At 34.9% G+C, this 63,420-nt stretch overlaps 1 protein-coding gene and 1 long non-coding RNA gene across 5 annotated transcripts; both read left to right on the plus strand.

The window, feature by feature from the left end:
* Positions 1-2,102: 2,102 nt before the first annotated feature.
* Positions 2,103-59,123, plus strand: LOC123869164 (homeobox protein abdominal-A homolog). Of its 4 annotated transcripts, none has more exons than XM_045911937.1 (3): positions 2,103-2,861; positions 10,670-10,702; positions 56,819-59,123. In XM_045911937.1, the coding sequence occupies exons 1-3, from the start codon at positions 2,270-2,272 to the stop codon at positions 57,214-57,216; spliced, it is 1,023 nt and encodes a 340-aa protein (XP_045767893.1). In that variant the 5' UTR covers positions 2,103-2,269; the 3' UTR covers positions 57,217-59,123. The 4 variants fall into 4 exon arrangements, with proteins under 4 accessions (XP_045767893.1, XP_045767891.1, XP_045767892.1 ...); XM_045911935.1 differs by having other exon boundaries at positions 2,104-2,861; positions 10,655-10,702; XM_045911936.1 differs by having other exon boundaries at positions 2,104-2,861; positions 10,670-10,714.
* On the plus strand, positions 37,438-45,041 carry LOC123869170. The gene is made up of 3 exons (XR_006796827.1): positions 37,438-37,510; positions 40,022-40,026; positions 45,018-45,041. It is a non-coding gene; the product is annotated as an uncharacterized LOC123869170 (long non-coding RNA).
* Positions 59,124-63,420: the final 4,297 nt, after the last annotated feature.

Below are 63,420 nucleotides of genomic sequence, written 5' to 3' on the forward strand. Positions count from 1 at the left end.
GTGGTAGATTATTTTGACGATTCAAAGCACTTGTAAAAGTTTAATTGACTAAAAATATTTTTTTTTTGAATATACAAATATAATATATCAGTCCGCTTTCTCGATTTATAGTATATTAGGCAAATACCGATAATATTTGTAATGGATATCACTAATGAACATTTTTTGGAGCTGGTGCCAATTAGCCGCATGAAACTTCTACTTTTCAAATTGTTTGTGACTCCACATTGGCACCTCATCGGCACCGGCTCTAAAAATGATAGTATAGAACTAGGTACATTAACTCTTGTATAGATAATAATATATTTGGTAAAAAATTAAATTAAACCTACTTTAATTATTTATAATTTATTCTTATTCATTAAGGAGTTATGTTCTCTGTCTCCGAAGATATTCATCAGATCTTCACTAAAGTAAAATGGGACCACCTTGGAAGTATGACCTACCAAAAAAAAAAAAAATCAAAATCGGTTCATATTTGGCGGAGTAATCGCGTAACAAACATACAGTTGAATAGAAAACCTCCTCCTTTTTTGAAGTCAGTTAAAAAGTGTTTAAATATTATTAATATCGCTGTCTAACCGTAGTACAAACTCTAATACAAGATTTTTCTTGAATTCATTTGTTTATTGTTTCCTCTCAAAAGGGAGAAAGGTACCATACAAGTCTCGCCCGAAGTAGAAATTCACAACCTCGTATAGTTTTAAAAGACTCTGTTGGCCTTTGACCCCCTTATCCTTTTAAAAGGCTTCAGAAGTCCTCGGCTTTGCCTGGTCCTTCCAATATTACCCGGCTGGAAATCGCTTGGAAAAAAATATCAATTGGCTATTTTCTGTCGTCAATTTCCAACAGGACGACAATAGGAATTGCTGGACAGTTTCATACTGGTGACAAGATTCTTCAAATGCACAATAACATAACTTAGGTGCTTTTAAGTACTCGTGATATTTATTATTACTAAACAAAGAGGGTTTAAAAGCTGGATGCGCATTTTTTTTCAAATGCTTATATTAAAAATAGAACACGACTGCTTGCAGTGGAATTTACACAACTGAAAACTAATACCTACGGACTTTTCCATATTAGTTTGTTAATTTTTTTGAGTTATTTGATAAAAAAGAAGAATTTGCTTTAGGTGAATAAAGAAGTGCGCAAAAATCGTATATATATCGTTAGGTAATTATTATCGTTAGGTATCTAACTGTACCTACCTACATAGGTACCTACAAGCTGCAGTGTAAGTTTTTTCTTGAATTCATTTAGTTTATTGTTTCCTCACAAATGAACCTACTAAAAACCTACTACCCATAGAAGTCTCGGCAGAAGTAGCAATAATAATCTCATAGGTACAGTTTAAAAAGATGAGGGTGGCACCTCGTCTTTTTATAAGGACTTCAATAAGTATTGCTTTATTTCCAGATAATTACTATTGTTATATATACTATTATATATTGTTATATTACGATTATAATACTATTGTTGTAAATTTGAAATACTTAGTATATCTTTCTTCAATCAATACTTCATTCAATACTAGCTGATGCCCGCAACTTCGTCCTCGCGGATTGAAGGTTTTTAAGGATCCCGTGGGAACTTTTGATTTTACGACATAAAAAAACTGAGTAGAGAGATAATGCTATTTTTTAATCTGTCCAACAGACTCACTGAAGCACCTACTTCTTAGTTATTTTTGATCTGCAATATTAATATTAATCAAATATTATACCTATCTTAATACCAAATATTATATTTTAATTTATATTTAAAGAAAATAATTAAATTTGCTGCTGCTTTGCTGTTGAAAGCCGTTCACTTTGACAGCTAGAAGTGCCGGAATGGTTTGTGATTGGCGGTGAATGTTCTGCACCGGGTCACTATTGGCGTAGACGAGAAAAGCGCGGGGGTGCGCGGGGCCCGGCGCCATTACGAACAATGGCCGGCGGAATGGTCGTTAGCGAATAGCTTTTATCTCTTTCTAATGTAAGCCACGCAGGTAGAAATTAATGAGACAGAGATGGTTCCGGCGCGTCACCCCGTGCAATCAGTGCGTCTCGTTCGCACGCACGTGCTACGTTTCGCCTTCTCGCGTGCGGCGCGCGGCAGCGGTAACGCTCGCCACGACGGGAATTCAGAGTCGTAGAGCCTCATACGCGGGTCATAAACGATCCGCGGCCATACTAGAGGTGCACGCGCGAGAATCGATCCGAATCGCCGGCGATAAACGCATCTCCCGCGAGGCGATCGTCGCGCGCCGCGTCGCCGCCGAGCGATGAGTTCCAAGTTCATCATCGATAGCATGCTCCCCAAGTACCACCAGCAGTTCCATCATCAGAACTTGTTTGCGGGTACGGGGGCCTCGCCGATAGAGGCATCGTTGTCGTCGTCGCTGTCGTCGTCGTTGTCGACGTCGCTGTCCTCGTCGTTGTCTGGCGGGCTGGGGGCGGCCGCGCTGGGCGCGGGGTCGCCGGGCGCAGGAAGCCCGCAGCGCTCCTCGTCGTCGTCGTCGGCGTCGCCGGGCGCGCCGGCGAGGATGTACCCGTACGTGTCGCACCACCAGCAGTTCGGCGGGTCGGTGCCCTTCCCCACCGGCGGAGGGCTGTCGGCGGATGACAAGAGTTGCCGGTATCCTACCGCAGGAGACCCGATGGTAAACTACGCGCTGGGTCAGCACAACGGGGGAGCGGCGGTGTCGGCCGCGTCGGCCAGCATGGCGGCGGCGGCGCAGTTTTACCACCAGGCGGCGGCCTCGGCAGCGTCGGCGGCCTCCGCGGCCTCGGTGGACGCCATGGGCGCTGCCTGCTCCCAGCCCTCCGCCCAGCCTCTGCCAGACATACCACGTTATCCCTGGATGTCCATCACCGGTAATTGTTTACTCATTCACTGCATGAACCACCCATTTTTTTTGTTAGCACCTTTGATCATTGTTTTCTGAAATTAAGAATAACCTATTGACATTGTTTAGTGTGTTATGCTGCGGACAACGTCGCTTTTTTTGTCTCATTTTATAAAAGGTTTCGTTTTTGTATCTATAGATATCTTGTATAGCAAGTGCAACCTATTTGATTTTGTTGCAGCTGTTGTAGAACTTAATATTATGCGCTTACTTTTAAATTACGTACCTACTTACTTAATTGCATTGTTGTTGAAAAGTATGATTTACCTTTATTATGTAAGTATGCTTATACTTTCCTATGCTTCTCTAAGATGTAAGTTATGTTATATTGATAACATTATACATACCTACTTATATTAAAATTGATATATTATAGGTAATCGTATATCATCTAATTATCTAAATATTAACTACGAATAGAAGGAAATATATATTATAAGCAATCATTAATTACTCTATCTATAATATTATATCTGTATTTTTATATAATATTTATGTGTAATACATATTACATTATATACATACATATACACATACACCTATTACAGGTACCTACCTACTTGATATCTCTACCTATACCTACCTATAGCCTAGGTATAGGTAGGTGTAACTTTTTCTCATCTATTTATCTATTTACATATAATAAAATTGTAGAAAAGTGGTGTCTGTACAATGGAAATATATAAAAAAAAAGTAGCAGGGGTTGTTATTATATCGATGCCGAACCCGAAATTGTAATTAGGTAATTTTTTTTTGTCTGTTTGTCTGTTTGTCTGTGTGTTTGTGCACGCTAATCTCAGAAACGGCTTATTCGATCTAGATACGGTTTTCACTAATATATTGTAGTAAGCTTCACTTAGGATTTAGTGTTTATTTCATGTCAATCGGTTCATAAATAAAAAAGTTATGTCAATTTAAAGAATCACGGCGCCTCGCGCCTGAGCGTCCGTGGCTATATAAAGCGCGAAAAGTCACTATTCCACGCGAACGAAGTCGCGGGCACAGCTAGTGATATACTAAGTCTCACCTAAACACGTTGTTTTACTGGTTACTTTCACATAGGTATCTAATTATTTTCAAGATGCTCCCATAAATCATGCATAAATCCAATTAGAACATAATAAGAATAACAATAAAATTGGGGTTCCTCCTTACCATCCTTGGACACTGACCAAACCAATAATTTTAAGTAGGACCTACTTATGCAAGTAATTACCTATAGGTAGGTATACATATATTTTTATTTATATAAGTATTATCAATAAAATAATATTTGTATAGGGTACTTTTAACTATCAATAGCATTTATTTATACTTAAGTAGATGATAACAGAGATCAATTTTTTTTCAATTCATATCAAAAACAGTTGGTTTTTGATTATTATTAGGTACCTACTATGCCACCACACCATAAGTACATGGTAGGTAGGTACCTATTTCTAAACTAAAGGTACCTAGGTAAGGCAAGGTACAATATAATAAAAAAAAAATTACCTATCCTTAGTTTATTTCATTATCACTAAGTATAATTAATTATATTATTAGTTACCTACTATAAAGTTAATAAGAATGCACCTATTATTAAAGGTATATTTAGGTAGGTAGGTATAGTGAGCAAATTCTATAAATACCGACGGTCGGAGGTACCTACCTATTTAATATAGATATGTCTGTCTACCCATCATTTCAAACTTATTTATAGTTATACTTAAATTCCGGGTTTAAAAAATATGATGTAGGTAGGTAGGTACCTACATCATATTAGGTACCTACCTAGGTATCTATGTACCTACTTAGGCAATTACCTACTACCTACTTCATCACTTAGTAGGTACCTACCTACCTATTAGGTATAGGTAATTAGGTATTTGGAATTAGCCTAGATACCAATTGGTAATTGTTACCGGTACCTATGTTATTAATTAGGTATCTAATATACCTAAATCAGAAATCATTTACATAAATCAAGTAGGTAGATACCTACTTATTATGCGTTTAACCGTACATAAAAATATTTAATAAACATTTAAGAAAACGCCTAGGTACTTAATAGGTGCATAATTAAGTACCTAATAAGTATCTTGAACTGAACGATGTTATTATTGGTTTACAGGTAAGGAGATCTATTTTAGTTTCTTACTCTTACTTATTAATTTTAGTCAAATAGTCTCAAAACCTCATGTATATTTTTAGAATATCACCAAAACAGAACTAACCTAGGTCATCAGACAAATTCTAGACCGAATGCTCGCCCGCGTCATTTCATATAGGTACCTAGTTACCTACCTACTACCTAACTAGATATCTCGGCAGTTCTTGTGAGGTCCACTTTATACTCGTGTGCGACATTACATTACTATTAAACTGTCTGTATGTTTTGAATACAATGGTACAGTTAATTTTTATTCGCAGTTTTATTGCCGTTTGCACTAATCTAGACGTGTGCTTAGTTTTAAAGGGCTACTAATCAACGGGTAACAAAGTTGTAGATGCTTTATTTTATCTTTTTATCTATTTTTGCGGAGTTATTATTATTCAGTAGGGGGTAGGTACTTTTTTTGTAGATAGGTAGGTACCTGTAGGTAAACAATATTAATAATAGTGATACTTGTTATTATAAACAAATGATATTAGGCCAGTGCTTATAATACCTATACTTACTTATGTATACGTAATAGTTAGGTACCTATGTGGAATAGTTAATTTGGTATGAGTAGGCAGGTAGGTAGGTACTACCTATTATTTTTATTCAAAAATTATATTTTTAAATTTTACTCATGCTCCATAATGTAGAGTCGTTAATGTTTTAATCACAAAATAAGTATTTTGTTCATAATTTTATACCTAGCACTTGCAAAATACATAGGTATATACGTACCTACTGTACATAATATGTGCGTCTATATAAACATATATATATTTAATTTTATTATAAATGTTGGCAACCAATATCAAATTACCTAAAGTACCTATGTAGGACATAATATATCATAGGTAGGTAAATATACAAACCTTTACATATGTATTTCTCTTCACTGTGGAATTTCGAAGACTAGACAAATGTTATGTTTTCCTAAATAACTTTCCAAAGAATATTAAAGAAAAGAGTGTGAATCATAAACATTTTTACATCTGAAGCGTCGCGTTCTTCCTGGCACATGACGCTCATTAATAAAGTAGAGACGTAAAGAAACCCATAATCAAAGCCGATCTGCCACGAAAATTGGCTCGTAGTTCACTGAAATCACACTAAATGGCCTATAACCGACTTGTTTTTATTTTAAATGCGATAATTTTCATGATTTGTTGGCAATGCTAGATTAAAAAAATTGTCACTACGACTGAGGCGGGCGGGCGGCGTTCTTTCACGAGATATAAAAGCAAAAATATATCAGCAGGTGCTAGCAACACCACGTGCTCTCAATATTAAAATGGTGGGTAGACATTGCGCTGACATTTATTTGCAGTTATAATATTCAACATTTGGCATAAATACAGTAGGTATTAACAACAATTAACAATGACAATCAGACAATTAACATTGAATAGATAAAGCCTTTTTTAGATTTACATTAATTAATAATTTAAATTTTACTATTGGGACTTAAGTCTTTATTATTTCCAAGTAGGTAGGTACCTAATTATTTTAAGGTTTCAATAAATAATTCACAATATGCTTTCTACCTACGTAGCGTACCTACTCGTTAATGTACGTACATACTATAATCTAAGCCCACCTACACCAAATTTTTTTTATATTTTTTCATGATTTTTCATACTAAAACAAAAACCATTCAAGTGCAAGACATACTCACCCACCAAGAGTTTTGTTGCGGTGGTGTGCGTTGTAAAATACCTACTTTACAAACTCTTTTTTATTGCAAAATTTCAAAAAAAAAAAATGGTTACTTAAGAAGACCCTCATTTTACAACATATTTTTCTATTTTTCATCAAAGTCAACTTTTTAACATTTTGGTACGGAACCCTAATTATTATTATTCAATACAATGATTGCTTTAATAGGTACCTTAGGTGCATTCTTAGGTACCTAAATCAAAAAATACCTTTAAATCTAAATTGCAGTCTAGAATCTAGATAGTACAAGTGCGTACAAGCAATACGTTGCTTTCCTCTTAACATGATTTATAGTGTCCAATATGAGCCAGTCACGTGTGTGCCCGCGTTCATAGCGCATGCGCAACAAAGATGGCCGCTGCGTTGACCAATCATTGCTCGCGATTGCTCCGCTTGCATGATAGCGACGCCGATGACTCTATATTCTATTGATTGCTATTTGTAGAATGTTGCTAATTACTGTCGTTACTATTTTTATTGCTTACCTAGATAGGTGTCTGAGTATTTGCTGGAATGTATCTTAAGTAGGTATCTAGACTAACCTTCCTACAGGTAGGTAGGTACTTATGTATGAATTAGGTACTTAATTAAATCAGCTTAAAAAAATATAAGTCTACATATTATTTAGGACTTGATAAAAATGCAAGTAGGTAGATACCTACTTTGTAAGCTAAAATATGTAAAACTAATTAGGTACATTTTTTTAAATGAACTTAATTTTTCAGAAAAATCTTTTATAATTCTTTTATATAAGATTAAAATTAGATATTTACTTAGTTTGACAGTAAGTAATGTTCTTTATTAGAGGTAGTCCTAAGTTACAACTTATTCCCTTTTATAAAATATTTAATTTATAAAATATTCCTACTTACCTAAGTAAGTAAGTATGTTATGTACCTAAAATATGTTTCCACGAAATTGAGAATTATTCCGTTTTCTTATCAAACAGTAAGTTATGTCTCTGAATTTGAATGTATCGTGCGCCAATTCAATGTTCCAAATAATCGAACATTTTATGCACTTAAAAGCTATTAAAGGTTATCCAATCGCAACATTTAAACGTAGGTATCCGTATGCACGAATCGTTAAAAAACACTAAAAAACCGGAGTGAAGCCCTAATTAGCTATGGATAGGTAATTATTATGCACGTAGGCAGATTAGATTTCGAGCACTTGATTAGGTAGGTACATACATTAACGATGACATAAGGTTAAATAAAAAAGTAAAGTGCGTCTAAACAACACCTAGGGTTATACCTACTTAAAAGAATGAGTAGGTATATTTGCAATGTGATTCCCCAATTGACCCCTCTTTTTGGGTCGGGGGTTAAAAACATGTCACAATCACATCTCGCATTTTTAACCCCCGACCCAAAAAGAGGGGTGTTGTAAGTTTGACGTGTGTATACCTATGTGTATCTGTATGTGGCATCGTAGCGCCTAAACTCATGAACTGATTTTAATTCAGTTTTTTTTCAGTGTAAAAAGTTCTCAGTCCCTAGGTACATAACTCTTATTTCTGGTAGGTAATAAGTACTGAATGTCGTTAAGTAGTCATTAAAGTAAGATAAAAATTGGTGTTTTGTATGTTATCTGAGCACTGCACTCAAGAATTATTGAATGACACAATACTTATACCTACCTACTTACTTTTATCGTACTTACATCATAAAAATCAGTACAGACAACAAAAAATACAAAACACAGTAAGTATGTTCCTGCCTACATACGCCAAATTGATGGCAATCATAAATATACGAGTAGAGTATTCAACAAACTTGTGAATAAAAATAGCTAAATAGTACTTAAATTTAAAATACTCGTAGATTTTTAATAAGTGGCCATAACCGACCGAACTTTTAAAAGTCCAGTATAAATCATCAAAGATAGGAGAAATTAATACAGTAATAAAAATTTCAATCATCTTTAAGAAAAAAGCTACTTTCCAGCAAACGCGAATCGGTTACGATAAAAAGTTTATCAATTCACATGATTAGCGGAATTGCCCTGTTCTATTCATTTTGTTTATGTGAAATCTTTTTCATAGTTGCTCGTAGGTTGCATGCATGAATTTTGCTTTTTGATGGTCTTTATTGTGTTTGCTTAGCGAGGTTTAACAGCCACAAAAACTGTTTATGCAACAATAAATGTGTATTCTATGCTCATTTCATTAATATCTAAGATATCAACTCAACTGGATCGTTCAACAATCCGTATAACATTAAAAATTCATTTTCTGTCTGTGTGAAGCTTGTGTAAGTTAATACAAAAATATTTCTTTTATTCAATTTCTCGATGAAAAGCGCGTGACTTACTCCTACTAGTAGAGATAGAACAATAACTAAGCATGCACGCTAATTTTTAGCGTGCCGTAACTTATAATACTACTTATAATTATATCAGAATCTTTTTAATAATATATGGTCATTTTGTTATCTAATATTTTTCTGTCTGTGTGTTCTTTTCTTGCTTTTTCTTAAAAACGGTTTGACGTTGGTATTTATCTGTATGTAAAGGTAGGATAAATTACCTCTAATTGCTGTACAAAATTACGTACTTTAACTTAAGAAAAAGGTAAGCAGCTTTTCAAAGCGTAAATATTTTCATACAAAAAGTCATTGTCATCAAAATCTAACTAAGTGCTTAGGCAGATATACTTTTCGTTGAACTACAATCTTGATAATTAGGAAGTGAGGTCTTCTAGCACTAATAAAGGGAAAAAATTTAAAAAATTGACAATTTCAAGTGTGTGGAACTATTACGTGACTAAGTAGGTATAATATTTGATGGTGCTCATACATTTTTTCACGCCATTTTTTTTCGACTAAGTTGAAAATCGTGAATTGAAAAAAAAAAAATGTTTTTATTTATATACCTGTACGCTGTACAGCGGTAGGTATCAAATAGGTTCTTATAACTAAACTAAATTTCAACCTTGACAACTCTTTCCAAACAAAGGTCAAAAAGTGTAGATAAAAAAAGATCCCTAGTGAAAGATAAACTAGGGTACGCAAGGCATCTCGAAAACTAGCAGCCAGAGAGATATGCCTAGTCCTGAAACAAAAAAAAAAGTTATAAAAACTTGGGTGATTCGATGAAAATATTGGCCACCGAATGAAAATTTTAGTTCAGAAGCGTTTAGTCTATAAATTTAAAAAAGAACATTCTCAAGTAGATAACTTTCTTTACATGTTCATAGAATTTAAAGGTCTGCTTTGAGAATAAAAATATGAAACATTATGACTTATGTAGGTACCTATATCGATTTATCGGAGTGCCCAAACGGTCCTCAAAAACTACTATCAATCATAGTTTTAGGATCATGTCTCTATTTTTGCATATCTGTTAAATAAATCCTAACTCATACCAAAACCGTCATACCTACCATCTAAGCGTTTTTGACTCCCACCAGTTGAGTTTCATTATAATGTTTTATTATATTACTCAACGGGGAATAATTTTGTAAGCAATTATGAATTAAGTATTTACAAGCATTTTTTTGTAATATAGTGAGCTGCAATTTACATTTAAAAATTACCTTTTTATTTTATTAGATTAAGTTACCTAGAGACTCGTAAAATAAAAATTTTTGCTGATAGAAATTTTTGTTCTTATACCTAATGTTGATCGCACAATACAGCTGAGCTGGACACATTCGGAAATTAATGTTTCATATTGAATTAGAAATTTGAATACGCCAATGAAATTCGAATGATGCAAGCAATGCCAGTTTTGGAATACCCACTGGAATTGGCATTGCAACCGGCAGTGCAAGTTTCAGCAGCTTGTACCTACCTAATGTGCGATCAGCTCAGTAGTTATCAACTAGTAGCTTTCAATGTATTTTTTACATGTTATGCATGTATTTATGTGCGATTAAGAACATTCATCACGATTGATAATAGATTTTCCGTTTCCAGATTGGATGAGCCCCTTCGACCGCGTGGTCTGCGGTGAGTTCAATGGTATTTATCGTTTCAAATTTATTTTCTTTTAGTTCTAAGTTTAATTTAGTGAAACAGTCTAATTCCAAACGACTTAGTTCCATTGCTGCATTAAGTTAGTCTTTACTGACTCTACTAAAAGATTTCTTTAATTGTGAATAATGGGTTGGTAGACATCTAGGTCCACAAAGACGCTTAGATAATTGATTTAGTAAAAGTTTTTAATGCACGAATCAGCTACGCATAATTACTTTTTGGTCATCATATTATTATGCTCATGCCGAAAACAGATAGCATTACAAAATTTAACTAAATCAGTTTAATTTGTGCAAGTGGGCATTTTGTTTCACATTAATTATTTATTATTAGAACTGAGTGATTGGATCTACCCAGCATTTATTTATTAAAAAAATAAACCCAGCATTTATTTATTAAAAAAATAAACCTTGAAGTAGAGTCTACGTTCATAATACCTATTAGGTTCACCTAATAGGTTTTTGTAGGAACTTTGGAAGCTCAATATACACCCTACTTAGTATTTATTTTGTTATTTTATTAATCAGCAATGGTTTAACTAAAGAGCGTTTGGAATTCCAAATAACTTAAGAGCAGTTATACACCATCTTCCAACGGAATCAAAAACAGTACCTACTTAATTGTTCTTATCATTCAAATCGATTCACTACAGAGATTTTTACGCTCGTGTATAACCGCTCTTTAGAACATGCCTTCCGTAATATTTAGTTGCAATTATTCATTTGACATGGCTTCGTTGAATCATTGCAATTGATATTTATACTGCGGTTTTTGTTAAGGAAACATCTGTTGTAAACAATGAATTTATATATAAAAACTATAATTGCTTCTGACAATTTGGAATTAAAATAATTGAATCGATGATTGCTCAATCATATATCCAGTTCTGCATCCTGAACAGTAATTAAAACTCAGACGGCTTGAGTAATATATTGTTTAAACTTGTAACATTGTATTAAACAATGTAACTACAGAACGGTTTCGAATGCTGATCATAATCTTTACATACACGTATGCAGGTAAGCAGATCGCTTATCTTCACCTTGGCATCTTAAAGTTGCAGTTTATTTTTGAGAGAATAAAAAATTTATAACCATGGCCAATGAGTTTATGGCGTTAAGCAAAAAAGTGACGAAAAGGGTTTAAACATTTGCAAAGAATAGCAACTTTCTCTAGACACAAAAGATGAATCGTGGGATGCTGTCTTAAAAACCAAATGAATTAAGGTATACAAATCAAGAGAAAGAGTTGCAATTTTATCAAGGGTTCTGTGTGATATTTTATTCTAAGAATAACGCTTTACAGGATTAAAAAAAAATTATAAGTAGGATTTTGGTTGGCAAAGTTACATTGATAGGGTATGAAATTAATAACATTAAAAATAATTTACTTGTACCTGCTTACTTAAGGTTTCTTAATTTCATGGAAAAATAATATTTAGCAAAACTTTTTTTGAACTCACCACGAAATCATATGAGTTTTGAGAAATATTACGTCATTTGAGTAGGTCATGGACTTGGAAAAGGTATGCTGTATGATTAATATTTCTTACAATCTAAGTTAAGTAGGTAGGTGCCTACTGTAAAAGTGTACCTACCATGATGAAGTTGTGTTACTTATTTAACCTGATCAGCTAATTCTGCTGGACCCTAATATTTACAATTACTTCGCTTACAACTCTCACCACTTTGTAAAAAATGACCAACAAAAGATTCACGGCAATAGGGTTGTGCAATTTCTCTTTTTGTTAAAAATAGCAATCCTTTGTACCCGCAAGATGTTTACAAATAAGGTATAAGTCAAAGGGTTTTAAATCACGGTGTCGAAAGCTTTTAAAACAAGCTTAGAACAGGGGCCATTGTTTTGTTGGCACGCTCGCAAATTGCTTTATTACCCGTCGCTCCGCGGACGTTCTGCGAAAGTCGATATCGCCAAAATCGCAGTCAAAACATCGTTTTGTCATACCACGATAATATGAACGAGTACATGCACCACTCAACTCCTAATGTTGTAAGTTTTAATAAAAGCACTCGTGTTTTCAATAAAACTGTCGCTACCATATTATATTTACTATGAAGTTAATTACACTAAATATCATCACAATAATCCTCCTTTATAATCAGTATACTACGGTAATCCAGTTAACAAAACATATATTTTTCGCTTAAGAGCTTATAAAAGTCGTTTTATAGGTCTTTTAACAAGCAATTAATAACTAATCACTGTCAATCGTAACTCTACGATTATAGAGCATTTGACGATGGTTCGTGTGAAAAAATTTGTCAGCGAACAATAAGATCTGGGGATTGACCATAAAGTTGTGACCTTGCGGCTATAAAAATTTAACGAGGCAAAGCCCGCAGCGTGCCGTAGTGTAAACACGCCAGATTCGTGGACGTGAGTGTCATAGAAACAGCTGGTTCAACATGTGTACCGCGCCTTAGTGACGACGACCGTCTTTCGTCGTTCAGATCGTAAAAATTTAAGAGTTCAAAAGCCAGAAAACAAAGCTCGATTCATCGACACACGAGCCACAAAAAATGTTATGAATTAATCATCTGTTCAAATACCAACTGCTTACCTATGCCTGCTAGTTATACACCAGCCTACTTATTTATTTACGTAGACGTATCTTCAAATTATAAGACTGAATGCAAAAGATAAATTAATAATAGTCATGACTCATGACCGTGAAACTGAGTACTATCTAATTTTCGAGAGTTCATGGGACCTACTGCGTATGCGTTGCCAACATTTGAAATCAAATGTCAATGCCATTTGACGTAGCGAATAGCGATGTGTGCGCAAGCTCATCAGACTTAGGCCAAATTCGCACGAGAGCTTTTTAACGTCCGTTAAAAAAGCGTTCTAATAGAACAATTAATGCATTCCCAAGTAAGTATCTGTTCACACGTCAACGCTTTTTTAACGCGCACGTTGTATTTACAACGCAACGCCGGGTTATAACGCAACGCTTTTTTAACGCTCGTGCGAATTAGGGCTAATCGTGTCGACCGCGCGTTTCTTTACCCCACTATACGGCAAAGCTAAGATAAAGGCTATGTAATTCGGATTGCCAATGCAATCACATGTAAACACTCATAATGTTAATTGTTTTAATTTACAAACTATGAGATTTTAATTATTGACCTAAGGTACAATTAACTTTCAATACAAAAAACGCGCTAAGCTGGCCGCTTCCTTACCGGCTAGTTTGTAAGCGCCTTTATACTATAGGTACCTAACATTACTTTCCATTAGACATGAGGGTACACCGTACTATTCACTATTCGTACACTTATCTACATATTTTGTCGTTCAAGGCTATAGTTGTTGCTATTACAAAAGTTACGCAACTCTATGTTTAGAGACGTTGAAAAATGCATTGGGTTGACGACCTCTACGCTTTAACAGGGCTTACTCCATACAATCGTAGCCCCAATTTCATTTGAATATCAAGCAACCAAAGTCTAATAAATTTTGCAGATATATTTTAGAAACTAATATCTGTGCCTGTGGTGCTTAGATTTTTCTTAAAATATGTCGTTTTAAAATTCCAGGGGCTCAAAGATTTGTATATGAATTTTTAAGACCGCGTAACTTTGAAGCCGAATATTTTAACGGAAATGTGGAAAATCACAGGCATAGATATTAGTTCCCGGAACGTTTCTACAAAATTCCATTGAGAGACGAACTACGTTTGTAAGGAGAGAGTGACGGAGAGACCCCTCTTAATATGTTATGCAGTGCATGGATTGCGCATAATAATGTAGGTATGTAAGCTCTACATTCGGCAACGTAATGTGTGTACACGTACAGTGCATGATTTGTTTATACCTAACACTATACTGTTGCCAATAAAAACAATACTGCCTTTATATTTTAACAAGTGTAGTTTTGCGTTCAAACTTTTACGATCGGAAGTACCTACCTACGATCGATTTATTTCAGTTTGGTTTGTTAGTAGGTAAGTAGGTAAGTACTTACTTAGGTATAAATTAAATAAAACATAATCTGTTTATTATTTATAGCTCGATCACATAACTACCTAAATAACTTAATTTAACATAAGTAGACAGTAACCGTTGCAAACTCGTTAAATTATTCAAGATTAATTTATCCATAATACCTAACAATGATAAGCTTAAGTAGATACCTAATTAATACCGACTGTTACACAACTTTCTTAAGAAACATGTTTCGTGTTACATGTAGGACCTACCTACTAAAAATATTTCGAGTCATGTGAAGACTTCCAGTCTTTACATGATTCGTATAATTTTTATGACAGGATTAGAAAGCAAGAATATGAAAATTATTTAAAAAAAGTATTTAAAAAGTTTCTTTAATACGTAATCTAGATGTAATATAGAATACAGTTGCATATTTATGCCTACATAGTTTTCTAAAACAGTATGTGGTGGACTAAAATGTAGCTTATTTACATAATGCAAACGTAAACTTTCATTCTCATTCTTTTAGATCGAACAAAATGTTATTTAGTTGGACCGGCCTTGTGTATGGTAGAGAATTAGATTAGATAGGTATGGGCGATATCCATTATCTAAGTTTTTAATACGTGTACCTATATTTATATACTTACCTATATTCCCTTACTATCGCCATTTCTGGCGCGATATAGAGGGAATATACCTAGTATAAAAGCGCAGGTAGACAAATATAGCACATTTTCAGCAAAATAACCTGAGAAAGCACTAAATAGGGATTTGTGAACAAGTTGGAGGGAAGATAGTGAGAATTAGATATTGTCCTAGTTGTCAAGCATTGCCAGAAATTCGCTCTAGAGTCTAGATCATACGTCAATCGTCGAGCGTCGTATGGGATCTGTTTCCAACAAATTCTGTGCAGGACATCTCGGTTTGTCCTAGTTTTCAAGCGACTGCCAAAAATTCGCTCCAGATCATCCGTCAATCGTCGTATGGAGATCTGCTTTCAACAGTTTCTGTGCAGGACATCTCGGTTTGTCCTAGTTATCAAGCGACTGTCAGAAATTCGCTCCAAATCATCCGCCAATCGTCGTATGGAGATCTGCTTTCAACAGTTTCTGTGCAGGACATCTTGGTTTGTCCTAGTTGTCAAACGACTGCCAAAAATTCGTTCTAGATCATCCGTCAATCGTCATCTGCTTCCAACGGTTTCTGTGCGGAAATCTAGGTTCTCAGAACTTTCATTACAGGACATATTATTGTGGTTCTCAGAACTTTTTCCTTCCATTGCTACTTTAGCTTTGCCATTAGTTTTATGTTGGTAACTCTGGCTCTTCTACGTATCTCTTCATTTTAGATTGATTCAATCATAGCTCTTCTACGGATCTCTTTACTTCTGATTTGATCACCTAAAAAATATCCTACTCCAAGCATGTCTCGCCATAGGGATAATGGACTATAGTGGCATACGTTATCTTCTATTATATAAAGTATGTTTTAAAATTTATTGTTGAATGTTGAAGAACAGAAACTGAAAAAAACCCCGCAAAAATGCTGAAGGGAAACGTTAGATTTTCATCCTAAATTTTTAATCTTCATAAATAATATTGATCCAATATCTAAATAGCAATAGAATTTCTCAAACTCGTCGAAAACGCTCATAAATAGAAAGTAACGTTATAGTATCAGTGTACACCATTTCCTTTGGCAATTTACTCCGGCGATTGGTGCTTCGCAAGGGTCAAAAGGTCTCTATCAAATATGAGTTTTGGTCAGTAAATTTGAAATAAGCATTACCTACTGACCGAACCTTTGCTGAATATTTCAGTACAAGTAGAAGCACCTACGTTTATAAATAAGAAAATATTAAGTAATTTAATTAAAATATACCTATTGTTGTATTACGCCAAAATAAATAAGATAGGTAGGATTTTTTTAATACCTACCATGCAATTTTCAACAGAGTAGATTTTCTTTATTTACTTAAGTACTTATATGAAAAGTTTCAATAGATACAAGCAGCACACATTAGGTATATAGGTAGATTAGTTTTTTGAAAGAATATACAATAATAAATCTTAAATCAAAGTAAAAACATAAAAGTCATAAGATCCAGCCTTGTGGTATTTATTCTCATTTTCCAAGACGAGCAGTGTCTAGGTATAGTAAGTAGGTATACTTACTAAACGAGTTACAAAAGATAGAAATCACTAGAAAATCAGTAGGTAACTTTAATATCCTGTTGACATCAAAGTGTAATTTTATAACCAAGCGTAGACGACAAACGTAGGTACCAATATCTAAATATACTCTATGTATTTCTAATTTAATACATTGAAACTAAGTTGCAACGGATGTAATGAACAATAGTCGAATAATAAATCAACCAACATAATATTAAGTATAATATGTTAGGACATGCTTTGTGACGGTCAAATATTAAAAGGTTTAGTTACATTTCACAAAATGATACTGTAGGTATATAATTATTTATGGATGAATTAATTAAAAGCGCTAATGAATTTTGATTTGATATCTACGATCAGCAATATGTTTGATATAGGTATTCCTATAGATACCTACTTTGAAAAGGCAAATTCCCAACAGCTAAAAGTAGGAGTCACAAAACGTTTTAATTATTGAAATTAGGCTAATCATGAAATACTTAGGTATCGTATTGCAAAATCTCCGCGATCTCTAACATAAAATATTCACGGCATAATATCAAGGATATATTTTATGAGTATTATGAGAAATGTATTTAATCTGAGGTTAGATTATATTGGCTTACACCTCTTCTATTACGGTGTGATTAGTTTATTGAATGCTCATATTACGTTTATCTACAATCGACCTCATAGTTAGTACTTATACGCTATCCAAGACCCGTACCTATATCAAATAGCGTAAAATCTATGGGATGCCTAACATTGAATTATGACCATTGATCATAAACATTTTTTTTTACATTGTGCCTTCATTTCGAAATTTTATAAAATATTTGGATTTGTATTCTTATTATGTTTGAGTGTGTACACTGTACATGGTAGGTAAGGTACATGTCTCACCTATCTAAATTATAAATTAAATTAATCAAATCAGTTCAATTTGCGCATAAGTACCTATAAGGCGAATTGATTTGTATCACTCACACGTCTCTGTCTCACGTCGGGTAGGTAAGCATCAGAAGGAAAAAATAAAGAGATTTATGATAAATTATTATCTCTTTAGATGTCTTCATGTTTATCTATTGTATTACTTACCAAGAATTTCTATGCACTTTACGTGGTTCGTACCTACATAGGATGCATAAGTAACAAGTCATGCAAGTAACAAGTAACATGTCATCTTTATTCCACATACTCACTTCGTCTTATGAATATATCAATAATTTAATCGTCACGACATTATATTTACATATTGTTTAGTTAATCACGTAATTTGTCCGCCCATCCATAATTTCTAACAAACAGTAGGTAATTGGAAATTGTATTAATATGGTTAACGTGATTTGTACCCGTGAATAGAATAATTTATATGTTTTGTTTGTGATTTAATCACCGGTTCTTTGAAACAATAGCAGCTACTAGGTGTAAAATGTTAAGAGTTATCTCAAAAAATTCTGAGAACTGTGCGCTTTGAGTAATAAAATACCTATGCTGTAGTGTAGTTTTTTATGATGACTGCTTATGTTCATTTAATTTTATCAACTAATTTAAAAAGATTTCAAATAAATAGGTCAAACAGCTTATTGATAATATATTCAAATTTAACAAGAGCTTTAAAAATGTTTTCATTTTGAATGAATTCGAAATAAAAATACAGACACAAAAGAGTAAAAATTCTAAATTGAGATTATTTTTATGCCCTTTAACATCATTTTTTATTCACAAAGGGACGAGATCGTAGGCTGTGCATTGTACAATGATGTGAGCTTCAAAAGCTTAGCAGAGTTCATTTCGTGCCAAATACGTTATGATAATTTTGATACTACAATGTCTGCCAGTACGCCAATTCGAATTTATTTTATTCGTCTGCTATGAGGCGAAATGTTCATACTGATGCTAATGTCACGTTCTAGACTGTTTACTGTATGAAATTTTACGGTACATTTGTTAAAACTATGGCCGTATAAACAAGTGAGTTTATATGTTTGTACAATGTATTAAAACAGTGGCTGTTAGCTTAGGATAGAGCGAGTAAGCTTGGGGAGATGTGAGGTTTGTTTCGCAGCGCAAATATACTGAACCGAAAGTCCACACATAATGGGCATCAGACGCCTGGCTGGTACGATAACGTTCAATTTCATAACGCATAAGTGGTGATTGGTCTTAAAGAAATTAAATAATAATGTAATGCTTTCAATTTGTATCTCTATTAGCGTTGAGTGTTGTTTACACACGCCTGACCGCGGCCTCGAAAGCGCAGACGCTTGTGAAAACATAGCGTCAAGATTAAAGGTGGACCTGGTAATGTACGCCACTCTAACCAGATCCACCTGGCATAGCTCCGTCCTCATGTCTTACATCACGGACGATGAAAGCATTTTCCTTTCGAAGGTCAACGCAAACTGGTCGCGAGTAAGTTTGTTTACGGCACGCTCAGCGTTTCCTACCAGTTTGCATAAGCGGGGGTAGTCTCAATAAAAACAAATTGGCTGCCCGCTGGCCAGAGTCGGGCACTTACACACGTACAAGGAAGCGGAGCGACACGCCCGGAGGTGATTTACTACCGTTTCATGTTGTTCGAGTTATTGCCTATGAAGAAATACTGTAAAGTGAACTATGACACCTATTTTCGTAATAGTAAATACGTTCATTATTAGGTACTAATTTTAGCACGACTAGTTCTGTAAGAAACTTTGCGTAAAACAAAAATTTGTAAGAAGTTATAGGTACTCGTATAGATTAAATCTCAGGGCAATAATACATACCTACATCGTAATCAAAACCATCCTCCGTGTAATCATTATTACTTAATTACTGTAATATACATAATATATGTAGTGTACCCACATGGTACCTACATGACAAGATAATTTGATACTAATGCGAGTAAGTATGTATGTCATTTAAGACTGCGTTCAAGAGATATCAGATATGCTCACAGCAGAAAAAGTGTGATAAGTAGGTATAGCCCTCTGATAGACAGACAGGCGGACGATCAACGGAGGCTTAGTAATAGGGTTCCGTTGGTACTCTTCGGGTACGGAATTCTGAAAACGTAGCTGTTTCGTAGCTGTTTTTTAAAGATGTAACATAGGCAAATCGACTCTAGGTTTTTTCATCAGTGACTCAAAGGATGTTGGACATTCAATGGATATTACACATTTTTTATGTGCCATAATTATTATGTTAGTTTAATTTTTATGTGCAATGTACACCTATTTGTTGTAAGTACCTATATACTTAAGTAGTACTTCATCGCAACGGACTCTACAAAGTTTTAAATCTATGGATTTTATTTAGCTATCTTACTGAAGTCAAATCGAAAACACAAGAAGTCTTCTTGTTTGACCGCAAATTAAAAACAGAATAGGAGGATATAGGTATTTTGTAAAATGAAAAGCTACAAATAATCTTAATACATACTTTTTTTGCCTGCAACTTCGTCCGCGTGAAATTAGCTTCTTGAAAATCGCATGTAGCTTACCTTAACAGGGCTCTCTCCGTCACTTGCTTCCACTCGCTTCATACAATCGTAGTTCCAATTTCATTTGAATATTAAGCAACCAAAGTCCATGAAATTTTGCAAACATATTCTAGAAACTAATATCTGTGTCTGTGGTGTTTTAGATTTTTCTAAAAATATGTAGTTTTAAAATTACAGGGTCTCAAAGATTTGTATGTAAATTTTTAAGACCGCGTAACTTTGAAACCGAATATTTTAACAGAAATCTGGAAAACCACAGACATAGATATTAGTTTCTAGAATATGTCTGCACATGGACTTTGGTTGCTTAATATTCAAATGAAATTGGAACTACGATTGTATGAAGCGAGTAGAAGCGAGTGACGGAGAGAGCCCTCTTAACACGTCCTCATGTCAGTCAACTTTTTCCGTTAGTAATATTTTATGTATTTAGATAGGCTTAGGAAATGGAGATTAATTTCCGAAACTAGTCAGTAATTTTAAATAACTGAAGCACGAGATCGAAGTTTTGGTATCAAAATGTTTCTAATAGCTGCTCTACCAACTAAAACCTCTCTGTAGATCCATGGTGCGTCACATTATAAATAAAATAAAAGCTAAATTTGTATATAAATAACGAGATAAAGGAACGGAATTATATTACAAGTCTGTAGGTTGGGTCTAGCGACGCATTAATCTTTGATACTATCGCGCAAGTAAATCTCTGATAGCATCTTGTTATTTACCGGACGGTAGGGAACGTTTTCACCTTCGAATGACTTGTTTGCAGAATGAATGCACCTAATATTACGTGTTAGGTACTTTGTTTCTTAATGAGGTGTCATTATTTTTTTATAGGTAGTAGGTACCTAAACCTGTGTTATCTGCGTAAGAATTTAGGAAATAAAATCGTGATTTAGTTTTTGCAAGTTAGGGTTAAGTTAATTTGAATTGAAAATAAAGTTAATAAAATAATATTATGTTGAAATAGAAAATATCTAAACGCAAAAATAGATATGTAATAGTCCATTATTGCAAAGGCCGGGAAATAGTCCTGTCTCGTATTTAGTGAAGTCCTCGTCTACGGCTCGGCCTTCAAACTCATACTCGATCTGCAATTGCCATTTCCCGCCGAGGTATATATAGTGCTTTTCTCAAAAGAATGCAGGGAAATAAAACACACTTTTTATATTATACCTACATTAAATTTAATTTACCTTTGTCGCTAAATTACACAACAACCAATCTTCGTATGGACACAATATTGCTGCTCATATTGTAGGTACAATATCATCATGATCATCGCTGGCTCACTACTGGGCACGGCTATCATCTCTGACTGAGAAAGATTTGACCATAATCTACCACACTAACCAAGAGCGATCGACAGGCTTCACACATCATTGAGAACATTAGAGAAACATTCAGGTATGTAAGTTTCCTAACGACGTTTTCCATTACCGTTAAAGTAAATAATATTTAAGTAATTAGTTAAAACACACTTAGGCACCTACTTGCCTAGCTGCGAAGCGCTAGAGCTTATACCTGTACAATGTACATACCTATATTATTATACATAGTTTTTATCATCATTACTCATCTTGTTGATCTTTGGATATACTTAGGTGCCTAAGTACCTTCTTTCCATACTAGAAATAACATTGCGTAGGCTTTAAAGTTAAATGAAATGTTAAATAAATAAACATGCCATCCAATTAAGACGCCGTTAAAGTATTTAATTACTGCAAATATGTAATTAAAATGTGACTTTATTGTAGACGAATTAATTGAAAGGATTTGACGCTCTCCTTTTGCGGTAACCGACCGAACTCATTGTGGCTTGTTTTAAATGAAAATACCAGTTCTTTACTTGCCAGCGTAGGCATCGTAATATCTTTATCTAAAGAGTTGATATTAAAAAAGTGAAACTCGGTGCTACCATAGTGAATTAAATTATAAACTAGTTCAACAATAAAGGCTGCTCCACACAATTTAAACTTTTTTCGGACCGAACTGCGGACGTATAAGTACCAACTTACTGTAGGTACCTACCTACTGCTAGCAAAAATATGGAAAGCTGGTACTTTAACACGTTTCCTATCTTTTAAATGAGACTTTTATCGACCTGAAATCATCTTCACGATAAGAAAACCACGAGACAGGAAAATAGTCGACATTTTTTTCCTTCTATAGAATGGCGGTCGCTTGAAGGGGCCATGACGTCACAAACAGGTCGAAGCTTCCACTATCGTTTTCCGCTGTATTTTGTACCACCATTTATAGATACATTAAATTAGTAATACCTAACTGTAATTGATTGACGCCACAGAACGAACTAAAATAGTTTTTTTAAATAAAATTCTACGATCATATTTACGCAAATATTAAAAGAAGTACTAACTTACTTTTCTAAGTTTTCACGAATGTTACGTATGTTAATAGTTAGGTAGGTACTTAATACCTACTTTACGAATTTAATTTGGGTGAAGATAATTGAGAAATACTTAAATCTTTTAAGTAAGTATAGGTACTTACGTACGTCTCATTTGGATATTAAGTATTTACTAAAAAACTTTCGCAACAATTAGCTTAGTATTTATCGATATATTTCATGCTGGAATACCTATGGGATAAAATAAACTAAACTTTTAATTTATGTCTATAGTTTCTAGTCAGCGAATATCTCCGAGTAATTAAAAGCTGTACGATACAAGCATGAATTTTTTATTTACCACATACCTAGCTACTGCAGGTATTAGCATACTTCTTAGTACCCGACCGGATACGCAAGATAAATGTCATAATAATATTTACATATTGTACACTTGCTTATTCGAATGCGCAAGCTTTCAACAGCGCAAATATTTTAAGTCGGCTACATTGTGAAACAAGATATCATTGATAAATAATTATTTTTCAGAAGAAGCAAAAACTGCTTAGGCACGTTAAGAACTTAACAGGGCTCTCTCCGTCACTCGTTTCCACTCGTTTCATACAATCGTAGTTCCAATTTCATTTGAATATTAAGCAACCAAAGTCCATGAAATTTTGCAGACATATTCTAGAAACTAATATCTGTGTCTGTGGTGTTTTAGATTTTTCTAAAAATATGTAGTTTTAAAATTACAGGGGCTCAAAGATTTGTATGAAATTTTTAAGACCGCGTAACTTTGAAACCGAATATTTTAACAGAAATCTGGAAAACTACAGACATAGATATTCGTTTCTAGAATATGTCTGCAAAATTTCATTCACTTTCGTTGCTTGATATTCAAATGAAATTGGAACTACGATTGTATGAAACGAGTGGAAACGAGTGACGGAGAGAGCCCTCTTAAGTTTTAAAAAAATAATGAAAGCATGTTTAATATAGAAAGCTCGTCATTATTTAGTTCTATCTATACCTAAATACTCACTTACCTACCTACCATATGGTCTTTGAATTCACTTTCAGTAATATTTTGATCAATATAGCTGTGCTACTTAGGCATATAGGTAAACGGGGCAGAATCTGAGGGTTAGTCATATTGTAGGCAAGGCATTGGTTTGTGCATTCGTTATGGACGCGCATCGACTGAGACAAAACACATCCCTCGGCTACCATACCTGCTAAGTAAAGATCCTACTGCTAACTAAAAACTAGCTAACAATCAATTTTCGTATTGAAAACTGTCAAAGAGGGTTAGGACGTGTCTACCCTATCAACAAATCTATCTAACAGTTTGCTGGCTATGTTTAAAGTTCAATCAACTAGAGGGTAGTAGCAAAACTTATTTGCACACATACCATTCCATAAGATAACCTTACCAACAACCTATCTATCTAAGAAAAAGCATCTGCATAAATCAGTTAAATCGTAAAAATTGCCTTTACCATTTTCGAATAACAGCAGTCGGATAAAGAAGGCCTGCTACTCAAAAGGTGTCAAATCTGAAATTGTAATCGAGCCATAAAATCTACCCGATTGATATAATTTTAAATAATTGTCATGGCAGCCCTTGGTACTCGGGCGGTGTAGCGTAATGCATGTCAGGATCCAAGGGGATCTTCGCAGCTTAGGGTGTAGGGACAGGGTGCGTCTGACATTGAAGTAGTGCCAATAACGGTGGTATAAATAGAAGGGGCCGGCGCTACGAAGGGCGTTACAGCCGTACGAGATCAGAATATTTTGTTAGTTCGCCTGATATCGCATCCTAAGCAATGGATTACAATGCGGGAAGGTTCGCCGATACCGATCCGTGCCTGATCAATTGCGAACGCGATACAATTTATAAGCTGCTCGTGCGAATTGATGCTCGCTTTAACTGACTACCTGTGCAATATTGTACTTTTATTACCTAATAAATTTTAATGAGATTTATTTACCTTGGAAGCCATAGTTCCTGCTAAGTGATGTCTAATGGATTATTTAAAATCGAGACTGTTCCTACCATTAAAACCCTGCAACAGACAACAGTCGCTATTCTCTCCTTTTAATATTACTATCAAACCTAGTACTTAAGACAAATACTAATAAGGTTGATTCAAATTCTTCTCAAGAATTCATGTGAACCATAAATTTCACGAAGCTATTAAAAAGTTCTGGTTTGCTTATCCATAGGTATTATTATGATTCACTTAGCTGACTCAATGCGCAACTAAGGATTTAGGTACAAGGTAAATTCGATACCTATATTGGAACCATACCTACTAAGTATGTTAGACAATTCACAAAATAACGGGATGAAGTGACATTGTTTTTAAAGTGTCCAGGTCCAAAAATGGAGATGGGCAGAGCATGTCTATACTTAGGACCAAAGATGACTAACGGACTAGTTTACTACTTGAATGGAGACCACGAACCGGAAAAAGAAACGTTTGAAAGCATTCATCTCATTGGTCTGATAATATCACCAAGGTTGAGGGAAAAATTGGAAGAAACGTCGTCTAAGAAGAATGGTGTAAGGAGGCATAAGTCCAATAATGAATAAGTAAAGGTTGTTAAAGAAGACGATTTTGTTGGACCAAAAACGAAGATCGATACGGAATCATCAATCGTACAAGTACAAGTAAGAAATATCCTAAACCGAATGTTTATACTTGACCAGCTATAACAAAGGTGGTATTAACACCGTAAGATGCAATAAAGGCTATAAATTCTCCCCTAAAAAAGTCGAACACCCTCGAAGAAAAAAATGACCAGGATAAATTGGAATAGCAGTGGCAACCTATAAAACATTCAGTTTATGGGGTGTATATTTACATTCGGGAGATATCGATGTGGGAATACTGATAGGTATTCATCTATTACTATGGCAGAGGGACAATATGCCACCATTGTTTTCACATGTGGTTACTAATAATATGATAAAATCTTACTTTCCCCTCCTAAAATCAAATTATTTTTCGATATTCTGTTAGGTTTAGAGTTGAATGTAATTTCGATAGATTTTCTAATTTCATCTTTCCATGTTTCATGAAGTTTTAGTTTCCCAACGATTTCACATTCATGCATTTAAAAATTACATTAGTAATATTATAAAATGTAATATGTAACATAAATATTACCTATGTACTCTCCCGTTAAAAGAACTACCTAATCCCCCCCTGAAATAGTGTGAAATATCATCTTCATCATTATTATAAGCAACTCATCGCCAGCCCACTATTGCGCACGGGTATCCTCTAAGAATGAGAAGAATATTGAAAAAAAAAACCTTTGAGAATATATTGAAAATGGAAACTTCAATGTTTGCTACTAGATGTCACTACCAGTCAACAAACCGCATCTGCAAACTGAAAATATTTTCAGAAGCCGCATCGTCGTAGAAGTGAACTGTCTAGTGGTAAAGGCAAGCTCATGTTTCGATTGCCGGAGAGATGCAAGCTCAAATCCAGTACCGCAACTTTTGATACAGGCATTAAAAAAATTGAGAAGTTTTAAAACATTTCTGAGTTGGTATTCTTAGTTTTTGTAATAATTATGGATTTCAACGGTGTACTTAAATTTAAATTACCTACATAAAACTTATCCTTATAAAAACAATCTAATTAATTGAAATCATAAATATCTATATTGTGTGCGCTGTGCAAACAGAGTATGCTGGTATATGAGATTAAAAGAGCACTTAGGTTAAATTATACCTACTGAACGAAAACACCAGCGTATTTCAACCGTTCATTACGTGAATAAAAGTTTCAGCCTTCAGGTTTGCTAACAAGATTACAGGGCCATTTTCATTAAGGCTAGTTGAATAAGGGTGTTAATTGATTAGCTATACCTAGTAGTATTCACTACCTATACCTACTGATAGGGGGTCGTGGACCAACTCTTAATGGTAGATCGCCCGGAGTCCTGCTAGCCGGAATAAGTGCTTAACGAGGCAACTTTATTCGATCACAGTAGGTACTTACTCCTACCTACTTAAATGTGAAGTGTGTATGTTTGATGGTTTGATATTTCCCAGAGGTCATAGAATTCAGCCAACGCAGGTTGTCTAAAATCAAGTTGCCAACTTGTCTAAAATCTCGTCCGGAGGTGATACCATTGTTTATCACTATGACTACCTAAAGACTTCGTATTTGTTGGGGCTAATCTCAAAAATCACTGTATGAATTTTCATACAATTTTCACTTATAGAAAGAGGAATGTTATAGGTAATAGTTACTTATGAACATTTTGCAAAAAATATTACTGCAAATTACCTAAGTCGGAAAAAATCGTTCTATGTGAGAGCATTCGTGCTTCTGCGTAAAATAGTTGAAGTTACACGAAAACAATGTAGGTAGTGCAATAGTTCCTCGCAAACAACCCGTGCGAAACCAAGCTGGGTCAGTATAGTAGGTATTAATATGAAACAGGCGCAAACACCCTTTAAATTCTGGCTTAAGTTTAGTCTGCGCACAACGTTACGGGAACAGCGTCGCTACCAAATAAAATGTTTAGGGTCATTTTGGCCGACAACGAGCAAAACCAGCTCCCAAATGCCGATAGACCAATTTTACCCTCCGCCCCTCGGGAAACTCTATAGGTACACGGCTATCATAAATTTTTGGCCGCAAATTTGTAATCCTATCTTTTTACCCCGGGCGGCGGCGTGGGGGCAAACATTAACATAACTGTACGCAGGGCAATTTACCTCGTTGGTTTATGGATATAGCTACGTAGCCACCTACCCAATAGAAATGTCCCTTTTAATTTAGATCTTTGTTTTAAATGGTTTTAATTCAACTCACCTTTGCTACCAGATATAAATATTTATTGATTGTTTACCTAAATTAAAAAGGAAAAGAAGTCTCTTTTGAATGACAGGATCTAAAACTGAAAATTTAACTTAATTTATACATATTATATTAATTATTAGCTGACATCCTTTCAGTCCCACACTCGCACCTCTGACTTATCGGAGTTAGGTAGGTAATTAAATATCACTTGCTTTAATTGTGAAGGAAAACATCACGAGGGACCCTGCATGCCTGAGAGTTCTCAAAGGTATTTTAAGTCTGCCAAGTCCAAAATGGTGGACTACGGCCTAAACGCTATCTGTCAGAGACCTGTGCATTGTAATTGGCCGGTGATGGATTACTGCATAGGGTTCTACGATATACAATAGAAAAAAACTGTCCATCAAATCACAAGCTTCCAGATTCTGGAATCTAGACCCAGTGGTTTAGCTACTTAGTTTCTCTTTTTGTATGTTTATATAGATTTGCTGTGTTCAATAATAATCAACCACGAAACAGTGTAATGGAAGGTTTCTGCTCGAGCTGGATTAATTTTTAATTATAATTGCACCGTAGCAAATGGCGGCTGCTCAGTGAAGACGCAGCCTGAATGCGTGAGAGGCGCGATTTAATCGCTGGCCTTATAACGAGGGCTGAGAGGGGGATATTAAACGCATTCCTGAGTTATAAGGGCTGTATAATTGCGCAGTTATGTACCGTTTATTAAAATACCTATAGAATTATAACACTTCATATTAGTATTCAGAAATACATTCATAATATATCTAGGTACGTATTCTGTTTTAGTCATATTAGGCACGTGGCAAAAAGGAGATGGATAAAGGTGGATGGATTGTATGAAAGAGGTTATGCATGTAGGTAAAATGCATGAACGGATGACGGAAGCGAATGGAAGAAGACATAGGCCGACTACCGACCCCGCATACCTACCTACTTAGCGTGGATCAAGGACTTGAAGAAGATGGTTGTTATACTCAAAAACCGAAATATGCCCTGCCTTACCTAGACCAGACCAAATTCTTATATTAAAGAATATATAAATTCTAAGAATCGATCAAAAGTTCGATTATAAGTGTGTGTACTAATTATATGTTTGTGTGTGCAATAAATTTTCCAAAAAAAAGTTCGCTAGGCAAAAGGTTTGGCTTTTGAACAAAGCCCTCGCCATTGCTGAAGACGAGGTTTGCTTGGGAAAATCTAGGCGTTTCAGCTTTAAACTTGACACTACCTACTTATAGAGTTTGCTGGCAGCTTATCTCGCTTGGTTTGTCTTTATTATTTGTCTTAAAAGGATTTTTGCGCTTGTCCATTAGGGATAAAAGTTGCATGTGGAAGGAAAGCTGCTAAGCCAAAAACAATTTTGACTGTGCACACAAACGTGCAACTCCAACGGGATCGATAGTTACATTCTCCATCGCTGTACGACACTCACACAAGCGTAAAGCTCGGGTTCTGTGCTTCCACCGTGATATATTTTCTACTTGAAAAACCTTGAAAGTTTTCCTAGAGCTTAAATCCTTCTTATACCTTATTGTTTTACTTCTTTTAAATGGTTATAGGTATAAGTATAGAACTTAAGAAATATTATTATATAGAAATAAGAATAAGAAATATTATTATTATATTATATACAGGCTATTATAGTCTTACATCGGAATTCATAGTCAAGATAGGGGCTTCTTTTAGAGGACGATTCAAACGACATGTGTTATATTCGACCTTTATGCAATGCATTAAGGTTGTGTATGACAGATGTCGTCTGAATCGTCCTCTAAAGAAAACAATATCTTGACTGTGAATTCCAGTATTCATTCAATAAAAAGACACGGGGGCATTACTTACACGTAGAACTTCCAAAAAAAAATTATGTGTCAACTGTCAGTTAAAAAAATTATCTGTCACTTTCATGTTAAGAACAGACATACCTTCAGGATGTTTTATACCTATCCCGGATATACAAAGGTATTGTACGGGATTTTCAAAAACCTGTCCACGCAAACGAAGTCGCGAGCAAAAGCTAGTTGTCTATAAAGAGAAGCATGTAAAATAAGGGTCCAATAATTTAGATGGTGTCTCTATGACACATAATTTAGCCGTAACGTAGTTTACAAGCACGTTAGGGCACATGCCTTCGTCGTTCGACGCTTAAGGGCACATAACACCCTTGGAATAGAGCACTTGTAATTAAAACGCTCTAAACGGACAATTATGTAGTAGGTATAGCAACGTCTCTAGAGAAAGATTTAGCTGTTCTCGTCAGTACATTCGCTAGTTCATGGCTTTTAATATTTACAAAGTAGGTACACTGACATAATTCAAAGGTACCTACCTGTTTAAACTTAACAATTTAAGTCAAAGGGTTGAACTCTAACTTAAATTGTCTTATTACTATTACATTGTGACGATTTATCATGCCATAAAGATGTCGTTTATAGAGCTACTCTTCCTACGGTTTTCAAAATCAAAACAAAAATTCATTTCTTTCATGTAAGTAGTAGATGTGTATTGAGTCTTATGCTATGTCTGTAACCCTACCACGGTTAGGAATGACTATTCTACTGAGAAGAGCCGGCAATAATCTCAGCAATAGGGATGATGACTACTAGTCAAATCAGCGACTTTTTATCAAACGTCAAAACGGTCGCTTAGTAAGGGAGCTTGTATGAAATTCACAGATGTGACGTCATGACATTTAACGTAATTTGACGTACTTTTTTAGTTAATCTATAATCTAAAATGGCTAGCAAACTTAAAACAGCATCGAATGTGGATTTAACGCATTTTGGAATACACTATATTTACTAATTAATAAGAAATATTTTTTTTTTTGACACAGTCATCCTTTACTCTAACATGAAACAATTCACTACACCATCTTGTCGGCAACTGAAAGCTCTGCTGCTAGCTTCCACGCTACCTTAATTTTATGAGATTGTATCGTACCGCCAAAATATTGCCACAAAAACTGATAGTCATTGGAATTCAAAGGTGCTAGAATGGCGTCCGGAAAGCCCAGCGCTGGCCCCACTAGGTTGACAGACGATAAATACTACTTATTAGTCAAATCAAAGCGAACCGCTGAATTCGGTGGCGCAGTATCTTGGCTGTGGAAGTCCCTACAAGAAACTATACCCAGCTGTTTAGACCTTTTGATTGACGATGATGATGATAATGCCCACATGTCACTTTGACTTCACTTAATAAATCGCAATTTATTGGGGTCAGGTTAAATTTTTAATTTTGGCAATCCAATCAGCTTACTGCTTAGGCAGTTACTTTATAATGATTGCACATTGCATCCGTCCGAGCCCGTATATGTTCCAATTAAAGGAATTTATGCGAGCTGATACATAATCCATAAATAACGTCGTTGAATTAATAAGCGCACAATAGGGCAACTAACGAGCGCTGTTGGAGGCCAGTGTTGCCAGCGGTGTATTAAATTTGCATGTTAGCAGCTTCTACTGCGCCGTTATACCTACCCCTTGCCCCGCCTTGGCTGTAAATGAATGCAGTGGACGCCATTTTGGTCAGCATTAAGCAAGGGTGGATTAAGTGCAGCTGTCATATTATTAGACGTAATACCATGTATAATACTCCTGTCATATTGATATTTTGATAATCAGTGCAGGAATGCGAGCTCAATGATTTGAGAGACTGGTATAGTGACGAGTACGCCAAAACAAGTGTCCACATTTTTTTGGTTCAATGCATTGATCCTAAACACTGGCCCATTGAATAACTAGGCATAGATTCCAGAAGAAGACTTTTTCGGATAGTAAGGTCTAGTAACTAATACCTAGGTACGTATCTGTTGTAAAGTTTCATGCCTGTATTACTAATTGACATACTTTAAGCTTTCTGATAACTTTTCTCAAACATTTATAATGCCTCGAAACCTACTCTCTGAATAGCAGTAGCACTGCTTTGCTGTACCTGTTTGATACATTTTACAATTACGAAAACCAGTTTGGTACTTATAATTTAAGCTTTCAAACGTGAGCGAGTAAAAATAATATCCAGAACCATTTTCAGAGGATTAAAGCGGCAATTCCTGTGCAAAAATCCTACCTAGATACTGTTTTACATTAGGGAGTCTATTCTACAAAGCATTTGCGCCGAGAGTGGGGCGGAGTATTATAAAATATAACAACAATGTTCCTCCCTTTGTTTTTTAAAAACGTATCAGGTACAGCAGAATGGGGCGCGAGCTTCGGTAAGTATTCAAATTTGCCAGCCTGTGGGGGAACCTAATTTGTTTTAAATTACGTTACGATATTGCACAGGGAATAAAATATTACAGATATAAACAGAGAGGGTTGGCATAAAATATTAGTCGGGTTTAATGTTTAATTATGCTATCTTATGTACATATATCTACCTAATACAGTAGAAGGTCATGTTTATTCTATTCATTTTTCTTAAGGCATAAAGTACTTATTTTTCTATCACCCGATATCCACACGTTAATTGAGGAATACAGACAGATTTCCTTAACTTCCAAAATTATTCGATAAATATTGTAAAACCGGACCAGATAGATAAAATTTACAAGATAGAGATCAAAAAGAAATAAAATTACTTACTAGGTTAGATGGTAGTAGGATTAAAGCTATTATTGTATAATGGAGCTTTATGATAAAAAAAATCGTAGATAATATTACCCAAAAACGCAAAAGCTAAGTTGATACAAAATGTATATTTTATTTCATTATATTACCATTATAATTCGTAGATTATAATTAGTATTTAGAAAGAGAGTATTAGGTAATCTTAACCTTTTTATCGCATAAAATGTTAAAGATAAAACAAATCTTTTACCGTGACTTTTACAACCACATTTAGACAGGCGTCCAAACACTTGCGTAGTAATTTATTTAGGCAGGTGCATCTTTTACTATCATATTTGAAGATACGAAACAAAACAATAAAAAAACTATCACACCAAGGAATCCGGAAAAAACTTATTCACAATAAACGAATTGAAGCGAAACGGGGACGTTAATAAAGATATAATAATAAATATTCCAAGAAAACCTTTCGGGATTCGAATCAAGCTGAGGGTAGGAAAATTGCGAGAGTCCCTGAGGAGGTGCGGGGAACGACAGCTGGAGCCTAATGTCTTTTCTATTTATCTGCGATCGGGAAAACGCGAGTATGTAGATAGATATGTCATAACATAACGTATATTACGATTCCCTAATACATCACGTCACACATCTCACTTTGCACAGATGTGCAAATGTATTAACTATGGATTTATGATTTACTTTAGTTTCTTATTAAATATGGATTGTTATAACATAATGGAATCGCAATCCATTTACCGAATGATACATCTTTGAATGAATCACCAAAGGCTATACCTAGCTGAAGCAACCGACATATTATATACTTATCAGATAGATATATCTATGTATGACGACTTAAAACTCATGTGACCCCGGTCTAGTTTCGAACTCGTCCGGGGTCCTTATTCAATGGTTTTCTGGTCGCGAAAGGAGACAGGAGCTGAGATCTATAAGTAGAGTGCACTGAGTGCACTTTGATCTTGTTCAGACTTAAGACACTGTTGAAACGAGATACTATATCAACTATCAACATACGAGTACATTATCTGATTGAAATTAGGATTTAAGTCGATTTGATTTCGAGAACATAATCCGGATTTTTATGATTTATAAGCACTAAAGCAATATAACAAGCGCAAAACGAATTAATTCCCATTGGATTGCTCACAAACTGACATTGCGTAAGCGATGACAATCTCAGTTTTATGATGGCGACCTCGTAAATGTCTATTAATATGAATGGGCTCCAATTACTTTTATGATTCGCGTTTTGTTGAGAATCGCTCTAAAAAAAAATTTACGATCTTGCGCGCCCCCCATCTGCTTGACTTTATGTCTGTGGGATGTAGGGACCTACTGTTGTAGAGTTGAAGCGTGGACAATCGCCAGCTAAAGCAGATGTTACACGATCTAAAACATGTCTATTCATTTCAGGGTATAGTACTTAATACCCTAGATTGTATCTGTACAATCCAGGATAGATATTATACCCTGAATTACAGTAGATGCCTACTAACAGAAAAAATTCTATAACGAACCTAAATATAATTGTAATCCATAGTCATAGTCATTATTTATAGTAGACTAGGTGGTGCCCGCGACTTCCTCCGCGTGAGTTTCGTTTTGTTGAAACTCCCGTGGGAACTCTGATTTTTCAGGATAAAAAGTAGCCTGTGTCCTTTTCTGGGATGCAAACGATGTCTGTATTACAATTTATGACTATGAAAAGCAAACAGATAGACAGATTATATAGACAGAGGCACTTTCACATTTACCTTTAAGTAGTATTACTCAGTAAGTAGGTATAACTATCCAGGTACAATCTTTTCTTTTCGACATGGCAATAAAAGCATGCGCGTGCCGATGCCAATATCACTGTTATCAAGAATATCTCAACGATCTTAAACAAATCCCTCTTTTTCTGAAATCTCACTTGGAATCGACTAAGATTAAGTAACTTGTTCTGAAAATGGGAATCCCGATCTTTGACATCTTTATCCAATTTACTTCGAAAGCCGAAATATTCAGGGTAAGGAAATATGTACCTACCTACATACGTTATACCATTTTAATTGCCCCCGATTGAAGATTTAAGATACTAAAACCTTCAACATTAACATAAACGCTTCAAGTTTAAGGAATTAGGGATAATAACTACTTACTGGAGGTAATATTTAGGTAAATGTGAGCGTTTGATTCAATTATTTACAACCGTCTCGATGGAGTTACGGTAACAACCAAGATTCTTCTGAACTTGCGAACAGTTTAATGTTAGTTTATTCGTCATATTTGTTAACTTATCTAATTTATGGGCGAATTTAAGGTCAGCGATCATAATAATTCGTTACCCACAGCGTTACCAAAAATACAAAAGTAATAAATACCTGCCTCAGGTGCAAAGCGCGCTCAGAAATGACTCATGAGTCATGACTTACTCGGTCTGAATTGTACCCAACGGCATCGTACCCAATGTCATTTATAGGCTATCAAACGCGTAAAACAAACAAAATCGACATCGGAGCATCTGAAACGTACAATAATACCCATTCAGTGAATCAGAATGCGTTGATTTGAATGAATATAGCCCAATAACGGAATGCCGACTTCCTGTAGTCTGTGCCAGCGGGCCGGTGCGTCTATCAAATCATATGACCCGTTGAATGCGTCTTACTCCACTTTTATCGGTCGTATCAGTCATAAAATGCTAATGAACGAGCGTTTTGGACCAAACATCCGAGCGCGATATTCATATGACGGTATAAAACGTAACCCGAAGTCGACACTTCGTTGGAAACGTAATCGTAATCGTTGCGCTTTCAAAACATGTCGGTAACCCGACCGCGTCTCAATGGCTTAGATAGCGCGATGTTTTTAAAAGCTCTTTTATTGTGCCACTGATATCCTAACAAACCCTGTTTGCAAACTTGATTTTCAACCTACAAAGTTATGAACGCTATAGGGTCAAAACATTATAATAGGTATGGGGTTATCAGTAGGTACCTAAGTCATTTAGTATTCAGTTGTGGGAAATTTCATTGGATTGCACATTATTAAATCTTTAGAGCCAAAGGCAGAATTGATACGTTGCGAAACGTACATTCGAAATTTAGGGCGACGTCGGCTCAGCTGCTTTCGCTGTCAGAAAAATTAGACAATTCACCAATGTTGAAATGGCTAGGCCTTTCCTACCGAGAAGAACCAGAAAGAAACTTCGCAAAGAAAAATGTATAAGGTTAGCATATTAATGTAAGCTCTTCTGTGGCTAGTTGGGTATACGTTCAGTTATTTCAGCCGCTAACTTCCAAGTGGCACGGTACAATGTCATTTAGATTAGCTCACATCTGGTTACATTTCTGTTTTTAGGTTAATTGGTAACATTGGGATAGGTCAGGTTACCGGCACCGCTATGCCGCTAATAGATAACAAACACTACGTAAAATGTTTATTGACCTATAGTGTACCTACCGGTTTTATATTTTGATAATGATTTTAAAAGGCTTATAACATTTTATTAGCATCGATGATTTTCGTTGTAATATTTAGTTTTTTTGAGTTACCTACCGGTAATTCCTTTGGATATGATATTATGGTGCCTACGAAAAATATTTCTATAAGGTACATATCAGAAAATATAATTAAATAAATATTAGATAACTCTTTGAATAATCATAGGATTTACTTGCTCTTCTTCTACTACTTCTAAAATATACATAATAAAAATACCTACTTGTAAACAATATGTACCTAAGTAGTATTGAATTAGATGTTAATTAGTAGATGACCTTTGGAAAGAGCTTGTGTTTGGAGTTTCTCTACGTAGGAAAAAATGAGGTGATACATAGGAGAACCAGACAAACCAATATAGCTAACGGGTTGCGAAGCTGAAGTAGCAATGGACAGGGCAGTTGGCACATAGTTCGAAAAATAGAAGTTGGGGTCCCAAGATGAGAAAGCACTGTGTCCGAAGATTATGTTGCCACACAAACGAGTGGCAGGTTAGTGCATAGCAGGTAGGGATACAAGTAGTGCTCAATTATGTAATAGATAAGTATATTTCCTTGTTCTTATGCCTTAGCTGTTTTAAATTACATAAATTAACCTTCTGCCACTCCAGCACATCTAACACGACAATAAAGCCTGTAAAATATCCATCAATGTCGGCTGAACAATATAGTTATTCCAAAATGGTATGTGACACATAATACTGAGCGTAACAGCTTTTTTTTGTGACGCTGAGTGCGCGTTATCGGTGAGTGATGTTCTCAAAAATAAAACGTCCCTTGTCAAGAGAACGTACGACCGCTTAACATTAATATATTATCAAAATAATCTCTAAAGTCGTGCATACATTGTTAAGGTAAGGGTTCCTTGGTGCGTGCAAACGTAACACATACACGCCTGCATACTCTAACTATAATCCCAGCGTTAGTATAACGTATAATATCTTTGCGTTTGTGAGCACCAGACAACCAAGTCAACAATTTTCCAAACAACCAGGTCAACAGATAGTACTATTCGACTGGAGCGTTTGTCCTTTGTATACCTAACAGGTATCTAGTGCTACGCATTACATTCATACACAGCAAGGAGTCTCAACCTAAGGCCTGGTTACCCAAGAGGAGATGAGCGGAGATTATAATTGTTGTATTTAGCAGACCAGTTAGATTATTGATAGATGATGTGATAATTGTTTCAAGTCTCAATAATTTAATTTGGGTACCTGTTGATTACATCTTCGCTCCTTTGCGCTTTGTTGGACCTCGAGCTTTAAGGTATATTTTTGCTCCCTATATCGACAGGGAAGCGGGAGATCGAGACTTTTAGGAAATTATTTTTGGAACGTACCTAATTAGTAGTGACTACAAAAAGTTAACTGTATCGTTGTCTTAGTTGCACGTCTTAAAGTTCTTGCTCTCAAAACACACCTTTAAATCTCCTCATTCGGCTAACTTAAACAAAGAAAGCTCACAAAAATAATAGGTATCGAATAGGAAATGAAGTACACACTTAGCTAGGCAATTTAAAGTTTTAAACATCCTGTCGTAGCACACGTGGTACCTATACCTACCTAAGTACTTGTATAAATATTGATGAGAAGAAAGAAATTGAAACTTGAGCCAATTTGTTTCCGGACATTAGAGATGCCGCTAGAGATTTCGTAGAACGAAATTGGGTTGATGTTTGTAATTAATCCGAGTTTTAGTTTACAGTACAGCATAATCACATAATATTTATATGAATCATTTATAGCAACAACGTCCGGGGGGATTAAAACTTCCGTGGGAACTCTTTTCCGGTGTAAAAAGAAACCTACGTAGGTCTCCAAGTCGTTAACTAAGTATAACCATGCAAAATATTACGTCAATCCGTTGCTCCGTTGCCCCGTGATTGTAGAACAAACCAAGAAAGTATACTTTCGCATTTGTAATAATATGTATCTATTATGTTTGGTGATAGAAAACAAGGTAGCGATAAAATTATTTGATAAAGTACCTACCTATTCACATACATACTACTTTTAAGAAAGTAAGTGGATGGACATTTATATGACAATGGCTTTTACAAAATCTTACTTAACGAAGTCCTTATCTGTACTAATAAAATATATTAAATGTATTATAGAAGCAGGCGTTATTTTGCGGAAGTCCATGATATACAAGGATGATACAAAAGCTTAATTTGCTATAATCCGCCAAACCAACGAAATCTGTATGATAGGTACGCAGCACCACACAAATTCCAACACCACTCGACGCGCATTTCGCCCCGACACCGGAGCATCCTCAGGAGATGTAGACCTCACAATGTCTAATTGCAAAGTAACTAATAAAATAAATATAACAAAAAACAATCGTTAAAATAATGACCGCCAAGCATGCCAATGGAAACTTTTTGCGTGTTTTGAGTTCTGACACAAACTGACCAGTTATCAAAATTAGATTTAGAAAAAATTGCAAAATTAAACGCGTCCCCGCGCATTTCATTCACGTTAATGTTTGTGTGTGCATTTTCATTGCCCATTTCGGCCATGTTATGTTGCGATGCGAGATGCAGAACCCGTTTGGCCGCTACTGAGAGCTTTTATGTGCACGACAATGATCTACAACGCCTTTTGAAAGATACGTAGGTACGTGCTCCGAGCGATATGCGCTTGCGTTTTCCTGCTATGAAGGACCTGTGGGGCACTTCCGTATGCAATTTTCACACATTTTTGAGGTTTTGCTGTTACTCATGTTTCACTTCACCTTGTTACGAGTTACGACATTATTCGCCGAGTTTTTGCATAGATACCTACCGTAATTATTATAAAACACAAAACATTTAGACTGGCAAAATTCGAGAAAAATGAGCTGTTTTTTTATTGCTGTAAATTATCTTATTGTCAGATTAAAGCCTGCAGCTGCCATGGTCATAAGCATTAATTAATAAATTATTATCTTATCATTAACCCATCACTACCCTACTGGCTACTATGTGCTACTACTGAGCACCACTCTCCTTCTCATGTCAGACTTCACTCGCCTTTGAGGATATTACCTATGGAGAACTCTCGGGCAAGCGGTTTTCCTCACGATGTTTTCTTCATCATTAGATATTGCTTAAAAGTTAAATCGCACATCACTCTGAAAAGATAGAGGTGCGTGCACAGAATCGAACCCTGGACCCCTCGAATAAGAGGCTGACGTCTTAACCCCGAGGCCATCACCACTTAATGTACAGTTGTATTAAAGCTTAATTGTTTTAATTAATGTGAAGTTATTAAAGCTATAACTAGCTACTTGACTGCCGTTCCTCGGTAGGAAATAAAATGAAAAGTTAATAAGTACTTTTTGCTCGCTGACTTTTAATTAACTACATAGAAATGTACACATAGAAATTTTCATTAATTGGCAAACACTGTGACAGCGGTCCATAAGATAGTATAGTATGTACCTAAGGATATTATGCACCTTGCATGCGTGCTCATGAAATTATAAAATAAGTAGGTAATGTAAAGTGTTATTAATTATTAATAATCGCTTAAAACGTAATATTACAACGACTTTGTGTAAAGAGTTTTTAGCTAATACAACAGTCCATGTGTGTTTACTTTTGTTAGGTACGTACTTAGGTACCTATAGGAAAACAAGCAATCTCATAAAAAGGCCTCTAAAAATTTGTCTGCAACTCTCATTTCACGAAATACTTAGGTAGAGACTGTACATACTTTCGGCTTTAGGTACCTTCTAGATAGGTAGGTACACGGCTTCAGTAGTCAAACTTAAAGCCGCGGATATACCTGGCTGTAAGCTTTACTCACGTACATAAGTAGCTTACATGATTAACTTACGAATAAAACGATAGTAATTAATGAAAACTGAAAACTGGTAGGATATATCCGACTGTCCCCTATGCAGCTTACATGATTAACTTACGACAATGTACTTAAAACGATAGTAATTAATGAAAACTGAAAACTGGTAGGATATATCCGACTGTCCCCTATGCAGCTTACATGATTAACTTACGACAATGTACTTACGACATTTACATTAGTTTTATTGACATGCAATTCATTACGTAGGCTACTGACATGGCATGAGTGAAACTTACAGGTGTAATCATGGCCTAAGAGCGCCATACCTACGGTAAGATTGTGTCTACTCCAGCTCCTTGAGACTTCTGTATAAAATGTTTCTTCCTGTTTTAATTAATTGCTTACAGGCGCACACACTTTTTTAATCCTTCATGTCACTTATACCTAGTAGGTAGCTAAAACCAACTGAAACGTAGACTAATTATTTATATATTTTATTAAGAAAACCAACAGCTTACTGTACGTACCTATACCTACTAAATTTAATAGGCTTTTATATCATTAAAATTTTAGATAGGTATATCCCGTTAAAAATTTGAAATAGGCAGGTAGTAGGTACAAGCAAACGTGTAGTAGAAAAATAAAAAAATCTCATACTCCCAAGTTGTTAAGATATCCTTTAAATACCCTCGGTGACCTTATGATTCGCTGTGGTTTCTTTTTTTGGCTTGATTCATTACATTCTTTAATTGCCTTTGTCGGCGAACTTTAATAGCAGGGTCCGTACTGACCGCGGCAGACTCATTACAGCGCAGTTCGCGTAGGTCTACCTATTACGCTATTTTTAATTGGGATACGTTTTTACCTCGGACGATACACGTTGTTATCCGCAGACTGGGCACGCAAAGCAATGCCTCACGAAGCTCACGAGACTATAATAACGACAACGGATGCTGCTAAATATAATAGCTCGTATTAAAAGTCGGCCAATGTATAGGTTCAAGAAAGAAAAACCTTAATTTGCTATAACCCGCTTTTCAGCAGATTATAGCAAATTAAGGTTTTTAATCCTTGGATATCATGAACTTCCGCAAAGTAACATCTACTTCTATACAACAATCTACCTATCTACCTATGGAACCGTACACAAAACTGCGATGCGACGCGATGCGAATTCGCAACGCAGAAAGTAGCGACACGAATTGCTGCGATACGATTTCTTGCGGCAAGGCAGGCGTCGATGCACAGCCTAAATGGCGGGTGTTCGTAACCTGTGGCAGTAGGTTCCTGTTATGACATTAAGTGCCTAGGCAGTAGGCATCCACTTGGAAAGGATTTTTGGAAATTCCACCCCGAGAGGATTACCTAAATTGGAGATGAAAGTTTGTATTCTTGGTACTTATTTGGGTTTTGGGGCAAAAATTAAAAAAAGGTGTCTCAGAAGTTTTGAAAATTCGGCAACCGCACAATTTTCAAAAATTCCACTTGAAAGAAGTCGGGGATCGTCAGCTAGTGTTTTTTAAAGACACAATTGTATGAACTTTGTCTATATCGAGTTTTATATCTTTGGTTACTGCCTCAAAGCTAGGACGGAAATCGTATCGTATCGTAACGTAAATCAGTAGAAGCCATGAGCTACAGTTTTTCTTGTCGGATAGTTAGGCATTAGTCATATTAAAGCATTGGCTACCTGCCATCAAACCATCTTAAAGCAATATAAAAGCACAATAACCCTAAAAAATCAATAATGGCTGTCTCAAAGTGAGTTACTTACGAATTCAAATGATTAAACTCAACATAATGGAAACATTGAGACTAATTAAATCGAATATTATGTGTCATTTGCGATATCATATGACCTTATTATCTTGGATAGAGTCATCAATTTCAATAATAGTTGTCGTAACGCTCTGAATGTATAAAGCTTATATTATGCTGCATAATAAATGGCGTTTTATGGCCACAATATAGGTAGGTAGGTGAACCATGGATGAATTTCAAATCGGGATTGTCTCCATTTTTACTTGCGTGGTATCATCTATTGCCACGCAGCCATCTAGTTTCAACAGACAACGTTTCAGTAAGTAATTCAAAAGAAAAGTTTACATAAGCTTGATTAAATTAAAAATTCTTTATCAGAATATTCTATTCTTCTTTCTTTGCAACGTCTTCCATTGCTAAGGGTCATTGGTAGTGATTCTTTTAAAGATAAGTGCTTCCCCGTCCACTTCTTAACATTTATGTACGAATAAAGAAATAAAAAATTGAGGATTAAAAAATGATGTAGCTGAAGATGCTACATCTTTATGGTCAGCATATTTTAGCTTTGTCATTCAAATGTGGTATGTTTTAAGCCACTAAGGGGGCCTAACCATTGAAGTAGAGGGGAGATATGTTAGTACCAAACAGATTAATTAAAAGCTGAGGAGAAAACGTTTTCAACATCGACCATGATAAACATACATAACCAAGATGAAACCACGCAGTATTGATTCAATATAACGTAACGGCTGCTATGAATGGTATAGCGCCTTTACTTTAAACAACATTTTATTCTACTTTCGATTTCAAAATTATGGTAGTCCTATGTGCAATCTGCGATTAAGTGACCACTGTGTTCAGGATAGACGCATGTTATGTATTTATAATTGGCCCATTGATTACTCTAATGCATTTCCTTATCAGTTGAAGGATAACAAACGTTTATTTAATAGGATGGTAGATACTTCTATTTTAACATTATGCTTACTGTGTAAATGATTTTGAACTGTTTGTAATTAGGACAATTGCATCTATGTTAATGGTTTGTTCAGTACCTAGCTAAATCTGGTAGATATAGATATTTAGCTATCTATTGGGCGTGAGTGATAAGTAGATAACAAAGTTAAAAAAATATTTTTGACCTATTTGTTACTTAATAATAGGTAGGTACGTCGACCATTTAAAACAAATTTACAAAAGGCATAACTTTGGCGTCTATTTTAATTATGAAAAGTATTTTTTACTCTTAGGTATGTAGGGACTCTCTTCTAGGCAGGAGTAGAGTGGAACAGGGATTTTTGATAACAACTTAAACTCAGTTTTATATACTTTGGTTACATTATGGTTGAAATTGGTATGCTGAATATAAAACACGGAAGAGACTCAAAGGATGCGTGCTGCCGCCGTTATGCCGAACTCAATGGTCATTGGCCGAACTAGGTAAATAGGTAAAGCTTAGTTTGTTATTATAATATGCCTCGGCAGTCAGCCCACTTCACTCTGCGGGTGTGCGTTGTGTCTTATATGGCTTGACATTAACTTTATTTGTGGCAAAACACTTTTTGTACAAAACTAAGGTGGTTTACGTAAAAGGGAAAACCCAAACTGAAATCACTTTATAATTAAATAATAAAGATAATAGTAATCTACTTTTTCTAATCATTATGCAAAAAATATTTCAAAAGGTTGAAGAAGCTTTTTACCTTTAGTATCTCAAAAGCTATAAATTCCACTAATCTTCTACTTTGGAGCGTACCTACTGTCTCTTCATTTCCACTTAGGTATAGTATTTTAAAATAAACAGAGCTTTTGTACCTACCTAAATCCTTTCAGTATACTTTTAAACTATATAAACAGTTAGTGTGTGCCAGTTTTAGTTTACAGATTGTGTACTTACAACAGCATTAGCCACATTTAAAAATCAGGCATGCTTCTATACAAATATTGACGCGCTCGCGCCCTTGAGACATTCAAAGTAAAAAAACCGGCCAAGTTTGAGTTAGACTCGCGCACTGAGGGTTCCGTACTCTGGTATTTTTCCAAAATTTTGCACGATAAATCAAAAACTATACATAAAAATAAAAATCTGTTGAATGTACAGATATGTTTTCAGATTTATTCCTGTAATTGTGTTTCATGATTCTAGGTCAACGGGAAGTATGGGTTTCTTGACAGACAGACAGGCAAACAGACAGACAACGAGGTGATCCTATAAGGGTTCCGTTTTTCCTTTTGAGGTACGGAACCCTAAAAAAAAGTACATACTCAGTATTTAGTACTCACTGAAACATTTTTAAGGTTCCGTACCTGAACCGTGCACCCACAGCGGGACCCTACTACTAATCCTCCGCTGCCCGTCCATCCGACTATTCGGTCCGTCTGTCTATCGGTCAGTGTGCTGTAGCTCATGAACCTTATCTATATTACGGTAGAGTGTTGAAATTTTCACAAAATGTGCCTGTATTTCTTATCACTGCTACCTATGACAACAAATTTAATAAAAAAATCAAAATGGCCGCCAAGAAAATTTTAATATGTAATTAAAAAGTGTTATTCCTTCTACGATGGTAGGTACGGAACCCGTCGTGTGCGAGTTAAACTCGTACTTGATTTTTAGGGTTTCATACCTCAAAAGAAAATAAGAAACCCTCATAGGATGACTATGTTGACTGTCTGTGTGTTTGTCTGTCTGTCTGTTGTGTCTGTTAAGAATACCTATAGGATAAGTACTTACCTACTTCACGTTAACCTAGAATCATGAAATTTAGCAGGTAGGTATTATTATAGCTCAAGAAAAGGGAAAAATCCGAAAACCGTGAATTTGAAATTACATATAGGTACCTACCAGTGTTAGGTTAACTTACTTATAATATCTTGTACGATGACTGTACGGAACCTTTCGTGCGCGTGTCCGACTCGCACTTGAATGATTTTTTATTTTAAAATTTGACCCACTTGGCCTGACATTTTTAGGTCGTGTTATTGCATCACCTGTTGATTTTTCAATTATTATGAATATCTACAGATAAAAGTAACATAATATTTATCAGCAGATATAATAATTTATCATGTTTATTTTAAACTACAACTAAATACTAAGGACTGCCAAAATATCTTCAGGGGACGATTGGTATTTGGACAAGAATAAACTCATGAGACGATTCAGATTTCAGATGTAGGTACGCTATGCCTAGAGTTATAATTATTCATACCTACCTACTAGCATCGCCATATTATGACGCTTTTGAACTTTTCACTTTGAACTTTCTACATAAAATAGAAGTATTCTTTTTATGTACCTAAAACTGTTTTCTAGATCAACGGGAAGTACCTTATAGGTTTTCTTGACAACACACAATAGATGGACAGACAGACAGACAACAAAGTGATTCTATTAGGGTCCCTATTTTTATTTTGAGGAACGGAAACCTAAAATTTTTTGGAACTCAATTTATTGTACTTTAGGTACTTATCAAGCAACTTGCTTCCACATTTTGAACCCTATGAAACTGGTGGGGAAATACGTAAGTATATAATGTAGGTATTTTGATACCTACATACCTAGTAGATAGATAATGCCCACTAAGTACTTCGTCCGCGTGGATTTAGGCTTTTTTTAAAAATCTCAGGGGAACTTATCAATTTTCGGGATAAAAAGTAGCAAGCTATCGCTGTACCAAATAGATGATGCCCAGCACTTCCTTCATCCAGGACGAATTAGGTTTTTTAATACCCCGTAGGAACTCTGTTTTCCTTGACAAAAGTAACCTATATCCATCCCCGGTGCAAGCTATCTCTTTACGCAATTTAATCAAAATCGGCTAAACAGATGGGTCGTGAAAAGCTAGCAGATAGAGGAACAAACATACTTTCGCATTTATGCTAGGTATTAGAACGTATGGATTGAGAGTCAATCCACTACAACTTTCAAAATCATTAAATTTGTTCAATGTCTCTACCGCAATCCTGTAGTAGAATGTAAAAGCCGTTGACCCGCCGCGCTGTGCACTAAATCAGGTTGTCTGCAGTTGTTAGTTCGTTTGAGACTCCGCGCCACGTTATTGGCTTTGCCTACAATACCAGCGTGGAGAGCCTTATGCAGTATGGCTGAAAGCTTTATGCAGTAGGGCTGAGAGATGCCATTTACTAGAGCATGCAGTGCCCTTCTTTAATTCATCCTGACTGGTGTCTCTTATAGTCATAAAAACTGTTTTAATGTCTGTAGGTACCACAATCTTGTAGTAGAATGTAAAATCCGTTGACCCGCTGCGCTGTGCACTAAATCAGGTTGTCTGCAGTTGTTAGTTCGTTTGAGACTCCGCGCCACGTTATTAGCTTTGCCTACAATACCAGCGTGGAGAGCCTTATGCAGTATGGCTGAAAGCTTTATGCAGTAGGGCTGAGAGATGCCATTTACTAGAGCATGCAGTGCCCTTCTTTAATTCATCCTGACTGGTGTCTCTTATAGTCATAAAAACTGTTTTAATGTCTGTAGGTACCACAATCTTGTAGTAGAATGTAAAATCCGTTGACCCGCTGCGCTGTGCACTAAATCAGGTTGTCTGCAGTTGTTAGTTCGTTTGAGACTCCGCGCCACGTTATTAGCTTTGCCTACAATACCAGCGTGGAGAGCCTTATGCAGTATGGCTGAAAGCTTTATGCAGTAGGGCTGAGAGATGCCATTTACTAGAGCATGCAGTGCCCTTCTTTAATTCATCCTGACTGGTGTCACTTATAGTCATAAAAACTGTTTTAATGTCTGTAGGTACCACAATCTTGTAGTAGAATGTAAAATCCGTTGACCCGCTGCGCTGTGCACTAAATCAGGTTGTCTGCAGTTGTTAGTTCGTTTGAGACTCCGCGCCACGTTATTAGCTTTGCATACAATACCAGTGTGGAGAGTCTTATGCAGTAGGGCTGAGCGCTTTATGCAGTAGGGTTGAGAGATGCCATTTACTAGAGCATGCAATGCCCTTCTTTACCTCATCCTAACTGGTATCACTTATAGTGATAAAAACTGTTTCAATGTCTCTACCACAATCCTGTAGTAGAACTTAAAAGCCGTTGACCCGCTGCGCTGTGCACTAAATCAGGTTGTCTGCAGTTGTTAGTTCGTGTGAGACTCCGCGCCACGTTATTAGCTTTGCCTACAATACCAGTGTGGAGAGATTTATGCAGTTGGGCTGAGAGATGCCATTTACTAGAGCGTGCGATTTCCCTCTTTGTTTCTCATCCTCATTCATTCTGACTGATTTCACTAGTCGTACTTTTGTCACTCAGTTAGTAAATTGGTGTTGCATTTATTTTGAAATATATGACGTAAATTATAATTATCACCATTACAAAAATCAAAAAAAAAGGTGCAGTTTATCTACTTTAAAATAATAAAATATAAAACTTGGAATATCAAATCTTGAACTTGACTAATATTAGAAGTAAATGCGAAAATATTTTTATTGGTTTTTTGTATGGATATTGGATATGGTTAGGTAATGAGATGGTATGGTTAGGTTAGGTAAAGATCTGGAAAGTTACATAGAGTACTTTTTATTCTAGATTTAAGAGTGACTAGGTATCCACGAGATTTTTTTAAATCCATGTAATAAGCGTTTAACGTTTTTGTAATTATTTTTGCAGTAGGTATTTTTCACGACGCCGGATACAGTATAAAACTTTGCTCTTCTAGTAATTAGACATCTCTCCGTAAGTGAGCTGCTACAGTAATATACATTATAATAACCATTACCTTTTACTCTGAAATAGGATATTTAAAGTTAGTCCTGCTGGCTGCTATCGCTTCATGAACATAACTCATTCAAGCACGGTAATTGCGCTCGTCATTTACAAATAGCACTACTTAGAGTCAGTTTGAAATTGTAAATAGAAAGTTTTAAGTACTAACTAAGATAATAGTATATCAGTTTAACAATAACTTTCTAATTGATAAATTTGTGTAAGTAAGTATATCAAAATAAATCAATAGGTAGATAAGTACCCAATAACTTTCAAATTGATAAATTTGTGTACCTATATCAAAATAAATCAATAGGTAGGTACCGAAATGAACCGTTTATTTTTTTCAGAATATTGTTAGTTACAACATTATTAGATACTAGCCGATGCCCGCGACTTCGCCCGCGTGGACTTAGGTTTTTTGAAATCCCGTGGGAACTCTTTGATTTTCCGGAATAAAAAGTAGCCTATGTGCTAATCCAGGATATTATCTATCTCCATTCCAAATTTCAGCCAAATCCGTCCAGTAGTTTTTGCGTGAAGGAGTAACAAACATACACACACACACACACACACACACACACACACACACACACACACACACATACAAACTTTCGCCTTTATAATATTAGTGTGACTAGCCGATGCCCGCGACTTCGCCCGCGTGGACTTAGGTTTTTTGAAATCCCGTGGGAACTCTTTGATTTTCCGGAATAAAAAGTAGCCTATGTGCTAATCCAGGATATTATCTATCTCCATTCCAAATTTCAGCCAAATCCGTCCAGTAGTTTTTGCGTGAAGGAGTAACAAACATACACACACACACACACACACACACACACACACACACACACACACACACATACAAACTTTCGCCTTTATAATATTAGTGTGATCTAACCGCGTGGAATGCTTTTTATAATTGCTATGAAAATAAGCACAATACAGAAGCTACTAAAACTTGATACAAGTTCAATATTCAAATTATTAATAAAATTTACCCATACCTATAACAAAAATGTAGGTTTAGTTATTTAGAATAATAAATAAAAAGATCTTCAACATCGCTACTGCCTAGTGGGAATCCTGACGTCTCATCGTACCTACCTACTTAGATCAAAGATCTTTTCACTTCTACGCATGTAGGTACAATTATGTACCTACCTACGCATACCAAGGTTACCACGCACGCCTGATTTATTTTTGACCCAGAGTTTGTCCTGCACTGAGGTACATTAATTTTGCTTTACAAATGCCGAATGAAATTCTTTGTTTGCATAATGTGTGTTGTTGCAAAAGATGTTGGTAATTATTACAAATTAATGATAAGTTTTTTTTAATTATTTGTTGCCAATTTTATTTTTAGACATGATAAGCTTTCTTTTTAATTGCTGGTAACGTTAACGTTCCAAGTGTAGTACCTACCTAACTAATGAAAGTAGATATTTTTGTGTGTTATATTTTAAGTAGCTTTTGCCCGAAACTCCGTTCGGGTGCCTTTAGGTTTTAAATAATAGCAGAAACTCTTTGTTTTTCCGAGATTAAAAGTAGCCTAGATCACTTGCTTAATACTCTACCTATACCTAGGTATGTATAAATGAAGAGATGTTTTACAAAGGTTATGGTTTTAATAATTATACCTATTATCTACAAGCTTGGTAAAATGTAAGTCTTGGAATCACAGACAACTTTGGTAGGTACCTATATTTTATTTATAGGTACATATAATATAGATGAATGCTCTGAATATATGTATAAATTAGGTAGGTACTATGTACCTACTAAAGTAATCAATGCAGCTATAACAGTTGCATAAGCTATGGCAGCCCTACGCTCAAGGCAATGTCCTTTCGCCAGCGCACAGAACAACATTGTGATGATTTAACTGGCTCACACAACGAGCAAAAATAGTCCTTTCCGACTCGCCAACTTGAAATATTAGCCGTAGTCAAATAAATTGCCTTAACTGCAGTTATGCCTCTTTTACTGCCGAAGCGCTGGAGAATGGAGATACGATGTTATTCGATGTTGTATTTGTTTTATTTTTCTAAATAGACGCAAACATTTAGAAACTTTAATAAAGGATAAATTAGTGATTCGCCACGAACTAGATTTTGCTTATTTATCTATTTGTATTTGATTTCAAGGCGTAGGGTATTTTCAACCTTTTCAAATAACGAGAATACTCAACGAGACGAAATCCGGACACGTTGTCGCTTCGCCTGGTCAAAAACCAAAGCCAACAATTAGATAGGTAATAATCATATTTTGTCCATTCTTCATACTTCGTAAAAAGTGCGGTTCTTACAGTCTAATAAAGTCAAAAGTGGCATGTAAAAACACGAAAAGTTTAAACGTTTGAACAATGTATTATGAAGTGGTATAAACATAAACGCTAAAATAATAGGCAGTAAAACCGCGGAATCCGTGATTTCGAATACCTGCCCATTAAAGTAAGCGTGTACCATTAAAATTTGAATTAAGCTTACCGACCGAAACTATGCTGAACGCGTGGGTAATAGAGGGTTTTGTTCTAGCCTCCCATGTGAAACGAATTCATTATTCTTTACCAAAACCGAAATTTTAATGATAATAATTAATGAGTAATTATGACCAGATACACACGTTTTGTATTTAAATTGCTGAAATTAGCTACACGATTATTTCTAGATAAGATTTTAAGGCCACTGACCCATATTAATTCTCAACTAATTTTATAAATGCAAAAATGTGTTTATTTGTTAGTTTATTCTCCACTCACGCCGCGCCGCAAAAAAGCGACGGATTGACGTGATTTTTAAATAGATTAAGAACTGAAGATTGGCATGGGTTACTAACTCCCGGAAAATCAAAGAGTTCCTACGGGATCTTTACACATGAATTCACGCTGAAGAATTCGCGGACATTATCTACCTAGTAGATATAACTATGGCAGCGTAGGTGTGTAAAAAAAATGTACTGTTTTGGTGTTAAGTACTTTATAAAATTATAAAATCTAAAATTTAAAATATGTCAATCACTGTTCGGAAATCGTTTCAGTAAACACGCATTTCCAAACTATTTTAAGATGGCGCTGCGACTGCGAGCAATAAAGCCGATTGTCGAGTTACGACGCTATAAACCGTGGCTAATACTTACTGCTACAAAACCCTTAATAATAAAGAGACTTAAATGCCATTCAAATTAATACTAACTTTGCAATTAACTTTCGATTAATATAATTAATGATTCTGCTTTACGAAATCACATTTAATTTAGAGGTTTTTTAATCATCAACTAATACACTAGGTAGGTACCTATATATTATGGTGTTTTGACACTTAAAATTTATTAATAAATATTTTTTTTCCAAAATTGAAACAATAAGTAGATAGGTATTACCTATCTTATTGTAATAGGCAGTCAAAGTTCATAACACCATAAAAAAACTAAACAACAACGTCACCCATACTAACATAGAATAACAATAATTATTTAACACAATTACATTAATTATTATCATTCAATAAATGAATATCCATCACCTAGCCACGTTCATTATGATGAGAGACCATCAAAATTAACCAATAAATATTAATGAACTAGTTTCTAAAATTGGTCATTTGAATATCGATTGGTTGACATTAATTGATTAAATGAATTGAACTCACCACACCTAACAATTAACACGCCTACACTCAATAAGTAGATACAATAACAATTTAGGAAGAAGTCAATTTACATTACACATATTTACATACCTACTTATAAATAACTGAAACTGTTGTAGACAACTGAAGTAGGTACCTACCTACATACCTACCTATTTTCAGTAGTACTGAATCTATAGAACAATATTGGAAGGAACCACAAAAGGTAATTAGATCGACTCTAGTCTAGTCTAGTAGACTAGTTTAGTCCACTTCACTCTTAAATAAATTGGATCAGTACTTACCTAAGTTTTATCCAGGTGATAATTCAGTGGATAAAGAACTTTTCATTTAATAAAAAATTTTCAAAAGAAAAATAAAACCGACTTCAAAAACCACAAACACTAAAAAGTAAAAAATAACTTTTATTTAGCTACACATGTAATGTACCTAGGTATGAAGTCGAGCGAGCATATTAAAACAAAATTAGAAATCCAAGAGTGAAGCTCGCCCGACTTCATACCTAGGTACATTACATGTGTAGCTAAATAAAAGTTATTTTTTACTTTTTAGTGTTTGTGGTTTTTGAAGTCGGTTTTATTTTTCTTTTGAAAATTTTTTATTTCACAATTTTTAGTGGCCCCACTGTACTATAATATACTATGCCCAGTTAAAACCCTACTGTTTACTAAGCTATTGCACTGATCGCGAGCAATTTGCTCCTATCTATTGAGGAGTTCTGTTCTCCATCTCCGAAGATATTCATCAGATCTTGACCAAATTTATATGGGACCACCTGCACAGTATACCCTTTCAAACAAAAAAAAAAATTTCCAAATCGGTCCAGGGGTCTTTGAGTAATCGGGGAACATACATAAAAAATAAAAATAAAAAAAGATTCCGACGAATTGAGAACCTCCTCCTTTTTTGGAAGTCGGTTAAAAATAAAAGCAATAGTCAAAAAAAATTAGGAAAGTATCGTAAAAAATAATAAATCGTGACGAAGCTCTACTATGAAAGCCAATTCAATTAGAATTTCATATTCACAATTATAATAGTAATCGTTAATAATGATAAGTCACCGTCTCAGAGCAGTCACATAATTCGTTGTCTTCGGCTATCTGGACACCATTCCACAGGAGCTGACCCGAGCGAGTTCCATAAATAACCCTCTTACCAGGCCAGCGATAATTCACAATCGGACCCTTAATATTCCGGTGCATTTATCAACTATGTGGAACGGGTTTGGTATAAAAGGCGGGCAGGTTTATACGGAGTTAAATAAAATAATAAATAAGCAAGAACATTCTGTGAGATTTATTTCGGAGAAAAAAGCGAGGTAAGAGTCAGGTCTTGTCGCCGTATGTTTATAGTCGTCCGGTCTTCGCGCGATGTATGTATACGGTACGTCCCTAATTAATGCCGCCGCTTCTCTCACAGATATATTGTTGTGTTCGCGGCGTCCTTCTTTTAACTTATTTTTTACGCTAAGATTAGATAATAATTGATGTGCTTTATCTTACTTAGTTATCTTATGAAAACCTGATTCATTTTTAATTTAAATAATAGGTAACTATCTCTGTAATATTAGGTACCTACCTAATAAGATAATTAAAAAACAAAGCACATTTAGTAACTGGTGAAATACGTACATACAAAATTACCAGCAAAATAAAGGGAAAGATATTTTTTAATCTTTCATATTTTTTTACGTAAAGGGTTATAAGTTGAGTTACGTCTTTATTCCGTCGCATAATCTTGCTTGGATCGTAGAGAACTCTCCGTAAATTACGATAAGCAGAACAGGTACACCATACAAGGCAGACTTTACTCCCCGAGACTACAATGCAAGAGAGAATAATGGGACCCAGCTGACGGGAGGTGCCTTCGACCGTTGTCATGGCGACCGAGCGAAGGGTGGCCAACCTGCCTGCGCTAACATATTACAAACACTAACAAAAAGCGGATCATCTCATCCTTCCTACATTGCAATTTGAACTCTGCGATATAAACATGAAGATTCTGTTTCAATGATCAGTGACATCCGTTTATGACCTTTCTCTTTAATTGGATAATCGGGACGTTTGTATTGTATTTTGGGTTCCATCTTTGCTTTTTAAAATTAGAATATCTATCGCTATCTCTGTCCAGCGCATCGCGTTCGGCACATGTCACAGCGAGCGACGACCGCACTTGTTATAATTATCAGTTCTCTATTTGTGATTATTTGAAGCCGTTTTTAGTTTTTTGTTGAAATAAACGTCGGCCGTAAATGTTGAAGTGGTAGTAAAAGTGCAATTACGTTAATTTATCGTTCATATAAATTGCTGTATCTGGATACATTTTCGGTTTACATGATTTATGATTCGCATATTTTGTCATTTAAGAGAAAAAATGCTCTTAAAGGATTTTATATTTTTTTGATCGCGATGTAACTTACTAAGCAAGCACCTTTATTTATTTATTGTTGAGAAACGTTAATAGATAGGTACCTACCTATGTTCAGATACATCATTTTCTTTGTGAATTTAATTGAAAGTTACCTATATGAAATAAAAGAGAAAGAAATAGATAGGTTCCTACTTAAATTTAAGTATCAATTAAAATACATATTAGGTAGGTATGCGTTGTTTTTTTAAATTTACGCTTAATTATTTTTTTTCATAAGTAAATTATTTAAAAAACTGTTTTTAATTTAATAATAGGTCCTACCTACATAAGCAAAGCTGTGATAGCCTAGTGGTTAGAACGCCCGGCTCCTAATCGGAAGTTGGGGGTTCGATCCCGGGCAACTCTAACTTTTCAGTTAGGTATATGCGTTTTAAGCAATTAGGTAAATATCACCTGCTTTTAACAGTGAAGGAAAACATCATGAGGAAACCTGCATGAATGAAAGTTCTCCATATGTTCTCAAAGGTTTGTGAAGTCTGCCAATTGGGCCAGCGTGGCAGACTATGGCCTAAGCCCTTCACATTCTGAGAAGAGACCCGTGCTCAGTAGTGGGCCGGTTGATCATGACCGGGTAAAATAAAGCTGTAATTAACGATATCATATTTTTCTTTGTGTTTATCATCACTAATGAGTAAAATAGGTGCCTACTTAGAACCCAAAAGTTGCAAGCCAGTAGAGATTTTCTTTCATAAGTTTAAAAGTTTTCACAATGGACCACAGATTAGATTAGTAATAGTTTACAACACTGCAATTAAAAATATCAAACAGATAAATCAATGAAATGAAAAAAAAAAATAAGGTTATAATTAATAAAAAAAATAAACCCATTCACTACAACTACCGATGCGGTCAAACAGGTACCTACTACCTACTAACTGCTTCAACTTCATAAAAATTCATCGGATTATGACTCATATATCTAGAGCAATAAGGGACTATCTGCGTATACTGTACCTAAGCGACATTCCAGGTTGGCCGCTATCAATTATAGATACACGAAAGGAAGACTATTTATCTTACCTTATTTATTGGCTGACTCAAAACCAGTCTGGGCTCGGCCGACGCGGCATGTACTCAACTATGTAGAGCCACAGTTACATGTACAGGTACAACCAAAGATCGTGAGAATGAATTGTTCTGGATAAAATATAAATTTTCAAGCCTTTGGGATAATGGAACATTTTTAGGGTTCCGTACCTCAAAAGGAAAAACGGAATCCTTATAGGATCACTTTGTTGTCCGTCCGTCCGTCCGTCCGTGGTGTCTGTCAAGAAACCTATAGGCTATTTCCCGTTGACCTAGAATCATGGGCGGGTAGTTAGGTCTTATAGCACAAGTACAGGAATAAATCTGAAAACCGCGAATTTGTGGTTACATCATTTAAAAAAAAATGTGTTTCAATTTTAAAAGTAAGATAATTATACCAAGTGGGATATCGTATATGAAAGGGCTTTACTTGTACATTCTAAAACAGATTTTTATTTATTTTTATGTATAATAACTTAATAAGTTTTTGATTTATTGTGCAAAAAGTTGGAAAAAATACCCGAGTACGGAACCCTTAGTGCGCGAGTCTGACTCGCACTTGGCCGGTTTTTTTAGTTCGAGAGGCGCGAATGGTGCTCAACGTTTCTCACACGAACGACTAAGGGCGAGATCTATAGAGTGCACCCTGACTTTGTTTAGACTTAGGTAAGACAGAGTTAAAACGAGATAGACGTAGGTATAGGACCTCTCACATAAATCTGTCTCGTTTTAGTCTGAGCAAAGTCAAAGTGCTCTCTATAGATCTCAGCCTAAAGTTTCAAACACCCTTCCGGGGTCCGTGTTTCCTGCTATAGATACCTTCAAGGCATGAATAGGCATCTTCTAGGAAAGCGCTCTTCAACTTAGACCTCACTATTGCTTTCTTTAAAATTGATTCATGATTAATTCATCATTTAAAATAGATCATGATTGTCGTCAAGCGTAAGCCTATCCTGCAATATTTTTTTTTTAAAACCTAGGAAATTATAAGGAAGGCATTGATAAAAGCTAAAGGATGAAAGGTGGAACTATCTGTCTTACCTGTGTAGGTATGATAAACTTGAACTGCCAGTCAGACTGTGGTGAATTAAAAAAATTACCTGATAGTTCCGTCTGAAATTCGAGACGAAATCACTAGGTATTAGAAAGACAGGCAGTTCTAGTTTTCCATATAAACAAGCAGCGTAAACCACTGCACCAACTTTCAGCTTTTACTTAGGTACCTAATATTAGTAGTTAGTGAAGAGATAGATATACAAAATGGCAGCCTCTGTCCATTGAAACAAACGCTCAGACATAGCCCATCATCATCATCAACCCATTGGCATCCCACTTCTGAGCATGGGTCTCCTCTCAGAATGAGAAGGGTATTCCACTACGCTGGCCCACTTCACACACCTTTGAAAATATTATGGAGAACTCTCAGGCATGCAGGTTTCTTCACGATGTTTTCCTTCACCGTTAAAGCAAGTAATTATTAAAACTCACAAACTCCATAAAATTAGAAGTGCGTGCCCGCGATCCAACCTCCGACCTCCGGGTGAATTATCACTGGGCATAGCGAGCCTTCTTAAATCTCATAAAAGGTCAGTATCAACTTTACCAGGCCAGGCTTAGGTACCTAATAATACCTACTTACCTAAGTTTGCCGATCGATATTGTTCAGTAGCATTCAGTAGGTGAGTACTTATATGTTCCTTATTTACCCCCTACCAGTTATTTTATTACCAGTTATTTTATATTATATTATTAATTAATAATTTAATTAATTTTCTGTAATAAGATAATATGGTGTTATTTTATTACAGTCCTATTAATTAATAATTTAATTAACTTTTTTGTAGTAAAATACCTATGGTGATAAAAATAAGTTTATAGTCAATGTTAACCGAGTTTAATTAAGAAAGAGAAACACGTGTTGTCGTTATTTAAAACGGTTATACCTAAGTACTTATTTCTTATTAAAAGCGCATTACATACCTAATATTATAAGATAGGTACACGTTAGTACCTACCTTAATAATATGTAGATAGGTACCAATGAAGATTTTTAATACTTAGCAATATACTTATTATTGACATACGGAAAAGATCACAATAAATTAATTTAATTTCCGTTTCAGCGACATTTACTGCCAATATACCTACTCGTACCAATGGACCAACTGCTATAAACTATGTGGGATGAATTTTATTAAACAAGTTATTTCGGCAATTTCTTAGTTATTGTTAGTGAATAAAATAAAAGGGTTAATACTTTCACAGATTCTGAGAAAATATCTTTACCGTCTAAACACAAAAAGGCACCTTACAAAGAATTAGAAAGTTGCACAACCCTTGCCGTCCCTAACATTTTTTGTAAAGACTTCTTTTAGAAAGCTCTATTGTAAAGTTTTAGTCCGTTTAGCGCCTTTAACCCTTTCTGTTACTTTTTGACGGTTTTTTTTGTATAATTTAACGGTTTGCTTGCGTAGGATTTTTGGGTGCCACATCGTTAAATTTGATTGTAAATCTATTTACTGTTGATCTACTTTGAGGTTGGTCCCAGTAGCAAATAACTCTAAAATTAACTTTACAGCTGCAATAAAATATTAATGAGCTATTAAAATCTAAGATGCCATAAAAGTGAAATTTAACGGCTTGCTCGAAACCTTTTCAATGCGAATCGAAGCGCGATTTGCAGACTGGTGATATATGATTGCAATAAATTGATTTTATTCAACGAATGTTCTATTCTCATTAACATAAATTTTTAGTCAATGTACAGCTAGCTGTTTTTATGTTAATGTGACGTTAATTGTTGTTTTTTGTTTCTTCAGGACCGAACGGCTGCCCACGGCGACGCGGACGACAGACGTACACAAGGTTTCAAACGCTAGAATTAGAAAAAGAATTCCATTTTAATCACTACCTGACGCGTCGGCGCAGGATAGAAATCGCACACGCCCTATGTCTCACAGAAAGACAGATCAAAATATGGTTCCAGAATCGACGAATGAAATTAAAGAAAGAACTGCGTGCAGTGAAAGAGATAAACGAACAAGCCCGCCGGGAGCGAGAAGAGCAGGACAGAATGAAGCAACAGCAACAGGAAAAGCAGGCGAAACTCGAAAGCCAGCACCACGGTCACCACGTGACCCACCACCACGACCCGATGAAGATGCCCATCGACAAGGGCTCCAGCGATATCCTAAAAGTGAATAAAGTGCCGACGTAAGGCGCTCGCAAGCCGCTTACTAAATCCTGACTGATACTGTATCATATAGTGTGAATACATGAATGGAAGTGTTACGTCCATAAGGACCTGCGGGCACCGTTAGTTTCCTATCCACTAGTTTTATTTTGCGGCTGATTGAGTAGGAGTGTTGCCTCGTTGTGGAGGTGTTTCGTGACTTTAATTATTGTATTAATGTTCCTTTAGTGCGAAGGACTTGCCTCGGTGTCATTCGCTGTGGACGGGCTGGAGAAGTGCTTTAAGCATTTATTTTGTTGCCATAACCACACCATGTATTGCAATAATATTTTACTAAATTTTACAAAAACGTTAGTGCGTCGCTCTAAGATTTACAAGCCCGAGTGGATTTCGGTATTGTTAGATAAGATTTTAAATCTGTGAATCTCATAGTATTTATTGCTACCACTTATTTTAATCCATTATGTTATATTTTTTTATTGATAGATATTATATTATGTACATTTTGATGTATATTTTATTATTTGTCTGCTGTTAGTAGACTGGTTATGTTTTGAGGGTCACATTTTTATGATTCTAAAATTTGTTGTTTTAGCGGTTGGTTTCAAAAAAGTTGCGTTTATTTTTGTCCACATTGTGCTTCATTTTGGTAGTTAGGTCTACACATTGTTGTTTGATTTAAACATTTTTATAGTTTAATTTTATCGGCAGTTTTACAAAACTTTATTTTTTTATTCCCATAAGAGCGTTAGACGTTTAATTGTAACTAAATACGTATTGAAGTACAATTGCGTGTAGGTTCTCATTATAACGAATGTTGTTTTGTAATCAATGTTTTCATAAAAATAATAATATTAAATGCGGTATTTTTGATGATGATTCTACTTTAAAGTAGTGAAACCTTGTCCAGATATTCGACATTATTTGAATTTCAAGTATTAGAAAAATACAGTGTCCATACTTCCCAATTCATCAAATGTTCAAAAATATATACGTAACATTGATACATATAATAAACAATAATGTTACTAAAATAAATTTTACATGTAATTTTAAAGTTGATTTAAGTGTAATATATAAATAGATAATGTAGGTTCAACTTTATACTATAAAGTATTGCTAAGATTTAAAGCTAATTGATTCAAGAGGGGGCGGAATATAAAAACACAATTTCAGTCCGTTTAATTACTTCTGCATGTAACCATCATTTACAATTAATAGTTGATGGCAAGGAAGATATCTTATTTAAAAAAAACTGTATAAATAAAAACGATTATAAGCTGATTCGGCTTATCCATCCATAATTTTAATTCACATTTGGAATTTGGATATTACTTTCATGATTATTATTTTTCAGTTTTGCTTCTAAATCCACATTGTGCCAAAATATTATTATAAAAATAACTAAACCTATTTTGAATCTATTGGTTATGGAACTTTTCAACTTTTGTATTTCCACGCCCGAACAAAAAACACAAAATTCCTCTATACGTAAATCAGAACAAATATTAAATTAGGACTCTAAATTTAGTGTTGATAGTCACCATTATACGTAAATTAATGTCAGGGTAGAGTTAAAGAAAATTTTAATAAATAATGTATCTATTAAAATGAAGATGTTCGCTTAATTTTGGTAATAATCATCACTCAATAGATCTGTCCACTGTATTATTCATACGAATACAATTATAACTATCAGTAGCCGTATTTTAATACTATAGTTATTATGTACCAATATCATAAGCACGAGATCCTTTTAGATTTAAGCATCTCATACATAGTACATGGTACACTATATGAAATAAAATGACCTAACTATTTTATTTTCTACTTTTTAAGTTTCAAAAACTTTATACAAGCAATAACAAAGCAGTGAATCACTTTACATGAGGGTTTATATAATGAAAGCCTTGGGCTTTATTAAATTTACTTACCACAAAAATATTTACAAAACTTTGTTTAAATATTATAATAATATATTTTAACGAGAAAATCTTAAAACCAATAAGAACTTTTCAGGGTTCAATAAAAAGTTTTTGATCCCCCTTTAGTACCTCATTCTTAATAACAATAAGCAATACCAAAGTAAATTCAGTATCTCAGAATTTAATATCAATTTACATGCAGGAACTAATTTAATTTAGTCAAATTGTGTGATTTTTATTAAATTCCAACTCTGATACAATTTAACTAGGTACTAAATAAAACTTTGACACCGAAACCTTTGTAATCAACAAAGTTGGTACTTATTCTATATGAGGGAATCTAAATTGGTATGGCACTACAAATCGATAACGTGCTTAATAATTCACTGTTCAATTTCTTTTATTTAGGTGTAATAGATAAAAGAAATATAAGTTTGTATAAAATAATTTATATTGATATATCGGCAAAAGCCAGATATGTGCAATAATTACTATTGGATACATTTCCCATGAGCCATAGTCGTTGTGTAAGATTAGGTACTGTATAAGGTTGTCACTAGTAGATAAAAAATCCTTTATCCCATCTTAAGTTAAACTATCAATGAAAATCGAACAAAATGTACTTAAGTAACTTTGGTATATGTAGGCTTTATAAATTATAATGCATAGATATAATGTTAGACACTGGTAATAAATTAAGGCGCGGTGAATCCGGAGAAGTATTTGACTAAAAAAACGCTTATTTACCTATTTAATATCATTCGTAACTATTATGATTGGACGACATGAAACGTGAAACTATTAGACGGGCTGTACACACTGATATGTGCAACAAAAAAGATATCTGTAACGCAATGTGTGTATACGAACTAATAAATTGTTATTTCTGCATATTGAGAAAATGTTTTATCCCGTTATTAATAATTTACTTTAACGGTTATTATTTCGTTACTTTTACCGGGTCCGTGCAAATTAATAACCGTTTTTTATATGGGCATGATATCGTTTTTATGTTACTGTTTCGATACTTAAGTTCCGATTCATACAGTAGATAACTACTTAGTGGGTAGCATATAATGAGTAATAATTTTTGTGGGTACGTACGTCCGATGATTTATGTCAGGTTCTCTTTATTGTTTCTGCCTCGTAAAGAACTGTAGATAATTCACGTGAAACAATGAGCAATTTGTTAAATAGATTATATACGACCTCCATCCGTAATGCTGTCTTGCCATATTGCTAGTGTTTTAGACTAACTATAGGTATTATTATAATGCCTGGCTGAAAACAGATTTTCAATATTCGTAATAAGTAAAGATATCCTACAGTTATGTCTGAATTAGGTACTCGTATGTCAGTGATTAAATTTAAGTTCTTTTTTTCCAGTTACAAATTTACTTTTTATATTTTTGAAACTTTGTTAAATTGAAATACATATTACGACATTTATAAAATTAATATTATTGACAAGACTTCCGTTTTATTAGGTTACGTCTAAATTGATTAATTTTATCTTAAACCTAATTGTAGTTATGTATGTATGTAACTATATCTTTAATTATATTGTCTTAAAATAAGTGTAAATAGTCGTGAAAGTTTTATGTGGCGCATTATTTCTGTTCATATTTTTTTTTGTTTTATGTTATGTATTTATATGTACCTACGTATATTTGAAAGTGATTTTATTCGACCAAATATCTTTTAGAAAGATATAATATGCAATTGCAGTATTATTGCCAATTAATTGATGCTCCCAAAATGTAGCTCTACTGCTTAAAGTAAGAATTCAGTGGAAATTGTTAACATTATATCCATATATTGTGATTGATAAAATTATGGGGCATACGACATACCTACCTACTATGTGTATTAAGTACCTAACTATGTTGGTGTACCTATAGGTACCTAAAGTTTCCACTGTCTTTAATTGTTTTTGTCAAAAAAATAGGTCTGTTAGCAATTTTGTATGTAATTGTAATAAATAGAGATCTACTTAAGTAATTTGATGTTCCGCCAGTTAAAAACATTTAGGTACCTACAAAAAAAAATTTTTTCATCAAATAGTACCTAATATTTCTTTAGTAGGTACTTTCTATATATTTACCTAATAATTTTTACCTTTTATTATGATTTTTGATTTGTTTTCGCAATTTTGTTTTTCTAGAATAGAATATAAGCACCTACCTGTGTATATTCAATCAATCAACCTGTACCTACCTATGGGTACTTACCTATATATTTTTTGGTCGAGTGAAATCAACGTGACTGTGTCGTGTTAAATTAAGAAAATAGTTGGGTGATTGTATATGAAACCCGCATTCAATATTGTAATATTAATTTCGACAATTCAAGAGAATAAAGAGTTAATAAAACAATAAATTCAGTGACTTGTGATTTACAATCCTCTATCTCCCGTTTTTCCACCTCTTAGTTTTTACCTTTTAGTTTATACCCCCACTTTGTTAGCGTGGACTACCTACACTAATTTAAAACCCGTATTTACCCCCTCAGGCGTAGAACTTTCAAAAATCGGTTCGTTGATAGATAAGTCAGTCAGCTTTTCCTTTTAAATTTTTGTAGATACCTCTACAGAGATAAGAGGTCATAGCTTCTTGACTAGGTATATACCTATAGGGTAGTAGGGTTCAGGAAACAAAATTATAATTATTATAAAGTAACTAGGTAAGTATGTATATTCTGAATTTTGTTGCTGACATCGTTGGCTAAGCAACTTATAAACGTCTCACCCAATAATTATTATGATAAAATAATTTGATGCAACAAAGTCTGGCCAGTCTTTCAACAACGTAACGTAGGTACTACCCACTTATGTAGCTTTATCATCTTCACCTGTTCTTAGAAATTATAAAAATTACTTAGCCACCGAAGTTTTCCCAGGATAAAATTTGAAAAAAAAAATTGAAAAAAAATGAACACTGATCTAGTACAGGTAGGTATATATAAGTACGTAAGTATACTGTAAGGTTGAAAGGTGTACCTACATATCGATATTAGATCCAGTTCATTGTGTCTATAGCACATTTTGCTAATGCCCCGGCCTCATTAACGGCCAACAACGCGATTCAACGGCGTGTCCTGTTAAACGTAGATGTAGCCATGATCAACGTACAACGGCATTCACAATGCCGTTTGGCGTCACACGATTTTAACCCCAATTCAATTGGCATTAGTTCAACTATGGCCACTCAGTTTAACGCGTTGATTATCACAATAATTATGGCGTTGTTGGGCATTGACGTTAACCTTAATGTAGCAGCAACATAACGGCCGAATAGGTACTGAAACAGATTTTAACTTACACCTAAGAGCGCTCCAAACGATGTTTTTTTACGTTAATCTAATGATGTGTGATTTTGGTGCTGATGCAATATTCGGCCGAAGTGGTTCAAAAAGGATAAGTGCCTACTGATACGTATACCTGCTTACCTATAGATAGATACCTACTTACACGTATAAAAACGTAGATACGAGTAGATATAGGTAGATATATATTATACAAAAATGAAAAAGATGAAAGGACATTAAAATCCTGAGAAATCACAAATCTATTATTTATACCTACCTGGGTTAGGTAGATAGGCGCATGTATATATATAGATACCAACTCCTGCCAAAATATTTCAAGCAGAAAGTTACCTACGCACAATGTTATACTGAAAGTACGGAAAAAAATGAAAAAATAATCACAAGTTTTTAACATTTAACATACTTACCTAGGTACTTAGGTACCATTTACTTTTAGCTAAGCGCAAATACCGCAAATAAAGACTATAAATCAATAAAGGACGACATATTTTAGAAAAAAACTAACTATTTAAGTACCTACTTGCGTTTTTCTTTCTTGTCAGACCCTATTTAAAACAATATTAATTCCCACCGTAACTAACATTCACACTGTCGGCAAGTCATTCTAGCAACAGTCACTGTCTCATATTTCACTAATAAAAAAGAAAAAGCCATTGCCCCTAATAGTTTAATGCCCCTAAATACCAATAACGATTGTCGGATCCCCGCCAAAAACAAACCGTGAGTTATATCCATAATGTAATGTATTCTGCCATTCCGCCATTTTCTATTCTCCACAGACGCAGGCGCTGTCAAATAAATTTCAGACCTACAGAATTCACAATAGGTGGGATCCCTACACGTTAAACACAAAATCGCTAAGCAATTCACTTCCCTTTTAGATTAAAAAATCCTGCAAACCAAGGTCTCGTCCCAAGCGATTTTGGTCTCAAATTATAAACAATTTTTTGTAGTAACCTTTCGTTTCATATTTTTG

This window comes from Maniola jurtina, chromosome 10 (assembly GCF_905333055.1).
Source record: "Maniola jurtina chromosome 10, ilManJurt1.1, whole genome shotgun sequence".
NCBI lineage: Eukaryota > Metazoa > Arthropoda > Insecta > Lepidoptera > Nymphalidae > Maniola > Maniola jurtina.

What these genes read in the sequence shown, in the direction of transcription:
- LOC123869164 (XM_045911934.1), top strand. Translation starts at nt 2,270, where the DNA reads ATGAGTTCCAAGTTCATCATCGATAGCATGCTCCCCAAGTACCACCAG. An exon ending in TCCCTGGATGTCCATCACCG is followed by an intron (nt 2,862 to 10,654) that starts GTAATTGTTTAC and finishes GATTGATAATAG; the next exon opens with ATTTTCCGTTTCCAGATTGG. An exon ending in GGTCTGCGGTGAGTTCAATG is followed by an intron (nt 10,715 to 56,818) that starts GTATTTATCGTT and finishes TTGTTTCTTCAG; the next exon opens with GACCGAACGGCTGCCCACGG.